This window comes from Anser anser (genome assembly GCF_964211835.1).
Source record: "Anser anser genome assembly, chromosome: 1".
NCBI lineage: Eukaryota > Metazoa > Chordata > Aves > Anseriformes > Anatidae > Anser > Anser anser.
Window position 1 is genome coordinate 71,682,280 of NC_139720.1, and position 71,443 is coordinate 71,753,722.

General features: G+C 47.0%; 1 protein-coding gene and 1 long non-coding RNA gene across 2 annotated transcripts; both read right to left on the reverse strand.

Moving 5' to 3' along the window:
- Window positions 1-40,942: 40,942 nt before the first annotated feature.
- Window positions 40,943-45,070, reverse strand: CDKN1B (cyclin dependent kinase inhibitor 1B). Its single transcript, XM_083819397.1, has 3 exons — window positions 44,074-45,070; window positions 43,327-43,457; window positions 40,943-42,154 (listed from the first exon to the last, which is right to left on the reverse strand). The coding sequence occupies exons 1-2, from the start codon at window positions 44,546-44,548 to the stop codon at window positions 43,336-43,338; spliced, it is 597 nt and encodes a 198-aa protein (XP_083675523.1). The 5' UTR covers window positions 44,549-45,070; the 3' UTR covers window positions 40,943-42,154; window positions 43,327-43,335.
- An 8,810-nt stretch (window positions 45,071-53,880) lies between these two features.
- LOC310891387 lies at window positions 53,881-70,336 on the reverse strand. Its single transcript, XR_014577549.1, has 4 exons — window positions 70,205-70,336; window positions 60,931-61,058; window positions 55,540-55,686; window positions 53,881-54,127 (listed from the first exon to the last, which is right to left on the reverse strand). It is a non-coding gene; the product is annotated as an uncharacterized lncRNA (long non-coding RNA).
- Window positions 70,337-71,443: the final 1,107 nt, after the last annotated feature.

The following is a 71,443-nucleotide window of genomic DNA, read 5'->3' on the forward strand; positions in this document are numbered from 1 at the left end:
ATGGGCAGGTCTCAGCTTCCAGCCCACTGCCAGCCCCAGGAAAGTGGAGTTAGAGACACCCTGTTTTCTTCTCTTTGCAGTAGCTCTTGGCATGCCTGAGAAAAGAAGATGCTTTAACACAGCAGCAACAGCAGCACTAAAAAGAGCACTTGTATTAAATCATCAGGAAAAAAACAATGATTATCCTTTTCTTCTTTGTGTTCTTTTTGTTTTCCTGCCAAATTCCAGAGAGAATGAAATAGCAGGTTTTTTGCTGTGCAAGGCAAACTCGTAAAGTCAGAGGGAAAACAAATCCTGAGCAAATAACTCAAAGCAAATAGCTGGGGGAAGTGAGGGTGGGAAGGTAGGCAAATGATACATTTTCAACATTTGATGAATTAAGCCTTGAAGTAGCAAAATAAATGAAGAACACACATCTCCATAATCAAGAAATGCCCTGCATGCTTAGGTGAACAACAAAATGCTTAAAGTTACATGCCAGGTTTCAGTGGCCTGAAACTGCCATTAACAATCCACAGTTCAGCCCCAGATGCTCTGAATTCACACACAAAAACATGCAGGTGATTGGATCTGACTGAAAAGGACTGGTTGTCCTATCTCTAGCTAATCTGAAACAGAGCAAGGGATAAACTCAAAATATTGGCTTTACACAAATGTCTACTATTCAAGATTGTATTTTACAAACTTTCAAGACAGACAACCGTTTGCATCCAAACACGCTCTTAGTTTTAGCAGTGCTGCCTAAAGCTGCCTCCAGAGGCTGCTTCAGAGCGGGTGGTCAAAATAGCACATGATGGGATCTTACCAGCCCACTCTAGAGGGACAGGAAGGTCTCTGAGTAGCATACTAAGGACAGGACATGAGTCTGATCCAGTATGGCCATGCACACCTTAACAGACTTGCAGTCTGGTGGCCAAGTTCAGCAGGAGATCTAAGACTGTATTCCTCACTTGCACACACTATGCTGGGAGCATGGCAAGAAAAATACCATCTAGAAGTATTTGCCAAGGGCCAGACTTGGACGCACATGTCCATTTTGGGTAAAAAGCTCCCCCCCAGACTGACATCATGAGCACTACTTGATGCTACTCAGTTCTGAATAGTAAAGCTGATGGCTTCTCTGCAGGACGGTGGGCATGATAAGAGCGACAGAGGGGCAAGTGGGGGCAGCTGGCCCTTTCGACATCTGTGTCCAGGCTCTCTGGGGGGTTCTCTGGGCTTTGGAGCCATTCCGGGAGCTGAGGTCTGCTTTGTTTTACATCCCTGTGTGCATTCCTCTGTGCAAATGGCTCCTTTAGGCTGAGCCAAGATGGCGTCACTTGTTCTTGACTCTCTCACCATATTGTACTCTTCATCAGGGTATTGCTTTCTCCCCATAGTTACTCTTAATTTGAAAAATGAGCTCCAATCCCCACCTATTGGCACACAAAGGAAACTTCCTCTTTCTCCTTAACCCTGCCATGACCACAACAGCTGCTACAATGGAAGTACTGACATGCTTTTATGACGCTAAGTCAGTTTTCCTCCTTCTTCCTTAAAAAAGAAAGGTGTCTTCCCATGGAGCAAGCTGAAAATCATGTCCATTTAAAACAGCAGCAAACTGAAAGAAACCTGGAGAGGCTACTGCCTGCTGTAATAGCATTAAGGGCTATATCTCAGGCAATGCTTCTAGAATCAGCTGTTTCTTATCTGTGCTTCTTTGTAGAGGCTACAATCTCATTGTACCAGACTGTGTTACTGGGCTACCCAAACAATGCTATTTTTGGCTGAGTGTACAAATGCCACACAAAAAAAAATTGAGTTTCTAGGAGAAGAGTTGCTTCGTGATTGAGCAGCCAAAATGCAGGTGCTTTAATTGGTGAAATAAATACATCCCTCCTTCCCCAGTCTTTGCTAAGGAGGCTGTCTCAAAGAGCGAATTACATTTTCTCTCGGCTCCTCCATACCACGCATGGAAGATTACTTTTTGTACCACAATTAAGTCTGCGAACTATTTTGAAATCCCACTCACAGGAAGCCCAGTATAACAGGCATTATGCACACATGCTTCCACATGCCTCCTATTTACTATCAGGTACACCAGTATAACCCATGCCATGAAAACTTGTTCCCCAATGGTGTCCCAGATGTCTGCTGTTTCCAATCATCAGAAAATGATAGCTGATATGGAAAATAAGCAAGTGGGATAAAAACAGTGGCATAAAAATGACTTCGTGGTACCTTCTTCTCTTGCTCTCCCAGGACAAGTGCAGCCATTTCTCCTCCACCCAATAAAGCAGCTGGCCAGCTGATTAGCTCCCCTAGCCCCTGCAGCCAGCACTTTTTGCCCTGGTGAGAGGCTGCTGTTTTCCAGGAAGAGCAGTGGGGAGGAGGGCTGCAAGAGCCACCTCCGCACTGAGCATGCTGCCCTTCTGCACAGCCATCGATCCCTGGAGCCCAGGCCCCATGCAGACCAGTGGAAGAGATAAAGATAAGAAAGTGCCAAGATTTTTAGTCCCCCTTTCCTCTTCCTGAAACCTGTGCTTACCCTGATTTTATGAAATGAGATGGGTGACTTTCATAGGCACAATGATTTCTATTCCACTCATTCCCAGCCTTTTTACTCCACAAGTAAGAGCCAATAGCCATCTCTTGCAATTCAATAGGCTTCATATCATCTCATGAAATAACTGAACCCTTTGTGGCTTTGAGAGCAACATTTTGGTATTTTCCCTGGCATTGAAATACTGCTGGATTATGTTTAAATGGAAGAGATGGCCAGTCCACATTAGATGGGAGAAGAGAGAAAGACTAGTCTGCCACCTGAAAATAAACATGGTGAGCAGGGAAAAAACAACTGTTCCCAATAGGAAGAACAAGTTCTTCCACCATGCATTAACATGTGTTGCCTCACCCTAAAAGTAGATGCACTGGGAATCTGAGCCAAAACCCACAATTTCAGTGGCACCAGTCCCCTACTTCACCCCATAACAAAATAACCTGCCGTGTTCCTGTTCTGACACAAGTTTCTCCCACTCCATCTGCTACAGAGCATTGTCAGCATTAGACTCATGCAAAACAACCCATTCCAGCAGATACTGGAATCCTAGATGGCACACAAAGAAAATCTAGAGGAAGAAACTACCCAGGTTTACTAGAGCCCATGCCCAAAGTATCATTAGCCATCTATTGACCATTGTGCACTTGCATGGTGCATTCCAGTGACTGTTGGGTACAGGTGATCCCTGGATCACCTGAAAACGGAGTCCCTCTCTTCATCTGAACAGTTAGCCCTCAGTATTTAATAGCTACGGGACAGCCCCCTGATGGCTGTGCACCATCACAACCTTTCCACAACCTCAAAAACATTTAATTCAAATATATTTCTGCAAGGCTTTCACAGGCCACATCCTTCTGCCTGCCCGCCATTGATTCTGTGCTGTCTCCTCACTTCAGTGCCCACAGGCTTCTGCTGGAAGCATTAATGAGAGCAATGTGCAAACAAATGTGGAAAATAATCTCTAATGCTGCAGGCTCAGAAGCCAGCGGAAACCAGAGGATGTTTTCTGGCAAAACAGCAGCAATAAGAGCTGTTCTCTAAATAAATAATGTCTCAGGGCATACAAGCTTAGCACTAGAAAGGAGATGTTGGGCTGAAGTCTCTAACCAGTGTTTCTTACCGTCTCCAGGGAAATATTGACACACAAGCCCCTGCCATTAAATCATACACCCAGGACACTGGCTGGCATTCTGGTCTGGTGGCCAAAGTTAATTAAGAAGGCAAAACTACCAGAGTCATCATGTTTCTTGAAAAGAAATGCCTTTGAAAAGATGCTTCATTTTACTATAAAGCAGTTAAATACTATCATCCCCAGTTTACACGGGAGGTAATAGCACCTCAGAAAGGATACAACCAAGAGACTCCTCTCTGAGCATGCAGGAAAACCAAAGGATAGCAAAGCTAGGAGCCTGACACAACCCTGCACACCAGCAAAACCATTCCTAAACCTGACTTTCAGCTCATCTCCTTGGATTACAGCTCCCACAGGGCAGACAGCAGAGATGCAGTGTCTGTCTGCCCTCGTTTCAGAAACACAATGGGACCATGAAACCCCTTTGGGCCCCCTTGCTGCCCCGGGGACACACACTGGCCTGGGGACATCAGGCTTTCCAAGAGTGCAACTACATGACAGCTTCTTCCTTTGCTGCAGCCACCGGGCTCTGTACAGCAAAGGATGAATAGCACTTTAGGAAGAACAGGGGCTGCTCAGCAGCCACCACACCTTGCACAGAAAGGTTATAACAGTTGTCTAAAGGGTTGTGACCACTCTACATGACTCACACTGGAGCTCACAAGAAGGAGGACGATAAAACCAATGGCCCATTTGTCACTGGCCCTGATAGACATCCTATTGATAGCTCCATTTTGCACTGGCAAAGCCTTTTGTACCGCTCTGGGACAGCTGCATCAATGCCAAGAATTCCTCGCAGCCCAGCCAGCCCTCGTGGTGCTACCAGGGAAGCTCCAGTTTCAGCGAAGAATTTGATGGCTGGCAAGTGTATAAATCATAAAAGTAGCTTTGTTCTGAAACACTTCAAACCTATTGGGCTCTCTCATATGGCTGCAGTTTGCTGGCACTTGCTGTTCAATTTATATAAGCTAAGCTGTGCAAACTCATGCCTTTCCAGCCTGTAGGCAGCTTGTTATACCACAGAGATGCTGCCATGCTGCATTTTGCTGACAGTGGGCCTTTTTGGAAAAGGTGCAGCCACTTATTTTTGGAGATTTCATTTCACAGGAAGCCCAGCCGACTGTAGGCTTTTAAAACTGATTTACCTGAATAAAATCAGGAGGCTGCATCCCAGCCGATTCCTTTCAGCAAGCCCCGTGCCTGGGAAAGCCAGAGCTGGGAAGCAAAGCTCTGCATTGCAGCACCAGCAGCTGCGTGCCAAGGAGAAGGCAGCAAGCGAAATCCCCTTTACAGACATGGCCTCAGGCTAAGGCTGGGATCCCGTCTCTGGGTGCCTCCCCAGGGCGCTGCCCTGCCACTGGAGAGGGAGCTGGGGCAGAGGCTGCCCTGCTGAGCAATGGTCCCACCCTGCCCCTACACACCACCAGCCAGGTGGGAAAGCAGCAATCCGTGGGCAGGAGGGGTGGAACCAGCCTTTCATCTGGTGTGAACCTCTGCAGCGCCTTTGATGTTCCCGGGTCTGATGGGTAGGTTGGAGCAGGAGCCCCATGATAATAAGGTGAAGCCAGTGGAACCTGCTCAGACACTCGGTTTGTTTCAAAATCTGAGGTTTTGGGGGCTGGTGAGCACATAGAGCATCTGTACAGCATGATGTGGGGCAGCTAATAAATGAGCAAGAACTGGGAAGATATATATAAAACTTTGGCTTTCACTAAAATCTCTGAATTTCTTCCTGTTGCAAAACACTGAGCTCTGTAGATGGGTAAAAATCTGTACTTAAGCTCAACATTTTAAGCATTTACTTAATCAAGTACAGGTGTTCCCAAACTGTTCTTAAAGAAAAAAAAAAAAGTGAAATACATGGGATGTCAGGATGGGTGTTGCACAGAGTTAATGTCAGCCCCAGCTCAGCACACGCTGCCTTCTCACCTCCTCAGTGGCTGCACCACTGGGCTCTCCCACCCCCAGGTTGCCAGAGCTTCTTGCAGGAATGCCTTTTTCTAATTTTCTGGGATTCTCCAATGACCAATGGTGTGGCACAGACCTACCATAGTTTCTCACTGCTATGCTAAGTGACAAGGTGAGCTAGCAGAATCAACCTGTATAGTCAGGGGGAGATCCATATCAGGGCTCTGATGACCAGAGTGAAACCCCTGACACCCATATGCTCAGCTCTCTGAAGGCTGGAAAGGACCCTGTGGGCAGCAGAACACAGGGTGAAGATGGCCATGATTAAAAACTCTTTGCAAGTGATGTTTAAAGGTTCCATGGACAACAAGAGTCCTGGGGATGTCTTGTGAAGTCCCACCCTGCATCCCAAAGGCTGATCTGTGGGTTGGAGTGCAATGAAAAAGGTGCATTGTTTGGGATCCCAGATGGAAAACTTTGGATGGGAAGAGGTATATTTCAAAGCTCAAGCTATGTATATATATTTATAGATGTGTCTATATATGTGTATACATAAGCCTCTTTTTTCATCACAGAGATGCATAAACACGCAGTGCGCTGACACATGCACACATGCCCACGTGTCCATCCATTGCCCCTTCAGTAAATGCTACAGGGACATACTACTGCTTGCCACCCCAACATCCAAAAGCTGAAGAGTTATTTTTACAGCTAGCTTCCACTTCTGGTGATCCTCAAGCCTTCAGGTTTGGTATAAAGCAGGGAGACAGCAGTTCCAGAGCACTGCCACCCCTCTCAAATTCAACGCATCCATTCCGTATTGCTGACCAGTTTAGAAGTTTTCAGTGGCCATTTCACCTCCCTCTCTCCATCCAGAGCCTGTCACACCAGGTGAAACATTAAATGCATTACTATGTATACATCACCATGCTTTTTATTGCACTATCATCTGCTGCACGCATACATGAGCTTGTACTTTCTGTTTCCCAATTGTAAATATCAACATGGAGATGCTGTTCTACACCTTCTGAGGAAACTACAGCAAACAGACTTTGATTCTTCTCTCATTTGCCAAGATACGAATGAGCACTAACACCACTGAAACCAGGCAAGTTAAGTCCTGAAGTAAATGAGATCCAAAGGTGCTCAGGATCTCAAAAAGGACAGTTAGGGCCACAGAAATGCTCTAAAGCCAATGAAAGGACCAAGGGGGGAGGCAGGGGAGAAGAGGAAAAATAGCAAAGCACCTGCCTGCAGGCCATAACAAACATTTCCCACAGGAAATTAAAACTCATAAGTCATTGAGTATATGGTACTATGCATGCCCACCTAAGCCTGTACCAGGAAGAAGAAATAAAAGACTGAGAGAAGAGAAGGGAGCAGGGGATGGAGCAGGAACAGTTCTCAATAACCAGTGGTTTAGACCCAGGTTTCAAAGCTCCCCTTCTTTCAAGCCTCAGGATGTGACCTGATGTGGAAGGGGATGGGAAAGCCACATTGACAGCCAGGCTTTGGCAGCTGGGTCTGTGCAAGCACTGTGGGAACATACAAAACCTTTGGGTGGGTGACATCCTGGCTCAATGGCTATCACACATTTGGGCACTCAGATTTTGCACATAGAGCCACGGAGCACCACCCCCACCCCATTAATCCCAGTTGTGCAAAGAAAGCGGGATTAAGCTGCTGTAGCAATCCATGGTAGGGCCATAGGTAAAAGGCAGAGTGGCCAAAACCACACAGAAGAATCACTGTGCATGAGTGAGGGGTCTGTGGGAGGGAAGGGAAGGGCTGGGAAGAACTGTGAGGACACACTGACCACATCAACTATAAAAGCTGAAGCAAGTCTCCCCAGGGGAAGCCCCTGATTTTTCCACCAGGGTTCTTGGATGTTTTCTACATTTTTTTTTCACTTTTTCTTCCATTTGTTAGGGAAAGAGCCTCCCATTTCTAATCAGTGCTGCATTATTACCACCCCACAGGATGGGGCCTTCAGTGCCAGCTCTGCGTAAGGCCAACAAAATGCAGAAATACCTTCACCCATCTACTGCTACTTCTCTGAGCCAGCAGGGAAAACCCTGCCTTACCAGGTGCATTCCTGTAGTGGCAAGCAGTCACTATGCAGGATAGGTCCATCAGGCCCTCAGCATCCTTCCTCCATCTTTTTTGAGCAGGAAACTTCCCCTTTCTCCTTTATCACACGAGGTACAAGAGCTTCCTCCATCATTGTACCTGCAGCTTAGGGTGTTAGCAAACACGCATTTCTGTCCTTGTGGTTGCAGGACCAGTGGCCTCAGAAAGAAGGTGCTGATTGCTTTTCTGCTGCTGTCACGTTCTTCCTGATAGCCCAGCTGGTCCCTAAGAAACAACCATGCAACCCCATCTCCTCCACAGGGAAAGTGGTGTCAGGGACAGATGACCTAAAGATCATCCTCCTTATGTGGCTCTGCCCAGCCAGACCCCATCACCCATCTTTTCTCTAGTCCCTTCAAAATCCAGCAGTCTTCAGAGGACAGTTCTAGGTTTTCTCCTTGCCTGTCATCTTTTCATCTCAAATGTGACTCACAGAATCATAGAATCACAGAATATTAGGGATTGGAAGGGACATTGAAAGACCATCTAGTCCAATCCCCCTGTCGGGGCAGGAACACCTAAATCATGTCACATAGGACTCCTACCACTGAAGCTCTTACAGAAGAGGCCACACTGCAGAGGAGAAGGGAAAGAAAGATACAACTTTTCTAAATTTCTGGTCATTTAATTAATCTCTTGCTGTCTTTCTAATTTCTCCACATATTTTTCTCCATAATTGGTTTTTTTTTTTTTTTTTTTTTTTTCTTCTCACAGACTTCCTTATCCTCACAGTACATCAGCTCCCTTGGGCCTGATCTGGAGGAAAGCATATTACATACAACTTCCCTTCGTTTCTGGCAGGCTTCATACCTGCATAGCACCTCTCCAGATTAGGGGTGAAACTTCTGCCCAAATCACAGCAACTGCTGCAGCTCAAAGGGGGGCAGAGGCGGTCAGAATTTCTTCTTCTCCTGAAACAGCCACTTCATCAGACATCTCAGAGAGGGCCCTTTTCTGTTTTCCCTCAGAACTTAAAACAGGGAAGTTGGTGTGCAGGAGTCCCTTGAGACTGACATTTATTGCTGCATCGGAGCAGTTAGGAACCAGACTGTGGCAGACACAAGTGCACGGTCTGAGTCTGGTCTGGTGCTATCTTCTGCACAAGAAAGGACGTCCCTGACTTTGACACTCCACATCAGCCCAACCCTGGTTTAAGCAGGACAGCAAAGCTTGGCTCTCAGACACTGACAGCACCCAAACTGTGCTAAATTCTGACTGCAGCTTTCACTTTGTGGAAACCTGACTGTATGGAAAACAACCTGTGGAAGAACCAAAGCATTTCACACACGCCTACAAAGCTTGTCACCAGGTGGAAATGACCTCTGAATGTTGTCCAGCTGCACTGCCCTGGCCCCAGGACATTACAAGTGAAAACCTCTCCCTCCCATTCAGTGACCTCCCAGCTCTCCATATTATAATCTGTATGGGAGGGTCCCTGGAGGCACCACTCAGGAAACATAGTCACTGTTTAAAAAAAAAAAAATGGTTCTTGCATTTAACAGCTACAGGAAAAATCTAGCCAAAAGATTTGTAAACCTTTTTTTTTTTTTTTTTTTGTGAATATACATGATCAATTTTTTTCTGGACCATCTGCAAGGGGGGTTAAGTCTTGTTCACAGTGACAAGAAACATCTGCATGCAGCATTCATATCAAGTGCAAGTATCTTACACAGCACTGACCTTGAGCTCTTCTATCACCATGACTCATTCATGCACACCAGAGAACTAAGAAAAAAATAAAAAAGGTTACTTTGCTTGTGCTTTGGAAAATGCTTGAATACAAAAAGAATAATAATATTTACAAAATGAAGAAAAAAAGAGACCACAACACGTCATCACATCCCACAGACTCCTAGGCAACATTCTGCTGGGCCTTGAGAAGAAATAGGGTCTTTGTTTTTAAGTTGGTGAGCTGGACTCGACGAGGCAGGCTCAGTTCACCAGGCAGGCCAGCACACTCCAGCAAACTGCAAGTTTAACAGCAAGTTTGCTGACTGATGGGATTCATAGCATTGAGTTATAGAGTTCAACACCTCCACACTGCCCGCTGGGAGTTAAGTGCCTGGAGATGGGAGAGCCATCATGTTCATAACAGGGGAGGAGAAAGCGGAGAAAAAGTGGAAAGAGAAAAAAACTAGTGCCAACAGCAGTCTAGTATGTATGGATACTCATCTAGGAGTGAAACAACTGACATCCAGGTCCCAGTCTGAAGGCTAGCTAAGGCTGTTACCCAAGTGGAAGGGCTTCAGTTTCTGGGGCTGAGAAAACCCAAGCTTGACTGCCCAAGAGTCCGGGTGTCAACACACTCATCTGGCAGATATGGGTCAAAGTCCCCTGAGGCAGAAGAAGGACTCAACACTGGATTTCTGACAGCCTCCACGAGCATCCTCCCAGTAAGGCTATGGGATAAATGTCAGGAGGGCACTTCATGTTGGAAGAAATGAGGTCAGAGATGCCCTGAAAGCAAGGTCCAAGCAAGAGTGATAGAGGAAAGCTGATTTAGCACAGCTGGATGGGAATGGGTAGCAAGCACCATTCCTGTGCTGTGAGTATTGCACGTATCTACTTCTAGGACATGTTTGGGATGCTACCAGCACAAACCTACTGTGCTGATCAAAGCAGAAGGGTTAAGTCAACATACAACAACATCTGGATCCCTCTGCATTCCCTGTGTCCTTCTAGCAAACACCTAGCAAAAGAGAGAGAAGAGTAAAATCAAGAGTGGTATATCACATGTATGCATTTTTAAACATGGAAAAAATGTACATCTCCTGTTACTATTTTAAAAATTAACCACCTTTTGACTTTGTCATCATGGCTGTATATTTTAGGCAGGAGTTAATACAGTGGGAAATATTATAATTCCATCCTATTCAATATCAAGAACATTCATAGAAAGGTGCATATTACGAGCATTTGTCTAGCCTTGGCTCTGATGTATTACTTTTATTGCTTTCTGCTTGGAGAACACCTTCAAATTTCTGATTTTCTCAGAGTTGGGATAATTTTCTGTATTCTGTGGAATTTACCATTAGAATTGCTCAGCATTCGGTGTGGATGGGGTGTGGGGGTGTTACTTTACTACATCTCAGCTTAGCTTTAGCTAGAACCCATCTCAGTACAGGCTGTATTTTTATGTATTTTTGTCACTAACTAATTAGGAGTGCAATTGTAAATAAGAGATACAAGGTTTGCTCTCTGCCAGATTAGCTGTAAACCAAATAGTACTTTGTCAGCAACTTGAAGATTGCGCTGAAAAGGCTGAAAAGAGGATGTAATAAAACTCTGCCCTCTTCTTCAACAGGAGAGTGAGGCCTAAAGAAGTGGCAGGTCTCTCCATTCAGCTCAGATATTTTGACTTGAGTAGGCCTCTGTTCTGGGAAAGCAGAAACTGGCCCTTGGGATTCAAAATATCAAAGGCTGTCAGGGGCTTGGGCATGAGCAGGCCGTACTGGTAGCCTCTGATGGGCCAAGAAAGCTTGAGATGGAGCTGAAGAAGAGACTTCAGCATCCAGGCTTGGGGGGAGCAAGAGGAAACAGTCACCAAGAGAAGCAAACAGGATCCATCCCTCCAGTAAAAATACAGCAGTGAGAGGGAACAGAGTTTGCAGGCAGCAACACTGAACAGGCAACGTCAGAGCCAGACTGAATTTTTAATAACCAATTTTATTGAACCAGGCCAATGTGCTCATAAATGAATAAGTAAATATATAGCAGCTGCTCTGAAGTTGCACATGAGTTTTAGTGCTAAGGATGGAACATGGCAACACAATCTGTCAGGACCAGCTCGAGTTCATGCAATGAACTTCACAAGGCAATCATCAGGGAAACGAGCAGTCTTCAGCCAAGCAAGAAAGCCTACTCCTGCCAAAGTCAATGACTACTTCTCTTCACTTAGCTCTCTTTTCCATCTACCCCTTCACCCACAAATCAAGTGAAAGTCCAAATAGTGAATAAGAACCTGTATAAATCATGCTCGAATGAGATGTGAGTTTGCACTGTGCCTTGTACAGGTGTGAGACTAAAATCTTCATGTGAACAATAGCTGCGAGATCAAGCTCTCAGACCCCAGCTGGTACATTTCTGTCTTTCAGGACCAGAAGCCTGAAGACTTGTAGGAGTATCTTGCTGAATGTGTGTCTTCTACCAACCAGAGCAAAGTGCTCAGGGACCAGTTTTTAAAATAATTAGGAAACACTACTGAGGAGAAAGAGTGGGTATTTACTTTTTTTTTTTTTTTTCCCTAGGGTTATTTATTTTTTAACAAGACAAATAGTCAGGACTAGAGACAAGTTTTGAAGACCATCCTCTCAGTGATGGCATGACACGTTCCACTGGCTGCATCAGAGTGCTGCACTCCTCTGGAAACAGGCACTATGTAGGGAAAAAAAAAAAAAGAATATACTCAAAAGGAATAATTATTCTTGCAAATTGCCACCTGTGGCAAATTGAGACATGTGAACTACCTGCATTAAATTAGAGGGGAATAAAGCAGGAGACAGTTCTGAAGTGTTTTAAGAGTGCTTGCAGCCTCTTTGGCAGGTGCTTTCTCCTGAGGGTGAGTGGGAGTACTCTTAGTCCTAGAACACTAAAAGCAGGTAGAATATCAGGAAAGACAACATCATCTCATGCTTTCACACCTCTTACCACGCTCAGGTAAACACAAGACCAAAGGAGAGTATTTATCTTAGTTTGCCAGATTGGGTTGTTACTACAAACAGCTTTTGCTCAGTGTTGCATCCACCAGACAACTGGAGTTCTTGTACTTTTTTTTTCTGTCCAGGAAAAGGTCTAAGAACAAGGGGGTTAAAGTGAGGGGAGAACGATTTGCTTTCACTGAGAAAATCCATACTCCTTCCTTCCCTGCCCTTCTTCTCCCCTGTTTTGGGGAGCCCTGTTGTTTCTCTTGATTTGTCACCAGCAGGTGAAATAAGGCCTTAGGAGCCAGGATAAAGTAAACTGTGAGCCACAAAATGCAGAAGACAGATTGCATAGATCCAGAGCTGCCTCCAGAACGTGTCTCACACGTGAGGCCAAAAGCAGGGCAAGTATAGCCCTGTGTCAGGGTGATGAGGGGGACCAGTCACCCCACGGGACTACAGCTCCCTGCTCCCAGCTGCCCCTCATGCCACCACCACCTCTCTCTTTGCTGAAGCCCAGAAGGAAAATCAGAGTTTGACTGTTCTCTTTTCCTCATGGGAGTTCCCGGTCACCAAGGACAAGGCCCTGACTATGCACAGCCCCTTGTATCTGATGCCCCAGCTTCCAGATTCACACCTGTCCTTCCACACCTTCTATCCCACCTCTCCCTTTCCCTTCCTCTGTCACTCACCACTTCCCATTCCCTCTTCCCAGGTGGTGGCCTCTGACCACCACTCATGGTGAAGTTCAGGAAGGCTCTGCAAAAGCTCCAGTGGCCCTCAGGCAGGACAACAGCTTCTCTCTTTCCTACAGAGACCTTCCACTTGTAGTTGAAGCAGTCACCTGAAACAAGCTCCTGTTGCAATCAGCATAAATTGTCATGCTTGAAAGAGATAAGAGTTGAAAGTCCTATGGCTAAGAAACCTGACACATATGTCTGTGTGTTGATGGTTTGGGTATCCTGGCAGAGTAACATGAAGTTTCTAACTGCTGCTACTCGGGCTACATTTGCACCAGCAGGTACAGGTTCAGAAATGACTTGTCCTTTGGAAACTTACAGAAAAACAAATCCTCGCTTATGCTGAAAAGAGAAAAGCAAATCCAGCAATGCAGGCTTCCACATAAATCACTCTTTCTTCTGCTCTATATGTGCTCTTGTCCTCAATGAGGTGTCTGCCTACCTATCCAAGGCTGGATCCAACAGAAAATTACATTTCTGTAGCATGGCCAGCCACTCCTCCCAGCCACCTGTTTTGGGTGGATCCACTCTCCAACCTGTGAGCTAATTTTGCCTGTATATGTTTTTATTAACAGCACTTTCAGCTCTGCTTAGGAGAAGGGGAAAGTTAAAATGGAGGTCTTCTTCCCCCTTGCCTTCATCCCATAGCAGAGCCATGGCATAGTGGCTCTTAGTACAATATCTCATTACCAGGCAAACAGGAGCTTAGAGGACAAATGGCCATCTGTTGACAGGCCAAATGTGATGCTTCGGTGAACTGTATGATCCCCGCCTTCAGGACAGAGCTGGCATTTGAATCTTCTCATCATAGAGAAATCATAGCCATGCCTGGGGGAAGGGCCGCTCTGGTATTGACACAGGGGCAAGGAAGGAAATTGCAACCCAGCACTGACTGCATAGAATAACCTTCCAGACTACCTTGTTTACAGGTTTGGTGGCAGAACACACAGTGATATGTCTCTGCAATGGTTTTCCATGCTCTGGAAGGGTGTTGCCCTCTTCAGTGCACTTTGCAAAGGGGCATCCTTGCCTGAAAATCCCAATTGTGGCATTACGATTTCATCTGCAGCAGCAGCAGCTGTGTGAATTTTATTAGAAAAGGCTTTTGGTCTTTAATAGTTTCCACTGAGAGAAGGAAAAAAAAAAAAAAAAAAAAAGAGGCAAAAGAACAACTCTGTGAAGTGGTTTGCTGCATTCGTGTTCTGCACACCATATGCACACACACTGGCAGGCAGCATGGCAGGCGGGACTTTACTCGTGACGTGAGTTGTGGTCAGCAGAGGAAACTAAAAAAGGAACTTGGGGTTTCTATTAATCGAATAGGGGATATTAGCTTACAGGAATCTAGGATGTATTGCTGCAGATTTACATACAGCACAGGAGATGTGTGCCTCAGAGATATGTAACAGATCACCAAGAACAAGCTGTCCTGGAAACTGAAAGCAGCTTCCAAGAAACTTTGAAAGTCCAAACTGCTATTGCTTGGCATTTCCTAGGCAAACATGGAGGATGTTTCAGGTGTGGGACATGGTTCCCCTGCAAGGTGCAAAGATAAAATCAACCAGTCATGAGCTGACAGCACAGAGCAACAGGGCCGTGTCTCCATACAGGGCAGAGATCATGCACCATGACCCACCGGCTGAGGGGCTTCCTGATCCTCACTACCAACCTCGCCCCTGAAGGTCTCAGGAGCTGAAAGAAAGCAAATGGACCACATCCGGATGCTCGGCCTCTACTTTTAGTTATGTCTTTGACCTCCCCCAGAAAAGTTAGATTATTCTTTGGATACAAAAAAGAAAGTGCATGGGTTTTCCTGTTTGTAAACATTTCGTCATAAGAACTTCCTCTCTTCTTTCTCTTTGGGGTTGTTATCTCAGTAACAGCATGATCTCTCCTGAGGATCACTGTGTTTGGAGACTGATTTATCTGTTTGGAACAGCCACAGTTCATTATAGCCATAATTCTCCTCTTTGGAAATACCCCTGAACTTTCCTGAATTTATTGGGGGAAAAAAAAAAAAAAGACAAAAAAAAGACAGTAGTGTTTCTTCCAAAAACTAGTGCCAGTTTCTATAGCATCCTCATGCCCTCTGAGTAACACAGCACTTCCTCCTCCGTAAGAAAAAGGCAGTAACTCATTCTCACAGAATGTCTGTGGTCCAGTCCAAACAATAATTGCTTTCTTAGTGATGGTAATGAGCCTGAAGGAGTTTTTCTTCCTTTTTTTTTTTTTTTACTTATTTATTCTGAGATTATTTAAAGTTACTGTTCACCTTGAGAACAAGTGCAGCTCCAAAAAGAGTCTCTCTGTCAAATCTAATCCTGAAGCTGATCAAAATGCTGTCAAATTTGGGATCAGTATCAACTACACTCGTATATCACAGATCTTACTACCCTTCAGACTGATGCCTGCAAGAACTTGAGACATTAACATTGTTTCTTTTTCCTAACTGATGAATCCTCATCTCTAAGGGACTTTTAAATGACCGGGAAACATCAAAAATGCCCAATATGGCAAAATTCTCACATCAGTTGGGCTTGGGACTGATTAAGGGATGAGACCAAAGCCTCAGGTTAGCCAGGGGACCAGCTCATGTCTCACCACATCCACGAGAACCTCAAAGTCTTGAGCCTCCTCAGGCACTGCTGCTTGAAACCCCAAATTCAGTACCTGCCTCCTAGCCTCTCATCTGGGGCAGGGTGGAAGAGAGCCAGTCCTTGTGGGAGATCCTTACTACCCTGTCCCTACCATTTCAGTCTGTACCTGAAAGGTTCCAGTTTTGCTTTTTTCTCTAATTATAATTTAAACCCAAGCCCAGGAAACCATAGTTATTTCAGGAGAACTTACCAACAGCTTCCTCACTGACCCTACAAAACTAGAGTAGACCACTACCTCTTTCTATGAGTGCCTGTTATGGGAAATGGTTGGCTCATACAATTGTCACGTACAAAGAATTAAAACCTCTTTCTCTACAGACAGAGAGGGCAAAATATTACCTGTGAAGCTGCATATCCACAGCAGTGTCTTACCTAACCCTGACTGCTTTTCTGTGTAGTCTTTCCTTTGCTGCACATGATTATCTCACAGCACATGTCACAAGAGTACAGGTGTTTTTTCCCAGTGTCTTGGCCTAACACCAACAGTTACATTCCCTCTACCTAAATTTACGGTGAGTTCAGCCTAACGCAATCATTAGTTTCATTTGCCAGAGTGTTCTGCACAGTGTAAGGCAGCTGCCATGCTTCACACCAGAAGCATGTAAGCATGAGGAAACCAACTTGTGTTACAGGACCGACGGAGTCTGTAAAGCATGAGCAGATCCTTCAAAGTAAGAGGCCGCTTTGAAATGCAAGACACTGAGATTTTCACCCCTTGAACCATCCCCACTGAATGAACCAACATGGCTCAGTGAGAGCTGAACCCAGGCAAGTTATGCTGCCAAAGGAATATCAGATCACAGGATCCCAGAATGGCTGAGGTTGGAAGGGACCTCTGAAGATCATTCAGTCTGACCCCCCTGCCAAGCAGGATCACCTAGAGCACATTGTGCAGGATGGCACTCAGGCGGGGTTTGGATATCTCCAGAGAAGGAGACTGCAGAGCCTCTTTTTGGGCAGCCTGCCCCAGTGCTCTGTCACCTCACAGTAAAGAAATGCCCTCTCATATTCAGATGGAACTTCCTGTGCTTCAGTTTGTGCCCGTTGCCTCTCATCCTCTTGCTGGGCACAACTGAAAAGAGACTGGCTCCATCTTCTTGACACCCTCCCCTCAGATGGGTCAGGACCAGGGCCAGGAATCATAAGAGATAGGGCCAGGATGAAGAACTACCAAGGGCTTGACCCTCCACTGATAAGGAAAGAGATTTTTAGGTCTGTGCTGGCTGGGCAGGTGGGAGGAGGAGCTGTGCACAGAGCCAGGCCTGGGAGCTTGGGTACCAGGAGAGACAGCAGCAGCTGCAGGGAGCCGAGCTCACCAAAGGTGATTTTTTTTAACAGCCGGCTCAGGAAACAGCTATGATTTTAACAGCCAGCTCTACAAAACAGGCCCAAAGTGCCTTTAGCACAGCCCTCACCCTAACAGCATCTGAGCTGTCCCCGAAGCCTCCCCTGACCCTGCTCTGCATTTAAAATGAATTCCAAGGAGCATTATAATCTGGACAAAGCGGAACAGAATTAGATTTAGGAGAGAGCAACTAAGGTGACTGCCGAGGGCCCAAAGCTGGAGGGGAGCCCCACTAATCCACATTCGGCAGCAGCAAAAGTCAGCCCCTCCGAGGGGGGCAGGCGAGGAGTGGCCAAGCCCTGCCTTTGCCCTGTGCCCCCAGAGTTTAATGCCGGCTGTGCTGCGAGAGAAGTGGGGCTGGGTCAACATAAGTAAGGGAGGCGAGGAACAAAGACCCCACACAGGATAACAGTGAGGTGACTTAAACATTTACAGTCTCGCTGCAGGCAGGGGGTGAGGACAAGTCAAGTTTTGTGCAAGGAGGCAGTAAATTTCCTGTTCAAATCTGTACATCATGTTTCCCAGAAATAAAGCTGCTATTTTCAAATCTGTTAGGACTGATGTGCAGGGCAGTGTCTAGGTGACTAGCATCTGGTGCTGTGTGGCTGGTTGCAGGCACCACAGACAATTTCAGCCTAACTTTGGTTTGAACAACTCTAGATGAGCAAAACAAGTTTTGAAAACCTCTTAGGGCTATTGCATGCCGATATGCTCTGGGCATATCCCACCAGCACTTTGCCCTTCACACTGAAAAAAAAAAAAAAAAAAAAGACACCAGAGAGAGGGAGAGGATCACTGCGATCACCTAGCTAACCAATGTCAGTGTGCTCTGACAATCGGTTGTCCTCTAGAGACGTGGAAGAAGCCTGGCAGCAAAACAAGCTGTGGGGTCACACTCCAGATCGCACAAGAGAGGAGAGTATTGAGAGATATGAGAAAAAGTGAAGACATCCTGGTTTCAGTTACAGCCACAAGAACTGGGTGAACCTGAACCTGACCCAAATTACACGAAGATATTTGCATCACAATGAAAACACACTGCTGCAACAGTGGCTTGTGTTCTGCCTTCTCCTCCCCACCCCCTCCATGGTATTCTGGAAAAAGATTTCAATAGCATGAGGTTTGCTCAATCCACCGCTTCCTCATTTGTCCCCAGCTACTTCTCCATACAGGGTTGTACAGGCTCAGCCCTACCCCAGAGGTCTGGGATCCCAGCCCCAAGAAGAAAGGAAGGACTCACAGCAAGTGCATGGAGAAGGGAAACTAAGGAGAAAATTACACCTGTTCCCACATGGCAATGTAAAGTGGCTAGTTCCAGCAGAGAGGGAGAGCATGAAGTTCCCACAGGGGAAGAGCATCCTTTGTGCACCCAGGCTGCCTCTGAGCTGGGGGGAGCGGTGGCACAGCTGCAACAGGGTCACCAACTAACCCCAACCTGCTTCCTGGGAAGTTCAGCTTCTTATTCAAAGCACTCTGTAAATGCATCAGCCACCCCCGAGCTTCTGCTCCCCCTTCTGACAGTCTTCTAGTCCTGGTAACGTGTTATGCAGCAGTCTTTGCTTCCTGCATTCTTCCCTTTCTCCAGAAAACCGTTCTCGGTTGGGTTTCTAAAACTGGGTCTCCTGGGTTCCCTTGGCATGCAGTTACTTCTCTGTCCATAAAAGACTTTATCCCCCTCACCCACACCAAAGAGGGAAAGGAAATACTCAGAAATGCACTCAACCAGTTGTGTTTTCTGTAGAATTTTGAACAAAATTCTTCCTGCAAACCATACATCAATATATGTACATTCATTGTGAAACTTGAAGTTCACGAGAAAGATTTTGTTGCTAAGAAGGAAATGAAATGGAAGCTGGAACAAATCATCATGCCATCTGTGCTGCTCACAGGTATCTGCGGTCTTCAACATGCATCTCTAAGTAGCTTGTGCAAGTGACAGCTGGAAGGAGGTTAAAGGTGTGCACCACAGGGTGGCTGCTTCCAGGGCTGGGCTCTGGGCTGGTGCAAGCCAGCACAGCTTATTTTGGTTACAGAGATTTACACCACTGCCCTGTCCCATGGACAGAGCAGAAGAAAGGTGAGATATAGGAATGGCTCATTCTCTTTGCTTTCCTTCTTCCAAGGATTGCAGTGGTAGAGTTAGTAAATCAAACTACACCATGTATCTGGGACGTGCTTATATCCTCCTTTCTGACATACCCTACTGCATGCAGAGCCTCCTAGTTTGTAAGAAATAAGAACAGTCCGTAGGCAAAACACTGGCCTATGAGAGGTGAGATTGGTCTTCAAATCCCTGTCCAGCAACACACTTCTTTCACAGCCTCAAAAATAATCTGTAGGCAACAGGTCTTTGGCCCTCAGAGTAGATCCCACACTGTTGTGGCAGGCTCCTGCCTTCCGCATTTCCACAGAGGGCTACAAAGCATTGCTGGACAGAGATGACACACAGAGTATGATATACGGAGGTACCGTAAATGCCTGCACAGCTCTCAAGTTTCACAGCCCCACCACATGCTTGGAGACCCATGACATTAGGCCACACATGCAGAGTGCCTGTATGTGCCGCCAGCCCCAGCATTCCTTCTTGGTCTTCTGCTGTGGTCACACTTCACTGGTGGCACTTCACCAGGCCAAGGAAAGACAGCGTGTTGTCCTAGGCAGGACTGCCTTCTCTACTACCACCATCATCTGCCCCAGAGTATGTCCTGCTCCCCCTCTGTATACAGGAATGATTTTGGCAGCTGACACTTTTAGGGAAGAAAAGTCACAAAGCTGGGGGTTCTCCTCCCTTACTGGGGCCAGACCACAGCACTCCACGTGCAGGGAGAGCATCTGTGGCAGAGCAACACAGAGTCCTCAGGCTTCATACTTGGCCAGTATTTCCACACAGGCCACTCTTGCTTGCCAGGATCATCCACGACCCTCTCTGTCCATTCAGAATAAATGCACACCTGGTTCTTATGGGAACTATGAGCTGTGCCCAGTTATTTGGAGAAGGGCAAAGACAGGCCCTGCTCTGGCTGGCACAATGTCTACACTAACAATTTAAAGTGAAACTACGTTGGCTGCTTGATGTAACTTAACATTTTAAGATCTGAATTAGTCTCACAGTCACAGCAGAAACTGTGAACCTTGCAGCAACTATCATGAGAAAATTGTCCATGTAGACACCTGAAAAATACTAGGAAAGCAAAGGATGTCTCCATGACAAAAAGATGTGTCCATAGAAGGATAATTCAAAAAATGAGAGCTACTCGCAGTCTCTGCCCTGCCATCCCGTCCTGTACATATGACAGAATTATCTACGTATGTCTCACTAAAACATGCATAGCCATCACTGGCTATAAAAAATACCGAGAGGACATCCCATTCAATCAAAGCAAAGTTAAAGAAAGGAGGAACAAAATGCGGTGGCTCTTCAGCTTTCTGTGATGTAGGCCTTTCTGCCATCCTCAGCTATGTTGCTGACCTCTTTGACTTGACTCATCTTATTCCAGCATTTGTCCCTTTTCTGCTGATGGGACCAACGTGGGCAATTGTGGGGAGATCACACTGCAGTATATGCTCTGCCCAGAAGGAGGGAAGGGGATGAACCTCCGCTCCAGACCAGGCAGTATTGCAGGCCACTGGCTGCTGACCACCTCAGACAGAGGTTATGCTTGGTGGCACTCTTGCAAAACAAATAAAGACCTCAAAAGACTACCGTGAGGATGAGCACATAAAGCAAAGCAACATGTGTTGCAAAATCAGGGAGTGAATTCCCCAGACACCAAAAGAGTCTAATCTGTCTGTCACTACTGATGTGCCTGTTTCTCACCAGCGTCAGTTAACACCAAGGCATCCATTTACATCAATCCTTCCTAAATGTTCTCTGTGCTGAGGAACAGCAGAAATGCTGTGCTGCCCCACGTAACCACACCACAGCCCACCGAGGGCTGGCAGGCAGGCGGGAAGGAGGGAGCATGGGGGCCTGTCAGCACTGACGCCCAGATGGGGAAGCAAGTGAACATAAATAAGGAAACTAGAGAAACTCTTCCTGTGTTGTCGTGTTTCTGCTTGTGCAAAGAGGAGGAAATGTTTGTAAAGCCCATTTCCCAAAATGGATTGCCTCTGACTGCAGGAGGTCCTGCCAAACCTCCCCTGCACCCATCCTGCATCCACAGAGCCCTTCTGCCTGTGCACAAGCAGTGCAGAGTCACCTCTGGGGAAATTCACTTTGCTGAGTACAGCTCCATTCAGCTGGCAATAAGAGATGGACAGATTTTAGAAGCTGCCAAGCCATCCCTGTGCCAACACTGATAGTGTATCACAGCGGTTTTGCTCTTCTGACTTCTGCATAAGCAGCAAAAATTCCCATCCTCATGTTATAGACACCAGTTTCAGAGGCTTCACTGATCAACATTCCCACAGGGTTTGGTCCTTGCTTGCACTCTTCTTTCAAGGAAATGATAACATGGGGTAGATTTCTTACAGGGCTGGGCGCAAATTGTTGGACATACAGTCTCGGTAAATGTTTTGAAAAATAATTTCCAATGAGTCACAGCCACATGACTTTGCCTAGTCTCCCATCCCCAGCCCAGTGTTGTCCTCCAGCCTAGTGTGCCACGGTGTCAGAGCAAGTCATCTCCCAGGCCACAAGAAATGCCTAGAGAAACCCTAGTGGTGGCGATGGCAGCTATTTCCTAGCTCAGGAAGCACAAACTTATGGGCTTTTTTCATGATAAACAGCTGCTTCCTCACTTTGTGTTGAAGAAAACCCTTCCAAAGCTTTTCTATTTAACTTCTGTAGCAAAACAAAATGAAAAACACAGGCAAATGTGCGAAGCTGCCTTTGATTTTTTGCAGTGGCAGCAACCAACCATTAAAATAAAATTTAAAATGAAAGAAAGAAAGAAAGAAAGAAAGAAAGAAAGAAAGAAAGAAGAGAGAGAGAGAGAGAGAGAGAGAGAGAAAGAAAGAAAGAAAGAAAAGAAAGAAAGAAAGAAAGAAAAGAAAGAAAGAAAGAGAAAGAAAGAGGAAAGGAAGGAAGGAAGGAAGGAGGAAAGGAAGGAAGGAAGGAAGGAAGGAAGGAAGGAAGGAAGGAAGGAAGGAAGGAAGGAAGGAAGGAAGGAAGGAAGGAAGGAAGGAAAGAGGAAAGGAAGGAAGGAAGGAAGGAAGGAAGGAAGGAAGGAAGGAAGGAAGGAGGAAGAAGAGAGAGAGGAGAGGAGAGGAGAGGAGAGGAGAGGAGAGGAGAGAGAGGAGAGGAGAGGAGAGGAGAGGAGAGGAGAGGAGAGGAGAGGAGAGGAGAGGAGAGGAGAGGAGAGGAGAGAGAGGAGAGGAGAGGAGAGGAGAGGAGAGGAGAGGAGAGGAGAGGAGAGGAGAGGAGAGGAGAGGAGAGGAGAGGAGAGGAGAGGAGAGGAGAGGAGAGGAGAGGAGAGGAGAGGAGAGGAGAGGAGAGGAGAGGAGAGGAGAGGAGAGGAGAGGAGAGGAGAGGAGAGGAGAGGAGAGAGAGGAGAGGAGAGGAGAGGAGAGGAGAGGAGAGGAGAGGAGAGGAGAGAGAGGAGAGGAGAGGAGAGGAGAGGAGAGGAGAGGAGAGGAGAGGAGAGGAGAGGAGAGAGAGAGAAGAGGAAGAGAAGGAGAAGAGAAGAGAAGAGAAGAGAAGAGGAAGAGAAGAGAAGAGAAGAGAAGAGAAGAGAAGAGCAAGAGAAGAGAAGAGAAGAGAAGAGAAGAGAAGAAGAGAAGAGAAGAGAAGAGAAGAGAAGAGAAGAGAAGAGAAGAGAAGAGAAGAGAAGAGAAGAGGAAGAGAAGAGAAGAGAAGAGAGAGAGAAGAGAAGAAGAAGAGAAGAGAAAGAGAAGAGAAGAAGAAAGAGAGGAGAAGAGAAGAAAAAACAGTCCTGGACTATTCCGTTTGGCCCTGCAGAGAAAATGCTGGAGATGGTGGGTGCCAGGATGACATAAGGGAAGTGATGTATGTGACCTGCGGCCAGGAGCCCTGGGTAGCAGGGAGCTATGTAGCATATATAGAGAAGGGTGTATATTTATATACGTGCCATTTGCTGTTCAGGGTGCATTCTCCCAAGCTGACGCACACGGACAGTGAGCTGCATTCTTTGCCTGTGTGTCTCAGTTAGGTGGAGCGGGGAACTCTGCCTAGCAGAGGTCACCCAACACTTTCCATGAGAAGAGTACGTTTCAGTTTGCCTTCATCTTTGCCCAATTTCAGCTGTTTGGGCTGGATTATTTCCATACATGCTGTCTGCCCCAGGCTAAGTGGTTTTTGGGAAAGTTTCAGCAAAATGGTTCAGGAATTTCTCAGCACAAGGCTAGGGGAAAAATATATGTTGCCCCTGTTAAGGATTTTAGATATGAAAAGAAACCTATTGTGGGGTTCAGTAATGGCTCCATGCACTGGAAAAGAAATTTGGCATTCATGTAGACAAAATTGGGCCTCCTGCCGGCCTTGTGAGATTTCGGCCAAGTCAGCCACATTATAAGCTTCCCAGATCCTCAAGCTCCGCAGGCTCTGGGGAGACTTTTCAGGGTTTGAACATTACACCTGTGTTCTTCATCCACGAGCCTGGATCATGAAGAAAAGGAGAGCAATGTCTCAACTGAATTGTGGGATGGGGGGAAATGATGAGCATAGCTCTCTTTCCTACACATGTTAAAAAAATGTGTTTTGATGTGATATGCTTAGGTATCAGCATCACAGAATATTGCTTATGTTACTCTGGATATTTGTTAAAAGCAAACAGAAATTAAGTATTGCGCTTAATAATAGACCTTATTCAGGTATGCCCACTAATTCAATGGCACTATTAATCTGAGTGAACACTGAGTTTCACAATTCAGCCCCAAATACCTATATTTTAGTAAGTAAATAAATAGGAAGAATAATTAGTATAAAAAGATGAGCCAGGTGCAAACCCCCTTTACTTTGACAAAGAAACACCTAATTTATACAAAAACATCGTAGTAAGAGCAGGAAATATCACACCAACTGATATAAATCACTCACTATCTCATATTCTGGCCCTAATCCCATTCAAAATTAGAAGAATGCTCTAATCAGAGTCTTCAAGGAGAATGGAGGAGATAAAGCATAATGAGACAGTTTTTTTGAGAAGTATGCTGGCAGGGAAATATTTTACAAACCTGAGATCAATTAAAAAAACAAAAGAGAGAAAAAAAAAAGCAGCTGTAACATCTTCTGGTAGCACATACCCCCATATTTCTAAACAATTATTAAAATTGTTAGGAATGTCAGGATTCACTAAGCAGAACTGGAAGTACAGCTGATTCTCTTGTACACTTGCTGAAAACTGCAAGAATTGATGTGAACACCTTAAACACTAGCCGTCCACAGATCATCTGAAAACTGATTTTTGCTTAATCCTCCTTCTGAAAGTTTTCCCCATCCAACATGACTGGAACAATACAAGCCAAGCCCTCTGCTTTAGTAACCCATTAATTGGTAAAGGAAGTAGGGAAAACCGGGTTATTGATTGTATAATTTATGGGTTATGATATCCCTGTGGACTGACATATCTGGTGGTGACCTTAGTCCTTGAAATCCTGGATTATATAGCATAAGTCTGCCTCTAGGAGTAGCGGGCATTTTGTAGAGAAAAATCTTTCTGCTAATAAGCCACAGTTTATGACTGCTGAAGATATTTTTGGTCCAACATAGAAAGAGGAAAAAATAGGAGGACTTTGCAACTTTCTGTCTAAAATAACACGTTAAAATCCCTCAGTGGTATTTCTGAAGATGTTCCAGACAGAGAAAATTTGGCTACTGGGAAAATCTTCCCAGATCCCCAGTCTCTGCAGACTCTGGGGAGACTTTTCAGGGTTTGAACATCTTCACTTGAATTAAAGTAAGTGGACATGTGGATTTCTTTCTGGGGGAAAAAAAAAAAAAAAATTACACATTTGCCACTATGAAAGGCTCATAAAATGGAGAGGGCTTTGTATTTTATATATCCCAGTGAGATGCTGTTTTGCTATGACAGAAAAATACCTGATTTTCCTTTCAAGTTAACCCTTTCTCTGGTCATGGCACTGCTCTTCCCCGCCTTTTGGGAACAGCTGGGTAGCCAGTGCCAGGGTGCTGCACTAATAATATTAGAACAACAAATCCCCTACAAATGAGTCCGTTGCTCTGCAAAACCTCTGTCTGGTTTCCTGAAGACATGAACCTTGTGCAACCACGCAGCGTGTGGGTGGGTCTGTATGTCTCTGGTTATCTGCCCTTCCCCTTTGCTCTCCCGGGAGTTTTTAAGCTGCCTAGGAAATTTCCATCAAATGTGACAGAGGAGTGGTTGTCTCAAAGTTGGTATGAAACCTCCCACTTTGTGCAAGCATGTGGTCAAATAGAGGAAAGAAAATGCTGTGATGCTCTCAGAGATGGACAAACTAGAACAGCGAGAGACTAACTTGCCCCTGATTAGACATCAAAGACTCCACAAGACTGAGGGTAAGCAATCTGATTTCCAGCAATGGTGGAACAATTTGTTCAATGAGGCATTTCTATTTTCATTTTTGTTTTAATTCCAAAGGAACCTGCAGTGAATGTTTTAATGGACATAGGGACGGATCAAGAAAAGAGAAATCATGGAAAGAGTGCATGCTCTTTCTGCCATGCCTGCACAGTTATCTAAGAAGCAACAATCATTCTGCTCTTCATTCCATCCTCACCTTGACTAATTTTTTTCTTTAATTATGACTCCTGGCAACCTTCAGTACAAATGAGGATTTTTCTCCTTTAGGTAATGCATGTTCTTGGCTCTGAGGAGGAAGCTTCTCTGTCAAAACATTAGCTGCCTCTTTTATATGTTAAGTATTAATTCTATTTATCTTCAAATTATTTTCAAATACTGGAGGCATTCTTCTCTGTATTGGAATGCAACAAGTGCTTAATTTCAGGTTTTCATGTTATTCTTGCTCAGATATGAGGCCAAAAACAAGTAATTAAATTCTCATTTAAACCCCATTTCCTTAAATACACTCATTCTCTTACCACACACAGCCTCTTTGCTAGCCCCACATTCTCTAACAGAAGGCAGAAGCCTGTCACCCATGGGGACAGGTACAGCCCACTTCATTGCAGATGGCCTGTAACCACATTATTATTATTCCACCATTTACCAGGGAACACTAAGGCATGTGTTAATATGTGGCAGACCAAAGGTGCTCAGAAGACTTACTTATTCCTCAGCAAGGACGGAATTTCTTGTCGCTGAAGCAAAGGATGGAGTTAAGGATTTACTGCCACATAAGGCAGAATAAGGTCTTCCTTCCTTCCACATAAGGTCTTCCTTTCCTGCCAGACATGCCCAGCGACAGTCTCTATGTGTTGGGAGCCCCCACAGGCCTATGCTTCCAGCAGAAAGAAAGTGAGGTGTTAAATCTGCAGTGTTGTGAGGAAAACAAATAAAGGTGACTTGTGTGCCCAGTGCAGACAGGGCCAAAGTCGGTACTGACATCCTGGCAGTGTACTTCCATGCCAACCTGTGTGTTAGCCCTCCAGTGTCTCCAATAGCCATTAGCATTGTTATTCTTTCTTAATGAATGCTTCCCTGTGTGAGCCAAAGAAAGGAACTGGAACACTTCTTGCTGCCAAAGCCATGGCTCCTTTATAGACTGAATGTAACCACCACCCAGTTTCATTCCACCTATAGGAAGAGGCAGAAAAGGGTAACATCATCACCACTAGCCAGCTCTAGCCCCCACTGGGAGAGCAGAAGATGAGACTTTAATGCTTTGAGCTATCCAGGACCCCAGATCCTAAAAATACACTCAAGGCACTGTAAAACATAGGCAAAATGTAAGCAGAAGACACAGAAATAGATTTCTGTGTCCATAGCAACACAAGCATACAAGAACCAGAGAACTCCGCTGTGCTGCTTCCTTGAGGACCTCCCCAAAACCAAGGAAGGATGCTTGAAGAGCAATGTGCGCTTCAGAAATAGTTTCCTAAATTCTTTGGAGGGGAAAGCTTCCACTGACAGGAAGACACTTCCAGCCTCGTGCCTCCTCCCCGTTTTCCAATAGAGGGGGCCTGCCCTGTGGCACGGCTGAGCAAGGAGCACGGCACCACGGTTGCGAATCCATGTTTTCCATTTTGAGGAGGAGCATGACTCACAGTCCCCAGGGTGACCCAGTGACTTGTGGTATCCAAAGCAAACACAGTTAGCAAGGCTTTTCAACAAACAATCAACAATTTCCTGCTAGCTGCAACAGTCGTCGTCGTCTCCCCCCCCCCCCCCCCGCCGAAAGTGCAACAGTTTAAGATTTTTTTCTTGCTTTGTCCGTCGCCTTTGCCTTCCCTTTTTCATACTCAAAGAGCACAGTCATGAGCAAAGTCTGCCATGCCTAACCTCATGTTCCCACCCAAGCTAAGCCTGAAAAAGTCTGTGGAGGCCTGAACAACATCTGTCTTGGTTTTCATCACATGTGCCAAAGCCTGTTGGATAAATGGTGCTAGGAATATTCAGAAGGGAACTGAATCTTCACCTCACCTTTAGAAAACTGCTTTGATTTTAGTTATCCATTCAGTGAGAGTCAACACCACCCCCATTTAGAGATGGGGAGGGAAGCAGCTTTGCACAGGGCCAATGATAAGTCATACAGGAGCTCCATGCTCTGCCAAAGAGGAGACTTAGAGCCTGAGCTCCAGCACCTTGGCCATACCCACTTTCACAGCCACCCTGTTTCACCATGTAGCTTGACAGGCTCCATTGTCATTTGTCCTCTTCTTTTTAATTCTCGCTGGAACAATCTTCAAGAACAGCAACTGACTTTCCAATATCAGCCAACAAGGACTGATCATGAAAACTGCCTCATTCTGGCCATCAAAAAGCAATCATATGTTAAAGACTTTTGGCTTATTCCCTGTGGTACCTGCTTCAGATTTGTGAAAGCAAGAAAACTTGCTAATATATTTTCAGATTAAATGGACCTTTTCTCCTCTTAATGTACGTGCCTAAAAATAACAGGAGTTGCACAATGCCAAGAGATTAAACTACCCTAAATCTGCAGAGAGATTACTGCTGCCTGAAAACAATACTTATGTACTATATTCAGTAATGGTGTGCTTAGTCAAGACAAATCTGAGTAATCATGAAGACTGCTTTTAGTCCACAGCTTGTGAAACGCTGCATAAAAACAAAGCTGTGTGAACTGCCATGAACAAGCCCGTTACAGCAATCGCCCTATCCAAAGCAAACCCCCAGATCAGCAGAACCACCAGGCAGGTTCCAGGTTTCAGTTCCCAAAAGGCTGCAGCACACAGCACGATGCGTTTTGTGTGCCTACCTGTTTGGGCACCTCCTGGCAGTGACACAAAGGGACACCTACAGGAGAATCTCAAGGGAGTGAGTCAGCCAAGCTCAGCATGTCTAAGCAGACTTTGACACCTCAGCACCATCACACTGTAAAGTAGGTACTGATGGAAGGTTGAATGAAAAGTGTAGAGAAAATAATTTAAGACATATACTTGCAGAGAATAGAAAGGCCTACTGGATAGCTAGGAAGTGCAGGTGAACAAACGGTAATACAAAGACACCTGAGCATTTTCAGGACTTAGTGTTTCTCTGGAATGACTCAGCCCTGCCCAATAAGCTCACCCTAACACAGACAGAACCCACGCAATACCACCCCATCCCATGCTGGAGGCAGATCACCCTGCACTTAAAAACTTTTCCTTCACCTGAGCTCCACATCAACTCAGAGGAGAAGCAAAAACATTGAGGGGTTGGTGCCAGGCAGGGCAGCAAAGCTGACCCTTCCCAAGGACCTTAGGCCAGGAGGAGATTAACACAGAGCAGCTCTGTTTCACCCTCCGCTTTATCCCCACTTGTTGCGTATTTCCAGTGCAAAGTGGCTGGTGGAGCAGCTGAATCTCCATCTTGCATGCTTTCTGCCAGCAGAGTCCCCTCTGTGAAGGGAATTGGCTGCTGCCCATCTGCAGCCAAAATCTCACCCTATCCATTGATACTCATTTGCCCAGAAAAGTTCACTTCAAAGGCAACAGCTGCTCTTCAAAGAGGCAACAAATTGCAGCGAAGTGGAGAATCAGTGGCTTCTCCAGCCTTTGCCAGAGCTTCTGCAAGACATCAGAGGGGCCCTGGCCCAGACTGCAGAGAGAAACAACTCAAATTTGAGGAAAGGTGGAGAGGCAGTTTTTCTGCATGTTTTATTGAAAGAGAAAGAGAGAGAGAGAGAGATGGAGACGGAGACAGAGACGGAGACGGAGACAGAGACAGAAAGAAAGACAGAAAGACAGAAAGACAGAAAGACAGAAAGATGAAGACAGACAGAAAGACAGGAAGGAAGGAAGGAAGGAAGGAAGGAAGGAAGGAAGGAAGGAAGAGAGAGAATGAGAAAGAGAGAAGGAGAGAGAGAGAGAGAAGGGAAGGAAGGAAGGAAGGAAGGAAGGAAGGAAGGAAGGAAGGAAGGAAGGAAGGAAGGAAGGAAGGAAGAGAAAGAAAGAAAGAAAGAAAGAAAGAAAGAAAGAAAGAAAGAAAGAAAGAAAGAAAGAAAGAAAGAAAAAGAAAGAAAGAAAGAAAGAAAGAAAGAAAGAAAGAAGAAAGAAAGAAAGAAAGAAAGAGAGAAAGAAAGAAAGAAAACGAACGAAAGAAAAAAGGAAGGAAGGAAGGAAGGAAGGAAGGAAGGAAGGAAGGAAGGAAGGAAGGAAGGAAGGAAGGAAGGAAGGAAGGAAGGAAGGAAGGAAGGAAGGAAGGAAGGAAGGAAGGAAGGAAGGAAGGAAGGAAGGAAGGAAGGAAGGAAGGAAGAGAAAGAAAGAAAGAAAGAAAGAAAGAAAGAAAGAAAGAAAGAAAGAAAGAAAGAAAGAAAGAAAGAAAGAAAAGAAAGAAAGAAAGAAAGAAAGAAAGAAAGAAAGAAAGAAAGAAAGAAAGAAAGAAAGAGAAAGAAAGAAAGAAAACGAAGGAAGGAAGGAAGGAAGGAAGGAAGGAAGGAAGGAAGGAAGGAAGGAAGGAAGGAAGGAAGGAAGGAAGGAAGGAAGGAAGGAAGGAAGGAAGGAAGGAAGGAAGGAAGGAAGGAAGGAAGGAAGGAAGGAAGGAAGGAAGGAAGGAAGGAAGGAAGGAAGGAAGGAAGGAAGGAAGGAAGGAAGGAAGGAAGGAAGGAAGGAAGAAAAGAAAGAAAAACTTTCCACTGTCTTTGGAAAGGTCCATTTGTCTTTTCTAATCCATTTCAGAGTAGTTTAAAGATAGGGTGTTATCTACTTCTACTGAGATTCCCCAGAAAATACCAAAGACCATCTGTCAGTCTTGAGCATCCCTGCAAAATTACAGGCACCCAGCATCCGGGGGGGTAATATTGAAAAAGTGAAAACTGTTTTTTGCCCATCATCTGAGCCAAGAAATGATGCAATTCTTTGTGGCTGGTGTAAAAAAAAAGCAGAAAACTATGTTCAGACTCTTCAGTATAGCCTAGGTGTCCTCAATTTCTTTCAGTCCTTTGAGATTGCAACCCTGGCAAAATACATATCATGTATTACTGAAAGGTCGTAAGTGGCAATAAAAGGAATTAGCTATCTCCAGACAGAGAGACACTAAGGCAGCCTGGAAAAACTCCACCATCCTGTATGCTACTTTACATGACTGAAAAAGAAATCTTTATATTTATCGGGCTTCAAAACCAAAGCAAAACAAAACAAAAATCTATTTATGTTTCACATGTTTTTTATAACTTCCCTGGCCTGCTTTTATTCACTGTCTCTCTCTCTATATATATATATGTCTATATATATATATCTATATATGTGTATATAGATATATATATATTTGCATTTAATCGAAGACTTCAAGTTCATACAGTCCCAGCATCTCTCTCCCTGTACTCTCCTGCCCTTTCTTATGGTGTACCTAAAAGAGTGACTGTGTTCCTGTATGGTTACTTAGGGACCAAGCTCTGCAACTAATGTAATGTGCTAAAGAGCCTTTTCACCAGATATTCACAGGCTTGGTCCAGAGTAACTTAATCAGTCTCTCAGTGGGGAAAAGAGACCATTTTGTCACTCAGTGCTTTTCCAGAGAACGCCACAGCACCCTCAGCACTGAGGTTGCACCAGGAAAGGCCTAACAGACAATGAATTTCTGGAACATGAGAGTTTGTCATCTCCCCATACAAAATGCTGATTTGTGTATTAGTTTTATCCTCCGTACTTTCTCCACAATTACAAAATGCTGTCTCACCAAACACATTTTTATTTTTTTAAGGATACATACAGTCTACGGAAGTAGAAATTCAGTGCACTGAACTGTTTATCAGATGAAGAGAAAGCATAAAGCACTCTTACTCAAGGTAAGTATTCACAACACTTGTTCATGGCTTCATGCAAACCTATGCAGGACATTCAGGAACTGGAAAAAAAAAAAAAAAAAAAAAAGTGCTCAGAAGAATCTGACTGCTAGTTATAAGCAGGCTGTTCAGATAGCAGTCCCTGGTCTGTACTCTGAAACAGAGCAGTTCAGCAGTTCTCTGTTTTACATGTCTGGTTTGCCACTCAGTAAAGCTGCTTCGAGTGCATCTTGTCCTTCGTTACTCCAAAGTGACTTGGAACTTATTTATAAGAAAGCACCATGACACCGCAACTTCACCTCAAAGACTGTTTCCCTAGATGGCAGTTCTCTGCTACATGTTTATTACCCCTCAGTGCTTTCTCTACCAGATATGTTCCATTTACTAGAAAAATGTTTCTCTTTTCTAGTCCAGATGGGTTTGTAATACCACCCACCTCACCACAGCATCTGAGCAGGTTCCAGAATTGCATCGAGCAACACGCCTAACATCTGTCACATGTGGTTTGTTCTCTCTCTCATCCTCCTGCCCAGAGAAGGTCTATGAGTTCAGTAGCTTGTTTCACTTGGCAAGGGGGCATTTTATTTTTAAGGTGCTTCTGGATGTTTGTTAGAGAAGTCAGTACCAGGAAGCATACCTTAAACTAAGAGCAGAAGGAAATGTGTCTGTGATTCTCCTTGGGGGAATTTTTGCTGTGTGGTCTTGCACCAACCCTTGAGAAGCCCTCTGTCTCCTGGACAGACAAGCTTAGAAATTCACCTGGATCTGAAGAGCAGGGGTTTTGAATATAATCCTCAGACTGGAATTCAGATTTTTTTGTAGATAGGAGGTGCTTAAGCCATTGAACACCCAGAGCATAAAGACACATGCCATGAGCTCAATGCAGCTCTCCTATTCTGAGCCACTGAGAGCAGAAAAACAGGACAGGTTTCCATCAGAAGTAGCAGAGATTCCTTAAATCCACCTGTACAACCTGGACAACCAGCAAAGCCCTCTGGGACACCCTTGGTAACAGCTGGGCATGAATAAGCGATATGGTATCTGCTCCACTGCTGCTCAAGAAAGGGACCCAAAGATGTTCTTTCTTACTCATGCAGATCAGATTAGCTAAGCAAAATGCCATCAGTACAGTGGTTTTCAATCAGAGTCACACTTCAAGGTGAATGTAAGAGGTAAGACATGATGTGGTGGCACTGAGAGTAATTTCTTAATAAATGGGGCAGTACAAATACAGATGAGAAAAGGCACTCAGAAGAGTCACTAAGTAGCATGAGGAGGGAGTGATGTGCAGGAAGCTCTAGAGAGTAGGGGCATGCTTTTAAGTTAGATTGGAAATGAGTACAGTAGAGGGCTTATCTTGCTACTTTGAGGTTAGCTGGGCTTGTAGCCTTCCACTTCCTAGGATCTGAACTGATTTTCAAGCTTTTCTTCCTCCAAAGATCTGGACAGACAGAGGACAGAAGGACAGAAGGACAGAGGAAAGGAAGCACGGAGGGAAGGGACAGAGGGAAGGACGGAGGGAAGGACGGAGGGATGGAAGGACAGAGGGACAGAAGGACGGAAGGAAGGACAGAAGGATGGAAGGATGGAAGGAAGGACAGAAGGAAGGATAGACAGAAGGACGGATGGAAGGGAGGAAGGGAGGGAGGGAGGGAGGGAGGGAGCGAGGGAGGGAGGGAGGAAGGAGGGAAGGAAGGAAGGAAGGAAGGAAGGAAGGAAGGAAGGAAGGAAGGAAGGAAGGAAGGAAGGAAGGAAGGAAGGAAGGAAGGAAGGAAGGAAGGGAGGGAGGGAGGGAGGGAGGGAGGGAGGGAGGGAGGGAGGAAGGAAGGAAGGGAGGAAGGAAGGAAGGAACGGAGGGGGGGAGGGAGAGGGGGAGGGAGGGAGGAAGGCACTAAACTAGACTAAAAAGTCTGCCACAGACTTTTATACTTAGCATCTGGGACACTCAGCTCAGAAGAAGGAGCCCCATGCTCAAGTTCCTGCCTGAAAGATTTCTGGAGAATAAACAGTGAATCTTTCACTCTGTTTCAGGTGATGAAGCAGCTCACAAGGACAGAAGGACCCAGAAAAGCCAAGAGTCCAGTATCTAGGACACTCCAGAGAGAAAAGAAACTTTGGTCCCCCCATACAGAAGAGGTAAATGAAACTTTGGGTGCCCTAACCATGTAGTGACCAGTAAAGGGGGAACAGAGGAAAGGGCATAAAAGTTGGTGATGAAGCTTCCAGTGTGTTTTGAAAGAAAGCAAGTGCTTCTGGTATTGAGGTCTGCTGGTATGCTGAGAGTACCTACAACTCCAAGCTGTCCAAAGAAGACATGCAAGCTGAAGGTGCCATACCAGGAGACAGCCACATCCCATACCTTCCCATAGGTCTGTCAGCTTGGCGCCACTGGAAGGCTGCCTGGCTGCAGTGCCTTGCCCCCATACTGTGATCCTGCACCACACACAGACCACAGACCAGGGCAGTAGCAGGAGACAGACAGATAGCCATCTGTGGGGTACACAGGTAACGCATGGCCCTGGCCATGGGACAGGAGTGATCACAGCAGCTCCTGGCTCCAGGCTAGGATTTCATAAGGGTGGCAATGAAGAATGCAGGGCCTGCAGCTCCAAAAGCCACTGTTGAACCTTTCTCTGTCTTTGCATCCTACACACCAGGTTACTTTCCTACAAAATAATGAATAAATTTGACACAGTAAACATCTCTGTAATACCTCCATGATGGAGATATGACAGACAATCCTGAAACTTCAGGCCACCAGCGCTAACCTCTGTTTCCCCAACTAAGCAGCTCTCAGTCATTTGTGGAACAGATTTAGCTGGCCAGAGATATGAGATGAAAACTGGAAGGCAGAGGCTTGGGCTGCAGTGCCAGAGGTTGCACAGCACCGTCTAGCAAGACTAATCAACGTAGGATAGAGGGCAGTTTTACCACACGAGTTTTTGCTTTACTGCAAAGCCCAGGGAAGACACCGTCAGCTCACAGGCTGCAATCTCATGGCAGCACTGCCAGCCATTGCCACCCACTGTGCTGATAGAGTTGTTAGTGCAGTTGTGTGATGAAGTAGACCAGAAGTGGATCCAGCTGGAAAGCAGAAAAAAACAACAACAAAGAAAGGTAGGTAGGAAATCTCTGCCAGGCCCATTCCCTAATCCAGTTCCTCATGTAATTTCATCAGCAGTGCCAGGGGCAGGAATAAGTGGGCTGGATGAGGAAGGAAGGGGATGCCTAAGTCAGCGTGTAGGCAGTACAGGCTGTTAAACTACTGCCTCCCTTGCTTTCAGTGAAACTGGAAGGTTGGGACTTCAAGGCCTTCCACTCTGTGAATAACGTGGAGCTCACCCAACTCCACCTGTTTGCAGACACCAAGCCCTCTTTTGCATTGATGATGCTCAGGTAAAGATGACTGGGCTAGGAAAAAATAAATAAATAAATAAATAATATCTATGTATTAACTTTTCCCCAGACCAACAAGAAAAGCATTCACTGTCGACCCCGGGTATGGCCCAGGTAGGAGCTAACATCTGTCTGACTGCCTGGCAGCAGAGGCCAACCACTAACCCAGGAGAGGCAGTTGGCAACGCCATCCTCAGCGCTGCAGGACACAGCCTGTTGGGAGGAAGAGCAGAAAGGGGATAAAGAGCAACTGAACTCAATAGAGTGAACGAAAACACCCTGTTGCCTTGTCCCGCAGTACCAGTAAGCCTCTAATTCTCTCCCATGTGTCAGTGCCCAAGGCTCAGCTCCTCCCAAAGGAAGAAGACACTTTGCTTACTGCACTGAGCACTGTCACAAACTGAGCTGCTAGCAGTTGCTAGAGTTCTAAGGGACTCCCTAATATGCTGATTTTTTTAAAAAGATGGGAGAACATGAAAGGCTATGTTTTAGCTTTCCTTGGGAAATGTCTGAGACCCAGGAGGAAACTGTCAAAGCAGCAGGAGTGAGGGCAAGCATAAAGTCCCGCCAGCAGCACATCCTGGCTGTGGCCAAACGGACAACGTACGGCAGCAGCTCTTCGAGTGCAGCCAGTAGAGGTCTCTCCTCCACTGATCCACTAATAAAAATAAATAATTATCTACCCATGTTTGTATGCCTGCGCATGTCCCTTCCCTTCTGAACCCTGGTCCCCAAACAGAATGAAATAAATAAGGCAGGAAGGTGGCAGCTGGGATGAGAACAATTTATCACTTCAACTCCAAGGGGGGGAAGAAAAAAAAAAAAAAAGAAAGGTTGGGGTCTACCAGGTTGCAAAGCTTACAGCATTGACTTCAGGCTTCCCATAGGGCAGGAAAAAAATGCACAGTGTGGTCAGTCCCCAACCTCCAGCTTCTCTCCCCAGGGAAAGCAGAAAGCGAGGTCTACTGCTGCGACTGCTCACCGGGGCACAGCCGCCTTGTGCAGAGCTCTTCCACCCTGTCCCAGCAGCGAGGGAGCAGGAGGGAGCCCGTTTCGCACATCGAGTCCCCACTGTCAATCTGTGTGGAGTCAGTCATGGCAGAAAACCTTTATCAGGCAACAGTTGTGTGTTTGGCCTTCCACGTAAGGAGCCGCTTGGTCTTTGTGGGAACTGTGTCTGGAGCACACATAATGGGGAGCCTGCCCGCGACTGGAATCCTTGCTTGAAGTCTCAGATGTGAGGCCAAGGATAAAATTGGAATGAAACTAATGTTCCTACCTGCTGGCTCCTCCAAATAGCTGCAGGCAAGCTGGGACGGCCAGGTATAAAAGCCTGAACTGGCACAGCCCGTCTTGTGGATGGGGAAGGCTCACCCACAGGGTGTGTAGCTCCATGCTTCCACCCAGAGATGGCTAGCAGGTGCCAAGCTGCCGAGGCATGCCGGGCACCCTGCTGTTGTCTCCTTGACTTGGCTGGGCTGTTTGGAGAAACTGGTGTCCTCCTCTGCAGAGGCAGTGTGACTGACAGCCTTAGCCCAGCCCTTCTCCAAAACCCAAGGCTGCCCCCTCCGAGTGGCAAATAACTAACTAAATAAATAAAAGAAGCAAAACAGCTCTATCTGTTCTGTATCTGTGTAATAGGAGGAGTGCAGCTCAGCTCTGCTCCCTCCAAAAGGAGGCATGTTACGTTAGCTCAGACCTGGAGTATGGCTTAGGCCTGGGGAGTTGGAGGTGCCCTGAAAGGGTGGCTGCCCTGGCTCTGGGCAGCACGCCTACTGCTTTCTACGGGATGGCAGGGAAAACAGCCACGTCTGTCCTGCTCCTCTACACCCAGAGCAAATGCTCCATCCATGACTTGCATCTGTCACATTTACCTACTGCTTATCCCACACAGCCTCCAGGCTATAAACCTTGAGGCAAGGACCGTTCCTGTGCTGCAGTGGCCTTGTAGGGCTGGAAGTTGACCCTGTAACAAGAAGCAAAGGTTCCCATCTATCAGAGCACCCTGCCACAGAAGAACCAGGAACAGGGCAGCTCTCGACTTTGTTTCTACCTGCTGCCTGTCAAAAATATTTTTTGCCTGTGCTGCTAGGCAGAGGCCGTTCCCTCTTGCTCTCATTCCTCCAGGAGGCTGGTGAGGCCAGCCAGGCACCCCGCCACATCGGGGCAGAGCCAGAGGATGACAGAAGACAACAGGGGACAAAGCTCTGTGGCGGACAGATACCTGTCATCTGGAATGATTAGTGCTTCTACATCACCAGTAACCTCCTTTCAGGGCATTTTTTTAACTGCCCTCGGCTGTGTTTTGTTTTCTTCAGGCAGGCACAGGGGAAGAGCAGATGGTTGGATGCTGATTTATATTTAGGCAGCTGTGCTTTTTGTATCAGCAGCAAAATCAATATAGGAAAAGATAAATTTGCCTTCCTTTTAAGTAAAGTAAATTAGTCATGATTTTTCTTTTAATTAAAAAAAAGTTTCCCTGTTTTACTTTGAATTTTTTGCATAATTTTGAGACTTGCAATGATTGATGTGGGCAAGGCAGCAATCAGGCAGGGAGAGGAAACATGCAAGCTCCCTGGATCAAGGAGATGGCCTAGCCTGAGTGAAACATGGCAAACCACGACTGCAGATACTACCTGACCAGTGTGAAAAATGCCTGTCTTTGGCTCAGCAAGTAAACCAAACATAAGCAACGGGGAAAAAAATCAATATTAAAAAAAAAAAGAGAGAGAGAGAGAGTCTTCAATGTTTTTCCTTTAAAATCGACAGATCTGGAGACAGAGCAAAACAATTCATACAATATAATCGAGTTATTTTATTGCAGACCAGACTAGACATTTTGTTCGTGCTGTTCTACTGTGAAAATTTTCTTTTGGTGGTACTAAAAAAAAAAAAAAAGGTAACAAATTAAAATAGTAGAGTGCTTTTTAAATTTAAAAAAAAAATGATATTTTAAAATGGAAAGATGAAAATGTCAAAATATCAAAAGATGCTGAAAGAAAACATGCTGATATTCCTGAAGCAGGATATTTTCTTTTGAAAACAATGACGTTCAGTGTTTCTTCAGGTTTGGTCAGCTGAAGCTTCACAGTTGGTACAGACAGCCGAAAGCTTCATTTTTCAGTGCTTTCACTATTTGATGAAAATATCATTCGAAAATTGGTGGGTGTTAACCCTGGTGTTGAGGATGCACTGATAGTGGCTCTTCCAGCCCAAAGTCTCCCATGAGCCCTGCTCAGGTCCATGACTCAAATACTCCTGCTGAGGATCCAGTCACCTCCTTCTCCCCTGGCAGAGGGGATACACAGGTTTAGGGAAAGGAGAACAAACCCCTTCTGTGGTGCGTATAGCCCAGCCAGCCCCACACATACAATCTCCCCAAAATGAATCCTAAAACCCACACCCCATGGGGCTGCAGTGGCCAAACCCGCTCCCCACCTGGCACACCCCAGAAAGGGAAACTGAGCCCTCGGCACCCAATTGTGGGTGCTTTGGGGGCTGTGGGTGCTTTTGGGGTTACCTCCAGCACGCCAGGCAGGGATGAACGCCAGGCCACCACCCCCCTGTCCCAAGGGGGGGTCTCAGGCCCCCTTTTTGCCGCTGTGGTCGCCCGGGAGTGGCGCAGAGCGCTCCACAGACACACACCCCCTCCCAGCTCCGAGCCCCCTCGGGCGGTATTGGGGGTCGCGGGGAGGGGTGATTGGGCGCAGTGCACGCGCGTCCACTCGGGAGCGCGCACGAGTGCAAGTACGTGCGGCGCGGGGGGGGGAGGAAGGGGGAGGGGGCAGGCGGGTGCGTGCGTTGCGTGCGCGCGCGCCCCCGCGGGGCAGACGGGGCGGCCGCGCCTATTGCATCAGTCGGGGCGGGACCCGGGGAGGGCGCCCGGCTCGCACAAAGTGCGGCAGCCCCGCCCCGCCCCCACCCCCCCCACCCCCAAATCCCCAGCACCAACTCCCCAAACTCGGCGGGCCCGGGAGCGGTGGGGCAAGGTTGCCTCCAGCCGCTCGAGGGGGTAAACGCGAAGATAGGGAAGATGATGGGGGGGAGGGGATAAAATTACAAAAAGTATAATTAAAAAAAAAAAAAAATCCCGCCCTGCACTGGCCTGGCCCGGCTCGGCGCGACTGGGGACGGCGCAGCAGCAAGCCCAGCGCCACCTTAAACCTTCCCCCCCCCCCCCCCCCCCCGCTTCCTCCCGCGGAGGCTCCGCCGCCGCCCGGCCCCTCTGCAACAACAACCGGGGGGGGAGGGACCCCCCCCGCCCCCCATTCCCCGGTGGGGATTTTTTTTAATTATTTTTTTTAATATTTTTTTTTCGGCCCCTCGGGGCTCACTTCGGGGGAGGAGGCGGAGCCGTCGCGAGGGGGGGGAGGGCGAGGGGCCGGGGCGGGCGGGGGCGGGCGGCCGGCGCCGCTCCCCCGGGGTGGTGCGAGCGGGGCGGGCGCGGCCCCAGGTGAAAGCGGGAGGGTGAGGAGAAAAGCCCCAGCAGCCACCAGAAAAAAAAATAATAATAATAATAATTAAAAAAAAATAAATAAAATTTGAAAACTAAGAAAAAGAACATAAAAAAGAAAATGAAAAAAATAGAAAAAAAATAAATGCTAAGGTGACGTATTTGGTTGCAGGGGCTGCTCGCAGGGCACCGTGCCTCAGCCCGGGGGCTCGCAGCGCTGCCCTTGCACCTCAACACCACCCTCACCCCCACCTTCCCGGGGGGCTTCCCCCGGCCCCCCGCCGCCTCCCCACGTCCCCCCGGCCGGCGGTGGCTGCGAGGGGAGGTTTCGCTTGCGCTGGTGGCTGGGATAGGCTGGCTCGGGAAGGCGCCGCTGTTTGTTTTCCATCATGAGCACTTTGTTCGTGTTGGGGGGGAATCTTTTTTTTTTTTAATTTCGCGAGGATTTTTTTCAGTTTACCGGCCGAGAATCCAGCACGCACCCCTCGCCCTCCCCTCCGCCCCCCCTTCTTTTGGGGCAACCTGGAGGCAAACTGGGGGAGGGAGACGGGATGCGGGGGGAGGGCGGAGGGCAGGGTGTTCAGCGATCCTTTGCAGCCGGAGGAGGAAAAGGCCAATGGAACATGGCCCTGCCCGTCCCCTCTCGTCCTGGTCATCTGCCCGAGTCGGGGGGCTGAGATTGGGGCGGGGGGGTGGGGGTGCGGAGACGCGGGCCCCTCTCCCCATCCCTCCCCAACCGCGGGCCAGCACACCCCAGTGTTTTCGGGGAGGTTTCGGAGGGAGGGCGAAGCCAGGCGCGGCCGTGATAAACAACAGGATCGCGTTGCACCGGGAGGGGGGGCACGGGGGGCGGGGAGGACCCGGGCGAGGGCTGGGTGAGACGCGCTCAGGGCTTCTCCCCCCCGCCCCCTCTTTATTTATTTGCGCCTCATTATTTATTTCTCGCCGGATGAAAACGCCGGGGGGGGAGGGGTGGACACGGGACGCCGCACCTTGCTGGCCGTGGAGATGGAGCGGGACAGCCCCTCTGCGCGCCCCCAAAACCCGGCGTCACCCCCTCTGCGGGAGCCGGAGGAGCGACGGGGACCGGCGGGACCGGCCGTGGATGGGGATGGGGGAGGATAAGGGGTGGCGAGGGGCTCCCACGCCGGGCGCATCCCCGCGCATCCCGGGAGCGGCGGCGGGGCCGGGGGCTGCGGAGTGTGCAGCAGCATCTGCTGGGCCAGGGGCGTGCGAGGCGCCATCTTAGTGAGGCAGGAAAGCTGCGGGGAGACCAGCCAGCCACGCCAGATTTTCGGGGTGAAAGCGGCTGGGGGGGGGGGGGACACGCCGCTGGCACGGCCCCGGGGTGAAGCCGCGTCTTTGGGGGCCGCCGTCTCGGAGAAGAGCGGGTTTGGGTTCACCGTTGAGGTCTCTCAGAGTCAACGGCAAAATAAGTATCTTGAGCGACATCATTTTTTCCCTCAAAAAAAAAAAAAAGTGGCAGAGGAAATTCCACTATTTGTAATGGTGAGGGCACATCCTTCCCAGCTCTCACGGGGGAGCAATGATAGCACGGAGCTTGTAGCTGGATCCCTTATTTTCACCTGCGCTCAAGCCACAGGAAGATACCCCAAGGAACCTCGCTGTTCTTTCTTGAAGCAGGCTTATTTCCTCCTGTGCCAGGCAGAGTGAGGTGGAAACACACACTAATGAAGAACATTTTTCTTATATATGGCAGTTTTCTTTATTGATTGCTCGATGTGAAACAGTATCAATCTGGATTTTTTTTTCCCACACATTACAAAAAAAAATATTAAATTGGCTCAGTCTGCAATCCTTTAAGCACAGCCATATTAATTACCAGGAAAAAAAGGAGAAAAAAAAAAACTAAAAAGTCTACCAAATAGAGCATTTACAAATGCACAAAAACATGCCACTTTGGCTTTATGGGGAAAAATATTGTCTTCTAGATTAAAAAAAAATCTTTTAACATAAATAAGTTAGTATAATTTCTCAGTGTCTTTACAGAGTTATGTACACAAGTACACTTCAAACTTTCCTTTTATTTTTACATACAGGTACACAGGCAATGTAGAAATACTGTTTAAAGATGTAGTATCCCTTTCCCTCACACACAAGCACTTTGGGAAGTGGGTCAGATCAGGAAACAACAACATTCTAGAATCAGAGCAAAAGCCCTCCATATTAGTTTCAAAAAAATAATTAAAAAAAAAAAACAGGCGATGTAACAAACAGGATGAATTTCGAGGACTTTACAGGCATTCAAATTTGCTCTCAGGGACTTGAGGTTGGTGGAAGGGAAACCTTTGCTACCACATAACGGAATCATCGCAGCTCCCACCTCTTCAGCTTAACGTAGAAAGAAGTTTCACAAGCGGCCTGTAACAATCTGCTGTAAACAGCATTACCACGATGGTACATTCAGGGGAAAAAAAAAAAAAAGGAAAAAAAGCGGCGGTGGACCCACTTAAAGGGACAATACATCTTTAAGTAATAAAAAGCCTACACTGCTCCTCTTCATACATTTCTTTGCTTGCTAGATTGTGAAAGCAAGTTCCAATCGGTCACCCTCTTCCACTCCCTCCCCCCACCCAATAACGTTTATGTGCTACATAAGGTAAAAACTATATACACAGGTAGTACAATGAAGCAAATAAGGAAACACCTAATTGCACAATGCTACATCCAATGCTTTTAGAGGCAGGTCTTTTAAGAGTGCCTAAAATTTTAGTGTTATTGTTTGCCTTTTTTTTGTCTTGTTTTCTGTCGTTGTTTTTTCAGTGCTTGTACAGGACCTCCATCCCATGGAGCTCGACGATATGTATCCTCCTCTCTGCTACGCCTTTACGTCTTCCTCACTTCACCGACTCCCGAGGCACCCGATGAACAAGGAACCGCGCCTTCTCCGCTCTGCCACAGGGGAAGAAGTCGGCGAGAAGACGTTTAGAAACGGCCCAAACAAACGGGATCCTTTCCCTCGGCGGCCGCCGGGGGGGTGCAACCGGTTCAAACCACCGCGGCCCCCCGGGGCGGGGAGGCGCTGCCCGGGCGGGTCCCGGCCGCCCCGTCGGGGCCCCGCCGCCGGGATGCTGCGGGGCCGCCGCCGTCCTGCGGGCCGCTGCCGGAGCCGCCGAGCGTCCCCTCGCCCCGAAAAAAACCCAAAGCCCAAAGGCCAAGCTGGTGGGGGCAGCGGTGTTTGCATAGGGCCGCACGCAGCCGTGCTCCCCCCAGCAGGACTAATTTGTTGCAACTTCTGCTTTACAGCTTAATCTCTTCTGCACAATCGCAGACCGTGTTTGTAAACCTCTCTCCTAACCTCGACTCTGAAACAACCGCCGACCAATTTACCAAGTCCTTCCGCCCCAAGCCCTCGCATTAAAACAAAACAACAACAACGCACGCACAAAAAAAAAAAAAAAAAAAAAAGCTCGGCTCCCATTAACCCGCTCCCTTCCCTGCAAATTCACCCCTTTGCCAGAGCCTAAAGCCAAACCAAAACAACCAGGAAAAGAAAAACAAGAAAAAAACAAGCCGCTTGCTTAACTCGGCCCCAGAGTGCCCAGACTCCCGCTGAAGCCCGCTTTTCTCAAGCCCGGCTCTCCCGGGTGGAAGGTGGCTGCCAAGCGCGGGGCAAGGAGGCCAAAACGCCCCAGGAGGGGGCAGCCCCCGGGCCCCCCCACCTACCACCACCCACCAGCCCCCTTGGAGACCCCAGTCCTGCCCCGGCACGGCCCCGAGCGCGTCTGGGGATGGCCAGGGAGGGTCGCACGAGCAGGGCAGCGAGGAGGGTGGGGGAGCGCACAGGTCGGGGGCCGGGGGTGGGCTCCCACCACCGCCCCCTGCCCTGCTGACGGCTGGGGACCCGGCGCTGCCGCGCTTCGCCCTTGTTTTGTTCTTTTCAAAGGCTGCTGGGAGCCCTGCGCCTCCCAGCCCCCCCAGCCAGCCCCTGCTCCGTGCAGCCCCCCCCCCCCCCCCGCCATGCCGGAGGGACCCCAGACCCCCAGGTCCAGCAGGGGGGCCACTTGCTCACCCCTTCCTTTCCTCAGCCTCATCCTAACACCGAGACCATAAAGGGAACCTACCTAAATGGTTTACGTTTGATGTCTTCTCGGGCTCGATTTCTTGGGTGTTTGCTCCACTGAACTGGCACTAGGGGAGTCTTCTGAAACCTCTTCTTCTGTTGTGTTGGCTCTTTTATTTTGAGGAGAGGAATCTAGGAGGGGAAAATTAAAAACGGAGGGGGGAATGATGGGAAGGGGGGAACACTGATATTAAAATATTTTCCTGCTAGATGTTTGCTCGCTAGCCAGGGGCGGGGGGGGAAGGAGGGGGGGGGGCTGGATGGGCAGGGGGGTCACTCCCGCACATCCCCGCAGCCTGATGCCAACATTGGGCTGCGTTAGGGGGAGAGGCCGGGGGGGGGGGGGGGGGGAGGAAGGGGTGCTCCTCTAGGTAAGGGACAAGAGTTTCCTGGGTCTGTCCCAATCCCTGTCCGTGCTTGCCGTGGGTGCTGCGATCTCCCACCCCTTCCCCTCTCCTCGCCCCGTGCCCACAGAGGGGCGGCCAGGGGGCACGGGGCGTTATTACCATGGAGGGGCTTTCGCTCGCAAACCAGCCGCCGGCTCCCACCTATCGTGGGACACCACCAACCCCCCCAAAACAAAAAACACAGCCCGGGGCTGCAAACAGCGCCTGGGCTTTTGGAGGCGTCGGGAGGCGGGGGGGCCCGGGCCGGCATCCAGCGGGGCGCAGCCCCCCCGCGGTGGGGCCACGCGTGGCGCTGACACCGGCAGGGCACGCAAGGAAAAGCGCCCCAAAGGGTACGTTACCGTCGGTGGCAGGTCTTTTCCTCTGCCCAGTGCACTGCTCTGCAAAGTCCGTCTGCTTTTCAGAAAGAGCAGTCTTTTGATCTACACAGTGAGTGTGCTCTGAGATTCCCTGAGAACCGACAAAAATCACGGTTTGGCAATTCCCGTTTACATCCAGGCTCTGGTGGCCGGCGGACTTGCAGACAGCTTTGAGTAGCCTCGGGGGTCTGAAGTAGAATTCGGGCGAGCTCCCCTTCTCCACGGCTTGCCACTCGTACCTGCCTTCCAGCGGCTTGTGATTCTGGAAATCGAAATTCCACTTCCTCTGGCATGCCTCCTCCATCTCCTTGCGGTGCTTCTTCAAGTCCCTGTTTAACTCTTCGTGGTTCACCGGCCCGAAGAGGTTCCTGCAGGCTGACGGCTTCGGGTACTCCGACTGCCGGGCTTCCATGCGCTCCAGGGTAGGGCTCCCATTAGAAATGCGTACGTTTGACATCTCCCCCCGGCCTCTTTCTTCTGGCGGCGCTTGTTTTTCTCGCTGCACCCCCTTCCTCCTCCTCCTTCTCCTCCTCCTGCTCTCCGCCTTTCACCTCTCGACGCTCGCAGCTTCTCCTCCTCTCTCCGCGCCGCCCCGCTCGCCCTCGCAGGAGCGGCGGAGAGGCTCTGCCCCAGGCGCCGCAGCCCCGACGGCCGCCGTCGAGGAGCCCGGGCGGGTCGAGAACCGCGCGGGGGAGCGCGCAGGCGGGCGGGGAGCGCGCAGGGGGCGCGCAGGGAGCGTGCAGCAGGCAGGCGGGCAGGGAGTGCCGCTGCCCTCCCTCCCTCCCTCCCTCCCTCCTTCCGTCCGTCCCTCCCTCCCTCCGCGGCCCTGGCTCCGCGCTGTCCCCCCGACGGCCGCCCGGCCCCGCCGCTCTCCCCGCGGCCGCGTAGTAAAAAAGGGCGAGAGGGGGGGAAAAAAACCCCGGGCGAGACGAGCCCTTTTCTCGGTTGCCCAATATGGCGATTGAAGGGAGGTTGACGAAGGAGAAAATGATTGACAGGACGAGTCTATTTAAACAGTGGAGCCGAGCCATTGGTTAGGGCGCCGGGCACCGCCCCGTCGGCGCGGCCCTACCTCGCCGCCGCCGCCGGCCCTAAAGGTGGCCCCGGCTCCGCTGCCTCCCCTCGGCGGGGCGGGGAGAAGCCGGAGCGATGGAGGCCGCCGGCACGGCACGGCTCCGTGCACCGCAGCCCAGCCCAGCCCAGCCCAGCCCAGCCCAGCCCGCCCCTGTCCTCCCGCAAAGCCCAGGCCCGGCGAAACTTGTGCCCCCCACTCAAAAAAAAAAAAGAAAGAAAAATGCTGTTGCTCGGCCGCTGGGCCTGGAGTAATGGTGGCAGCTAGCTACGTTTTGGCTCGGTCTCCAGAGCGCTCGGAGCTTTGCTTTGCCACGGCCCCCCCCCCCCCCCCCCGCCCCCCCCCCCCCCCCCCGTCAGGAGTTCAGGGCAGCCCCCAGACGGGAGCGGGACCCGGGACCCCCCGGGACCCCCGTCCCATCACAGACAGCAGCAGGACCTCCCGGGACCCCTGTCCCATCACGGACCCCGGCCACCAGGAGCGAGGGAGGGATCGCCTCTTGCTGTCTGCCTGGCAGAGGAAGGACCATTAAGGTGTGGAAATGGCCCTAGAAAGCCTCCTCAGGGATTTCAGACCTTGGCGAGCAGAGGGAAGGAAATGAAAGCCTTCGTTTTAGCCCTGTTTGTGTGCTCTGAAGATTAGGCGAGCCAAGAATCGCAGCCAGGGATTTTCTGAGCTGCTTCCTCGGATAGCTGCAGCAGATACGCTGGAGATAAGAGCAACGCAGCATCCTCCTCCATCCCATCCTTGGCTGTAGCCCCTTCCCACTGCCACCTTCCCTCGGCGGGCAGGGCAGCCCCCTCAGCACGTTGCAGGACACTGGGGCTGCTTGCAGGTGCTGGAGGTTTGGGCTTTTCCCAGGGCCCAGGTGGCTAGGAGGACTGGAGACCCTTCACGCCAGGCCATCTGGCAAGATCAGACACAACCACCTTGGGATACTGGTTCTGGGGGGCTGCACCAGCAGCAAGCTACCTCAGCGAGCCAGGGCCAGCACAACCAGGTTCAACTGGCTGAAAGAAGAGTCAACTGGTGTGGCCTTGAAGATAGTGAGCTTCTGCCCCGTGCTGTGCTCACACACACCAGACACACACACACACCGTCTGGGTTGGGGTCTGCAGTTGCGATGGGCCACCCAAACCTACAATGCAGTTGCTTTTGCCAGCCAGTGAGCTAACTCCGCAAATATTGTAAAGGGAACAAAACCAGCTCACAACACTCAAAACCAGGCCTCAGCACTCTGCTTGCCTCCATCAGCCCCGAGGCAGAGGCCCCTGGCCCTTGCTCAGCCCCCTCGCCCAAGCGATCTCAGTACGGCCAGTCCCCGGTTCCAACAATGATGTGCGCAGCCAAAAAAGAAGAATAAAAATGAGATGGGTTTTAAAACCACAAGGTTGAAATAAAATATTAGCCATGTTATTTTTGTTTGTTTGCCGGGATTTTTAGCACTCAGAAGTTGTTTTCCAGCTTCTCTCAGCAACCACAAAATCTAGCAATCCACTTACAGAAAATTAAAACTTACATTCTCATGTCTGCAGGAGCTTAGACTTTTTTTTCTTTTTCTTTTTTTTTTTGAAGTTGCAACTCTATGATAAAGCTGCATGAGCTGGCAAAGTGAGGCCTATTCATCTGCTTTATTTGAAGGATTTCTTCTTCCTTTCTCCAGGCTTTCCTCTCTTTGATTTTCATAGGCACCACCCAGGAAGTGCCATTTCAAACTTCTCTTCCACTTTCTCTGTCAGGTGTGGGACATTTCATTTGTGTATTGATCAGCACAGGAGCGGGGGTTTATACTAGGAAGGCAATCTACAAAATATGTCGTGGGGCTCCTGAAGATGCCCAGGGCTCACGGTGCTGACGGGGGCCATCTTGCTGCAGTGCCAACTGGTAACCTCCTGGAACTTTCTCAGGTGAGTAGTTCCCACTCTCTGGTCCCTGGCTTGCTGGGAGTCACTGCCTGACCCCCAAGCCCAGAAAAGAAAGGCAAGCTGCTTGCTGGTAGGATTGTGGCAGTGTACCAGAGTACAAAATCATATAATAATGACGGCAATGATTGATGACGGCAATAATAGGGTGCAAGCACTGGTAAAGACCGTGTAGCCTCACAAGTAAACAAACAGGAACATGACTGCAGCAGCAAAGAGCACTGATTTATCTGTCTGTAGCATCTGGAAAAGAAGAAACAAGTTCCTGTGGGACAAGGACTTACTTTTTTGTTCTCTTTATACAGCCCCTAGCACAGGGGCCTGGCACTCAGCCCCCAGATGATGCTACTGCCGTACAAGTACGTTGAAAATGAGTAACTAAAGACATGTTGCCACTGCTGGAAGAGAAAGAAGGAAAGAGGAGTGGTCCGCTACTGGTTTATCTGGCTGCTCCTTCTCCATCAAGGGCTGTGCCCTCCGAGGGAAGGGAGCCACGGCGCCCGGGGGACTGGGAGGAGGCCGGGAGGACGCCTTGTGACCAAAATAAGGGGGAAAAAATAAAAAATAAATCAATGCGGCCGCACTCGGCGACCGCGGCCCTTGCGTTGCTGCCCGCCACCCCCGTCGGAGGCAATCCACCTTAAATCGCGGCGGCTGCGAAGGAGAAAGGCTGTGTCTGCAGCGACCTTGCCATGATCTAAAGTGTTTTGTTTACAGTCAGGCACCCCCGATGGCCGCAGCAAATCGTGAGAGAGGCAGGCGTCTGCCCGTAGTAGCAGCGAAGCGTGAAAAAATACTATAGAGGCCCGGAGGAGGGATGCAGAAAGATGAGAGCGCCATCGTCTTGCAAAAGGAGGACACAGCAGCCCGGCCTGGGGGGCTGCGGGGAGGCGGTGCCGGGAATGAGGCGGGGGGCGAGCTCCGGGCGCCTTCCGCCGAGGTGGCCGCTTTTCCTCCCCCTGCCGCCTCTGAAGCTGAAGAAGCAGCCGGTGAAAAGCTCGGAAGAGGGGACTGCAAGAGGGAAAGGCGAATAAACCTAAAGGAGAACAGGCGGCGGGCTCGGAGGAGTGACCCGAGGAGGGGTGTTCCCAAGGGGGTCTGTGCGAGGATGTCCTGGCTCCTCTCAGCCCCGTGAACGCCCCGTCCCCGCTTCCCCCCGGTGCCCTGCTCCCCCCGTCGTGTCTGGGCTTCTCCACGGGCAGAGCTGCCGGCTGTTTTTCTCCCCTCCAGCACCGCTCAGGCAGGCTTCACGCCCTCCTCCTGGCCACCCTCCTCTCCGAGCACTTTATAAGGCTGTCAGGGGAAACGGCAAGGCGTACCCGAGCCGCACGCAGCCGGGGGGGGGGGGGGGGGGGGGGTGGTGACCTGGGGCTCTCCACGCTCCTTCGCAAGCAGCAGGTGGGCTGGAAATAATACCCCACGGGGCGCACCATCCCGGCTTGAAGATGGGGAAGGCGAGAGCATGAGGTGACCCGTCAGGAAGCTGGGGTCTTCGGGGAGTTCTCCCCCACCTCAGTTGCCACTGAGCTGATGCTGTTCCCATACCACCTCTGCTTTTTCTGGCAAAACCCTGACTTCTTCCAGAGACCTGGGACAAGGCCGTCACAAGGCCGGAGCCACAGACCCCAGGAAAATTCACTTGGGCGCCTTGGGGATACTCCTGAGATGCTTAACGGGCTCCTCATGGGCAGGGTTAGGGTTCAGCATTAGGGAAGGGTGCCGGAGGCCGGCGGGCAGCATCCCTGCCAGCAGCATCCCTGCCAGCAGCCGCTCCCGCTGCCCTGCTGCGGGCAGGAGCCTGGATGCGGCCGCACTGCAACGGGAGGATGCAGCCAAGCGGAGATGAAGACCTTTTGCTCGGTCGCTGTAAACTCTAGAGGGAGCCTAAGGACAGAGATCAGGCCAGAGCCGGTGTGCCCGGCCTCCCCTCCAGCCGCCAGCAGCGCTGGGGATGCTCTGGGGGTCCCTGCTCTGGGGGTGCCCCACGCCGCACCGGGCTCTGCTCCCCTCGCTGCAGGAGGAGGGCGGCTCAGCCCCGGGATGGGGGCTCTAACACAAGTCTTGGGTGGCATCTCAGGGGGTGAGGAATGGTCCAGGTGATTTTCGAGCCCCTGAGAGAACCCTGACTGGGGGCAGTGCAGAGGGGTGTCCTTAAAGGGAGGTCTTTTGAAAAGTGGGTAATCTGTCAGAGCTATGGAAAGGGGCTGGGCCGTCCCACTGTGCCTAAGGGCAGGTTATACAAACTGTTATGTCTGTGGAAGATCCAGCTTATATTATTAGCACTCAGAGTTACTCATTCTTTTCCCTCTGGAGCTACAGCAGCTCTCCACTGGTCACCATCCTCCCCTTGACCTGCTAAAGGAGTGGTTCTTCTGAATGATCCTGGTTTTATCTTGGGAAAGAATCTCCTGGTAGGGCTCAAACCACCCCCCTCACCCCTCCCCCAACCCACCCACCCACCCACCCCCCCCGCCTTTTTTTTTTTTTTCCGAGTACACAATGAGAGACAGAACTTGTACTGCTCTTGAAGCAGTTGATGCTGGGAGCATCCTAAAGGCAGCAGCAATGCAACCCTCTGGGTGATAAACTCTTAAGAGGATGTTCAGTTATAGTCCCCAAAAGTAAATACACATACACCCTTGTGTTTAGTTACCCCAGTGAACAATGCTGTTGTGGAGATGAGGTTTAAATCAGTAAAACAATTCCTTGCTGTAAACTGGTCTAATTTCTCCAAACAAAACACAACATCTGAACAAAAGCATTTTCGAGCCAGCATAGCTCCATCTGTAATGAGTTCCCATTTATATATCACATATCACTTGCTGCTTTGCTCGAACAGCAAGTTGCTTGCAGGAGCATCTTAACTAGAGGCTTCTCGTGGCAGCTAAACAGCCTCCTGCCTTTCATTTTCCATTCTCTTTCCTTACTCATTTCTCCTTACCCTTTTTCCTTCCCCATTATCCCCTTTCCTTTCCTCCCAGCCACAGTGCCAATCATATAAAATACTCTGTGGTATAAATACTTCGGACAAAGCCCTCTAGACTCAGGGCTGATGTTTATGGTAAAACTGAAGGGTCTTGTCTCCGCAGTAGCTCTACCTCAGGCTGGCCAGAAGCAGAAAACACAGCGTTTAAAGTGAGGAAGACAAGCCCCACTCAGGCAAAACACTTCAGGGAGAAGGCACCCCTGCACAGATCCTGCAAAGGGACTAATAGCACTTTCCCACCTCACCAGGGTGCTGCGAAGATGAACTGCTTCGTGTTTGTAAAATCCTCTGAGGATGGAGAGCACTATGCAAGAGCTAAGTAGTAATAATAATGCTGGACTATTATTGTTACTATGAGATTAAACAGTTTTCCAGCCACTTGCTCAACAACCTATGCCTTTAAGAAAGTTTCTCAATAGATGAATTATATTCAGTGGAAATGAGTTGTTCTGTTTTTCTACAAAGCCTGAAGTGAACCTTTCTGGGAAGGGGATGATATTTTGTAGCAATGTTTTCTCAAGTACAATTCTTTAGGTTCCCAAGTGATGACACATTGTACAGCAACGCTCTTGGCACAGGGTGTACATCTGTGAGAAGGGACACTGGCCTCATTTTTTAAAGTCATTCATTAAATAAAAGCACCCTATGTCATATGTTATGTTCCTCTGAAATGTTTAAAATTTTTTAGTGCATGAAATCATGGTGCCTGGATTTTTTTTTTCCGGAACGCAGCACTAACCTCTAACTCAGTTACTGAACGTTGCTGGAAGAGCTTGCTATTTTTTGTCAGTGTTGTGTTTTGTTTTCATTTGGTGTGATCCCAGCTTTATGCAATAGGCTTTTTCAGAAATACATAACTATGTAAATGTGATGCTTACAACTGACCACAGAGAGGCCACTCACCAGAAAAATAACCCTACACAAAAACATCTATAACAATTTTTAGGCACTCAGGGTGCCATTTACATGAGAATCTAGCCTATTTTTATTTTTTTTTTCTTCCTTTTTCTCCCCCTATGGGCTATATTAATTGCTTTGGGATCAAGAGGTCTACAAACATCTTCCTTATATAAACAGAGGAACTGGTCTGGACACTTTCTAAACCCTTTAAGGGAGATGACCCATCTCAGATAGCAAAATGGTGGCATTAAGTAACTAAGTACAATCAGGGCTGTAGCTCTGAGTTCTGGTTCTGGCTTTCCTGGGTCATGTTATTCACACTGCTGCAACTAGTCATCCATGTTTCTCCTCTCTACCTTTTCCTGTCTGTTTAGACTTTAAGCTGTTAGAAATGCTCTGTTTGCACAGATCCTGGTACAGTGGGACTTCAATCTCAGGCAAGGTCTCTGTGTGCCAGGGTAATTACAAATATAACAGTAACAATTACATTTCAAGCTTACCACACCTTGTTTGTGTTAATAAACCCAGCAAGGGAATTATACAGCTCCAGGTTTTTTTTGACCTACAGAAATATGACGTTATTACAGAGAAAGATTGTAAATTGATTCTGCAAGTCTCTGGCAACAAGAAAAATCAGTATGAGGTAGGTGACAGACGCTTCAAGATAAAAGAAAAAGGACCTCTTCATACCAATGGCCCCGCATTGGAATCACACGTGTTCTTTTTGGGGGTACTATTTAGAAGAAAAATAATTTCCTCTAAGAAGATCCTCTCATAAGCAACCTGTATAACAGGTTCAGAAGGATCCCTCCCCTTCTCTCAGCCCTCTAAGAGCTCCTGGCCCAGCTGCCTGTGGCTGTGCTCCTTGCTCCTCCTGAAGCGCCAGCTCCTGCACTGCCGCCCGCAGCAGCAGGAGTTGTGCCAGGTCAGCAGCCTGGCAAGCCCCGCCACCAACGGGCTGCCCCTGGTGCCTCGCTTCCCCCTAAATCAGCCATGCTTGAAATTGTAGAACAAGCTGGCACACAGAAAGGCAAATATTATTTTAGAGAAGCCAGTCTGTTACAAAATGCTCTCTCCCTTCACTCAGGCCATCATTTCATTTGTGTATGAGAAAGATGGAGAAAGAGAGTCCTTTTTATTTACCCGTATTTGTCCTGTGCTTCCCTCATAAACAGTTAAACATTTCTTGTGGCAGGGGCCTAATCTGCTGTGTTTTTTTGACTCTAACAAGCTGCCTTGTCACTTCCTTTGTTCTGGCTGCTAGCAGCTAAACTGGGAGTTCTGTTCAAAAACAAGTACCTGAAAGCATCACTTTAAAGGTTTGTCACCTTGTTATCTCTAGTTTGAAAGGGTTTTTGAGAAAAACTACTCAAAAGAGTTTGCAAAGGACAAAGTAAGCATTGCAAATATTGTAGCGTATATTTAATAGTTTTCTTGAACGGCAAAGATGAACCACAGCTGATAATGAAAGAGGCCAGGGTGAAACACAGCCCCTTCACTCTAGATATTTACAGTTCAGGTATGAGACCAACCACCCTGACTCTACTCTTGCTGCAGTGCCCTGAGGAAAGCAAGAAATTCAGACAGCTCCTCCCCAGCATGGGAAATCGTACTCAAAATACATGAGCCAGTCCTCATCAAAACCAGCAGCCTAGCTCAAATCATACTGCGAGGCTTTCATTTACTTTGCATGCTGAAGCCCATGAAGAGTCCTGTATTCTAGCTTTTTGCCGCAGCTGCAAGTGCTAGAAATACATAGATATTGTTTCAGGTTCATATTCACAAAAACACCTTGCTTTAGGGGAGGTGACTTCCACAAAGGCACCAAATATCTCAAGGCTTGATAAAATAACCAGAGTTAGCAGTGTTTTTTCACCCACAATATGAAGGTTCAGCTTTTATTTGCCATGAAAACTATGTGGCTTCATGCTGTGCTGCTATAGCTCTTTAAGCCTGATTTTCAGCACACACACTAGATTTCCAAATCCAATTGAAATAAAACGGGGCTGAAGGTGTTTTCTAACTTAGATATATAGGACCTGAGCATGCTTACAATTGGGATTCTCTTCCTGAATGCTCTAGCAAAGCAAAATATGCCTGACTGGAAAGACATTATCCACTATTTTCTTTTCTGCTATTGCCCCTTACCCCAGCTTTGCAACAAATACGTGGGAAATCACAGAAGCAGCAAGAGCTATGATTTCACTCAGTAACTGCTCCTCAAATCTCCACAATGAGGTCCTAAAGTAAGTTCTTCTATTTGTGGTGGCCTCTAGTTCTTGCAAACCATGTGCAACCTCATAGAATTCACTTGCTCTTCTCCCACATTGAACAAAAATATAACAATAACAGTAATCCAAGCCCTTTTGGCTTTGTGGATGCCTGAATGCTTCTTTGAGCCCACAGGACTTCAAGACAGCCCTGGGAACCTGCAAACACACAGACTCCTTAGGCCAGTGAGGGCCCTTTCTAACATGTTCCTTGCAAGTCTTCAGAGCAAACTATTAGACCTTGCTAGACCCTTCCATCAGATTCCCATCACTTCTTGCTGCGGTCGGCTTGCTCAGCCTCAGAGTTAGAAACAAAATAATAATAATAATAATAATAATAATAATAATAATAATAATAATAATAATAATAAACAACTCTCAACACTCAGCAATCAAAAGAGGCTAGTCAGCCACCCACCAGGCCAAACTAAGCCTGCTGAGAACTCAGGGCCAACTCCTCAAAGGCATTCAGGTGTCTAAACACCTTTGAAACCTATGTCTAATGCTCTAGAAGATGGTTGGCAATAAGCCTTCTTGGGGTGCCTGCTGGGGAGGAGGAGGCTAGGCTCTGATGAGTACATGGCTTCGAGGGTGCGAGGTCGCTTCAGGGTTTTAAAAATGATGAGTTTTCCAAAAGAGTAAATGTCAGGGTTCTTTTTATTGTCTTCTGCCTTTTGAGACTTCTTCCTTACCCACAGGTACCAGGAGCTCATTTTACTAGAAATGAAAGACTCCGAACTGTCAAGCAGTAACATGGCTTCAGGACCACAATGTTTCAGACAAAGAACTAATCAACAGAGCAAAGTAGCAAGAAGTGCTCTCACCTGGAACTGAAGTCTGGTTTGGCTGTTCATGTGAAGGGCCGGCTCCAGCTCTGACATGGGGTCTGGAGAAGGATTTGGGAATATTTTATTAAGCCAAATAACTGCAAATATTCTATTTTCTAAAGTGACTTTGACACTAGGACATCTCAACTTCACTGCAATTGTTTAGACTTCCAAGGCCAGGTTCCCAATAATAATTTCAGTAAAATTATGTAGCTACATCATTCTTCTGCCTGTGAAAACTGTTTTGATTTTTATTGAGTTGATTTTAGATTGGTACTACCCCCTCTGTGGATACTCTTAGCAACATTTTACAACAGCCATTTATTTCTTCTTACAAATTGTCTCTTTTTGCAAGGGTGATTTAGTGGAATCTTCCAGTGAGAACAGCAACATCTACTACAGCTTTCTTGTCTCCCTACAAATTACTGGTAGAAAAAGCTGATGATAATTCTAATAAACTGGTTTTCTTTTGTACATTCAAGGATCAGACATCTGTAGCTTGGGGCCTGGAGGCTGCTTGTCTCTGAACAGTTTTACAGAGTTTGTGTTTAATTAATAAGTAATTCGATTCTTTCCCTTTTTAGTCTCTAACAAGTGATAACAGCATATACTTCAGAAAGTCAAGTATGATACTTTCTTTTCCCCAGCAAGTACTTAGCTAAAAGGGCCAGAGTACACAGGAACACTGTTTCACATTAACATTTTGTACCTTATTAAAAATAACAATAACAGCCAACTCTCACATGAAATAAAATGCCTTTCTTTTCCTCTCTCTCTTAATACACAAATATTTATTTGTTCATTATACTTTCTGTATAAGTGCCAGCACACATACGTATTCACACTGCCTCCTGCTGAAATTTTCTGGTGAAAAAATGATGTGCTAAGATGTCTTGTATTATTTTTATGAATTTAGTTTGGCTTACATCAAGCTACTATGAAAGCTCCCCCAACTCAAGGGCTCTGAGGCAACGGTTTTCTGGGGGATTAGTCAGTGGTTTGGATTACTTCAGCTTGGGGAGGCCTCTCAAAAAATTCTGTGGAAACCCGTCACTTTTAAGGTGTCTCAGATTGGGCACCTTAAAGCCAAGCGCCTGCCAAGTCACTCTGGAAAATAGTGGCCTGGAAGACTTCACCCATCTGTTCAAATACACCACAATCCAATTAAACCAGCAGACTTTGCAATTATTTGCAGATTTTCACAACACAGCAGCAGTAAGTAGATACAGTAGATACAGTAGATATTGCACAAGAGAGTCATCACAAGCCAGGAGAGGTGGGCAGCGTGGTGGGTTCTCAGGATGGACATACACAGCTCCCCAGCCGTGGGAGGCTGGGTCTCCAGCCTCCAAAGCCCCACCACCCCCACCTCCTGGCCCCCATAGACATTACAATTTCACTAGCAATTCAGCTCACAACAAAAAATTTCACTGCAATGACAGACTCACAGATAACTGGGGTTGGAAGTTACCTCTGGAGGTCATCTGATCCACCCGTCTGCTCAAGCAGGGACACCTAGAGCAGGTTGCTCAGGACATGTCACAAAGCCAATTGAAGAGGTTCCCACTCTTAGCCACTCACTCCCACCTCAACTTTAAGTGTGTTCTTTACAATGAAACTGAAAAGTAAGGAAAACAAACAAACAAACAAAAAGATGGTTTGGGGGGTAATAATCCAGATGATTTTACTGCTCTGCTGTAAACAGTTGCGCTTTCACAATTGAGGAAGAGGCCATGCAAAATGAAAATATTTCACTGAAGAAGGACTAACAGACTCTAAGATAAAACAGTTCAATAGTCTTTTCTGAACCCCCATTTAAATATGGAGATAAGGAAGAGGATGTTCAAGCCATGTGGTGTAAGCATTTCCCTTGAAACAGGGGAGAAAAATGGGTAAGAAAATGGATTTAAAAAAAAAAAAAAAAAAAAGCAGCAAAGGAGAATGAGAAGAGTTTAACCAAATTGCTCCTAGGACATCCTTCTCTACTTGGTTTACACAGCTAAGGCCTTTAATCCTAAGGCTGGGGTTTGTCCCTTATTGCTGATACTCCCACTTTCTTATTATTCCTGTAGAGTCTCCTCTTGCCAGCTCCTCCATCATTTTCTGGGAATAAGCAGAACTCTTCTGGTAAGTGGAAGATCTCAAAGGTTGTCAGCTAACAACTCTTAGAGTTCCATTAGCATTGGCTCATCATTTCTTCAGCAGCTTCTGGTGGTTTGTGAAAATCACAATAGTCACAGAGGGCAGGACTCAAACCAACTAATTTTAGCTGCCTAAATTGGGTTTGCTAGTCTAAACTACTCATCTCCACAAAAAAACAATAACAATAATAATAATAATAACAACAATAATAATAATAAATGGAGCATCACCAGAGGGAAAGTCATCCCTTTTCCCTTGGACACCAGCTCAGGAGAGATGAATCACCCTCTGGACATGCCTGCATCTCTTCACTGTCTACAGAGAGCCACCTATATGCCCAGTTCAGACTAGATGTGAACTTCCAGTCAGTCAAAGCTAAGCAAGATGAGTCCTACCCATAGTGCTGGCATCTCCCCATGGTTTCCATTTGCAGCAGTACTGTAACAGATGATGAGAATACATTAAATGTTTTCCTAATGTCACATTCCCATGTCTGCAATTATGGCAATTGCCTCAGTGAAATTTTGCAATTGCAAACGAGCAGGAAGCCATCTGCAAAGGAATCTGTCTATTAAGATGTGGCCCTTACTCTGAAAGTGCTTGAAAAGCCCCAGCACATTTCTTGGGCTAAAGATAAAAAAAATAAAGGTCAGACTCCTGCAGCAATATGGAAAGTGTCCAGAATGCACTCCAGTGATCCAAGGAATAGATTGACTTTTGCTTCAGGACTGTGCTAATTAAATACTGCTAACTACATCTGAATAGAATTAAGTCTAATTTAAGGGCCTTTCTAAGCTTCAGGGCAATGTAGACTTGTCCTAAAAATAAATAAATAAATAAAATAAAATAAAATTTCCGACTGCTGACAACAGGTGTCAGCAACAGAAGCAGCTGAACCAGTGCTGAATGTGAATCAGCTACAAGTGTAGACAAGGACAAACCAACTTCATCACTGCTTCTGAAGCCCTGGAGAAGACCTCACTTGGAAATATGGAAGAACATGTGGAGCAGAACAGATATGAACCAGAGCAGTTGTCCTGAGCACAGATGTCCTCACCAGTAGGTACAGATAACCAGCACAGCGCTAACTTCTGTGGCACAGATAAGGTTTGTTCTAGCACCACCCATGCTAAAAGTAGCTTAAGTTCCCCTAGAAGCTCTTGGGTGGTGGCCAAGTGGACTATTTTCAAAGAGTACTGGCTCCCTTCCTCTTACTTCTTCCTCCTGCTCTACAGTCCACAGGGATTCTCTGAGTGACTGACTGGGTGTTTCGCTTCTCTTTGCCATTTTCTGAGCCTCATTTCCCTGTGCTTCTGGCTCCCCATGTCCTCAGATGTGTATGCCCTGCACACCACACCATGCATCCATGTCAGACCCAGATGAGGTGTTTTAACAGGAAAGCTGCATGGTAACAAGACATTTATTTGATAAGCAAGAGGAACAGAAAGCAGAATGCAGCCATCTCCATCTGCCCTTTCCCTGGCAGCTATTTTGCTACTATTTTCAGCTGGCTCCTATGCCACCATTTCTCCCACCATGTTTCTTTAGCAACATCCCTTGTCTCTTCTTCTCTCCCCTTCCTCTTTTTCTTTTGAACATACATTTAAGATGTTTTGTTTCCATGCCCTTTCTCAGTAATTTATCCCTTATGTGTGCATGACTCTCTACATGAAGTGCTTTTGCCCAAATCCTTCTTTGCAGCCATTTTTCGTTTTGGATTTATTTTTAATATTCATTTTCTCCCCTGCTTTCAAAAATGAGCTTGTGTAACCCTTCCTACAGCCCTCCCCCACCTCCACAATCACAAATATCCATCGGATGTGGCCCCTCATCATCTTTTCCCTGTCCATATACTGTCCTTCCCTTCCTACAGAGAGATCAAGACAAACAGGTTTGCAGTTGATATTTATTAAGAGAGCAAAAGCAGCAGATTTAAATTCCTCTGGGCATGTTTTTGTTTTGGTAAAGAGAAATGGTAAGGGCAGGACTGACAGTTCAGGACACACACCCAGGCTCGCAGCCCGAGCTGAGTGCGGCACCTGTTCTTCTGCAGGCTTGGGGAAGGAGAAGGGAGCAAATCCAGACTTGGTGAAAGTGAGGGCAGTCTGATCCATTTCAAAAGAGTCACACCCCTTTACACCCACTCCAAATTAACATCCCTATTTTAATTTACCTTTGTACCTCCTATTAGAGTAATTTCACCTCTGAGTCCCATTACGAAATAAAATTTTTGCCAGCGGTTAAGAGCGTTGGATCAAGCTTACAAGCCTTCTCCATTTATTAGTATTCAGCACTTTCACATAGGTTAGGTTTACTACAAGTGAAGGAAAGTAAATTTCTGCTCCCAATTTGTGACAAAGCTGGATGAGCTATCATCCATACACAAAACCAGAATAAAAGCCTTCAAATCTATATCAAGAAAAACAATTGTGCATATGCTCAACCTTCCACTGACTAGACTGAAATATTATGTTCTATGGATGCATATGCTTAACACTACCTTTGAAAAGCTTGAAAGCGTAAAAGAGAAATGGTGGCAATGGGCAGAAATTGGTATCATCATTGGTATCAGCATGGGACAGATGCAGCCATCTTCTGGACAACCCACACTGGGAAGACCTACTATATCTTTTTCCTCTCCATTTTTAGGAGCTAGGGGTATCTAGCTACAGAGTGGCCAGTGAGATTCACAGAGAGAACAAGGTTTTTGCTACAAGGCCTATTAATTCCCATGATTTCCAATGGAATTTTCCAGGGCAGGTGAAAAACACTCCCTTGGAAAGGATTAGTCGGAACTCATTTGGGTCTGTACTCATTCAAATTGACCAAATGTGTTGACTGTGTGTCTAATGGCAGAAAACCTTTCTAAGGGAAGATGGTTCACTTGGACCTGACAGATATCCTCCCATGACATATTTTATTCTCTTTATGATATATATATATATATATACACTTAATGCAGTGTCTCAGATAAGTCAGGGTGTTTATCAAACAAAATTCTACTGAAAAGATGTAAATTTGGGTACCGTGGTCATGCCCACCCACACCTCCACCATCGTATGCTAAAAGGAACCAATTAAACAAAGACCTAAGTGTTCAAAGGAATAATTGTCCGTTGTTTCAATACCCACTGTCAAGTCTGCAGTCCACCTGTCAAAAATCCACTTAGGTTAAACACTTGCATGTGCTCTGCCCTCCTGATGTGGAATGGTGAACACCACAGAGACCATCCACGTCAATTTCACAGAGCATTCTGTTTTTTAAAGGATGGTGGAGTTTTCTACAATGAATGTTCCTATTCCTAGCAAATATTTATAGACTAGCATGCTGATGATGACTGTACCAAGCCCGAGAGTACCAGTTGGTCAAAAGGTCCATCTAGCCCAATTTCCTGCCTCTGACACTGGATAAAAGCAAATGCCTAGTGAAGAAAGTAGGAACAGAGCTAGCATATAATGTTTTTTCCCAAGAGTATTCTCCCAAACTCTAATGGCTTGAGACTCAGGAATTTCTTGTTGTTTTGTGTTTAATAAAGCAGGATGGATTTCCCTTCTGCAAACTTGTTCAATCACCACTTGAGCCTATGTAAACTCTTAACACCCACAACATCTGTTGGCGAGTAGTTCCGGGCTTTCACTACGCCTGATGGGAAGAACTGATTGCTATTGGTTATTCTGAACTTTTCCCTAGACAGTCTCTTTGCTTTGTATAGGAAGAGACAGCGAATAACCACCCCTTCCAGGACATACATGAGTTTACAGATTGCTGTCATAGATGTCTTCAATCAGTCCTCTCTTGAGCTAAAGAATTCAAGCAGCTTAAAAGATCTGGCTTAATAAATTTTTGCTTGTAAGTAAGCTGTCCCATGCCATGGATCACTTTTATTATCCTTCTCTGAACATCTTCCAGCTCAGCAGGTCTTTTCCAAGTTGGGAAGAGCAGAACTGCTCAAGGATGTGGGCACACCACAAGGTGTTAGGGGGCAGCATGAAGATTTCTAATTTGTTCCCTTCTATTTTGCTACAAATCCCTAAGATGAGAGGAGCTTTCACCTCTGCTGATCCTTGAGGTAGTTTCTTTTATTACAACCCATGACTGTGTTCCTTCATGACAGTGGTGAGCCCACTGTTTTCTGCATGAGGCAAGACTGCTTTTTCTTCCCATATGTATCACTCTATGTTTATCCACAGTGACACTAAAAATGTATCTGTGCAGCAAGTTCAGACTAAGCTGGGGCCCACGTTTTTGGCTAGGCAATCCTCCAGTCTCATGGCTGTTGTACTGATGTCACTACACAGTCATGCACTGGTCAGCTTGGAGGCTGTGTAATAAAGGACCACTTGGCAGATGGGGTCTTTTTGCCTGCTTTTGCTCCATCCTCCATTCCCACGCAGAGCTGCACACCCCTGGTTTGAGGGAACCTGCCCAGCTTCATGCTGGCACAGAGAAGTGCTGAGACAGTCAGGAGCAGCAGAGCGGCAGCTGGAGTGTCTGCTCCTCGCCACTCTTCAGTTTTTCCATACCCTCTTCTCAGTCCCATGTTTCTGCACAGCTCACTCATCCTTCAGCCACAGAGCATGCAGTAGAGTTGCAACCTGAAGGGCTGGCTTTCATCTAGGTATGAAGCCAGAGGCAAGGAGGCAATATGCCCAGACCTGGGGGTAGCAGTAGGGATAACTGGCAAGTAGAGGCAGGACCTCAGGCTCAGGTGCCCACTCACCTGATCCTTTACACATATCCCTTCTCCTCACAGCCAAGCCAAAATAAACTGCTTCTGTCCACACTGTGGACTGTTAATTGTGAAGGCACTTGATGGCTCACAGAGTCTTCCCTCCTCTCCAACACGTGCTGTAAGAAACAAATGGCAGTGGTTAGAAATCTAACAACATTTCAACCTTTGTCCCATTACTTTGCCTATTTTGGTCACCTGTTTAATTCAATGGTTCTTATTAAACATTAATAACTTTTCTTGCTATTTGAATTCCTTGCTATGTCCTTGGGTCAAATGCATGAAAGTCAGACTGACTGCGCAAGACATAACCTGGCTCCCAGGTGGGCTCCTGTGCCCCCCACTTGGCACCCCTCAGATACCTATTTAGATAGCAAGGCTTGTAGAGAGAAACCAGATATATAACCAGATATATGGAAAATGTACCAGGTTTTTAAAAACTTTCATAGTTAGACATGCCAAAAAGAGATACTAAGATAGGACCCAAAGTATTTGGGATTTGTTTTCAATTTGTGTCATAGGCACATACTTTATTTATGTGTAGAGTGACTACTCAGTTAATTTTACTGTGCACATAAACATGAACTACTTGGTTTGAAATCTATTTTTATGTGAATGTAAAACATGATTAATGAAAGAAAACCCAGATATTGTAAGATATTTCATCTGTACCATTTCAAAGTGAATCTGATAAAAGCTAAGCAGAACACAAATCTGTACTAAATTAAAGTAACCCCACCACTCCCTCCACCCCTACTCACAAAGTCATTAAAGTGATTTGGGGGAAAAATGTAAGCCTGGAAAATCGGTTTTAAATCGATTTAAAAAAATGCAGTTGGAAAGAGCAAACTCTCATTGACTTCACTGAGACCAAATATCACTCTCATTTCTTAAAGCCTTGTAGGTCAATGCCAGGGAGCTTGGGACCAGGATATAAATCATCTTATGCCTGCATGTCACGAATCATGTCATCTAAAGCCCTGTCTCTACCAACTCACAACTCATAATACATTAACAAAAAAAAAAAAAAAAGATGAAGAAGAAGAATTAGGAGAAAAATATGCCAATTTAATTTTTGTCTATCTGTATTACTAGAATCAATGCTTTGCCTTGCATTGATTGCCAGTATGGATGACAGGGGTTAACAGTAAGATGACAAAATTTGGCTGTTCATAAAGATTCTTAGATTGTTTTCATTGTACAAGCCCAGATGTGTCTTACTATGAGAAATTGCATATGGGATGAGAAACCAGGGATGCAAAAGGTTGTAGAATTTCACTTGAAGTTATTTAGACTTGTCAAGCTTTGTGAACAGACAGAAGTCATGAGCAGTGGTCTTGTGGTTGATGGCTAGCCTGACGCTGGCAATATCCCTTGAAGGCATTCATATAACACAGTGCTGAATGTGTTCTAATGACAGAAAACTAATGTAAGAAACCAAGAAACACTCTGTGGCCCAGAAACATAACCACACATGTCAGTCATTTCTAAAGTGAACTGTTGGGTCAGAAGTCCTCAGGAAATGGTGAAGTCCTCCAGAGGTTCACTGGTCACTCGGGGTAGACACTGAAGACCCTACTCAGAGGACAGCATGAGGCAGAGTATATGCCATGTGTTGGCTGTACGTGAAGAAAATATGGAAGGTAACAGTTGCTGCAACAATAGGAACAGACTGAGGAAAGAAACTGGAAGAAATGAAGCTCTGAGAAGAGTGTGCAGAGAGGAGAACAAATGGCCCAATGCTGTCACAAAAAAAAAAAAAAAAAAAAAGCAAACAAACAAAAAAAAAACACACCTCTGGTATAACTGTCTTCCTGCAGCACTGTGCTGGTGGGGCTTATCAGGTCACAGGATCTGTTGTAGAGAGGAACTGGTGTTTGCCATCATAGCCAGCTTTGCCTGGGGTCATCTTTCCAAGGGGACCTCCAAGGGTTTACATCCTGTCTGCCAATTGTGGGCTCTTGCCAGCAGTTCCTCCATCATCTCATTCAACAAGGTTTGGTCAATAATTTTCAAATAAACATGGTTATTACTATTCACCCTGCTCACAATAAATTTGTAGAGACCCTGTACAGGAAAGACAGCTGAGATCTTTCTACTGCCCTTAACATTTTCTTGGGTCAAGGGGAAAGACTCGTGGCATGAAAAGAGAGAGCCTCATAAACTCACAACTGTTCTTTGAAGAGCCCTTTGCAAGACCTCTTGTAAGCATGGTCATGAGAAGAACAAATGAGGGACAGAGCCATAACACACAGCACTATTGAGACTTTATGAGATGTAAGTTCATAAAGAACTTTCATAAAGTTCAAAGTTGGTTCATAAAGTCTGTCCCCCCCCCACCCATATCACAAGGGCTTTTATCTTTATTTTGCTCTACATTAATTAGTCAGTGTACATGAAGAATAACTCAATAGCGATACAAAATAGCCCCTTCCTGAAAAATGTTTGTATTTCTGGAACTCATAGATAAAGGTAATTGAACATTAATTTTGGAATTTACCCAAGAGATTCAGTGATAGCTTATTTTAAGTTAAGATTCCAGATGCAAGAAACATACCTTGGTTAAATTATCCTGCAGATTTAAAAAAAAAAAAAAATAAAAATAAAAAAAATAAAAAAAAAACATGTCAGTAAGAAAGCAGAGGAGATCAGAACCAAGTTCCCAGGGAGGGCACACAAACAGTGACTCAAGAAGGAAGCTTGTGAAATGTGGGGAAATACTTGGTAATTACTTTATGGTTTTGTTTTGTTTTATTCAAAACAATTAAACAAGGAAACATGAAAAAAAAATACAGCAAACAGCAATAATGAACTTAGCCTGGACTAAGTTCATTGTTTATGAATACCTACCACCTCCACAAAATTAACCAGATGGATTTCATGCCAGAAAGCTTATCCGATGAGATGCAGAAAGATGTACCTTGAAAACTACAAGCAAACGGGAAAGGAAATTTTACTCCATCCCGCACTAGTTTGACTTGCCTTAAAATCAAATAAAGTTCTCCATAGACTTCCTCTGTGGGGCATAGGAATGCAGATCTTCTATGCAGAATGGTCCACCAGAAGGAGCTGCAAGCCAAGATCTTCCTTTGAATTCTCTTGACAAATTTCTGTATTGACAAATGCCCTGTCCAGGTACCACATTTCTGGGTTTAAACATTGCACTTCTTTATGTAAAGCGTGTGCCTGTGGCATCAAAGACGAAAAAAGCCCCGTAGAGAGCTCTCCTAAGGACTTGAAATGAAGCTCTGCACATTGCCGCAAACAAAAACCACCTCTGCTGCCACCCCGGGCACATACAGCGGCAGAAATTGGATTTCTCCCCAGCTGTTACTCGGAGCCACTGACACTAGGTGTCACTCTGAACTGTGGGGGAGCAGGAAGGAAAAGTAACGAAGAAAATGAAGACCACGAAAGCAATGGTTTCCGTCTCAAAGCTGGGGCAGAGAAGGGCCCCTGCCCCATACTCCAGCAGTGCTGCCTGCACAACCATCCTCTGCTTCAAGAATTTTACGTCTCAGTGTACATACATTAGTATAAAACCAGAGAAGCCGTTCAAGTGGCAGCTCCAACTTTCAGTTGTGATTTAGGAAAAAGAGAAGAGAGAGGTTACATGGACCAAAACTGTCAGCATTCCCCAAGCATCAGGCACCGGACCAGCGAACTTTCCCCTTCTGTGCAGCAAAGGGGAAACCTCAGCTGACAGCAAAGAGCAAACTATTCACTGAACACAGACGTCAGCAGCAACACTCTTGGACTGGTGTGAGATAAAAGTCTACAGTTATTTCCTTGCTTAACACATGCCAGAGAACTGAATTAAATACACTCTCTGATACATTCTCCACCTCCCTCCCCATTTCTCCACAAACAGTAGCAGGAGGATCTTGCCACCCACATTTGCACTGTCCTGAGGAATGTGTGCATCTATTTTTGGATAATTCTGAAACCTTTGGGAACATTCCTTTTTCGTCACTTTCTATTATATCTTTTTCCTGTATTCCCCTGTGAATGTCCTCATCTTCCTTTAGCCGCTATTGCGCATTGAGACGCTCATGACTGAACTGCAAGGCAATCCCTGGAACTCCAGGAATCCTAACCTGGTGAAGCACTTAGCACACGAGTGGGAAATTATTCCCTCCACCTAAGGAGCAGTTGTCTACTTGGTCAGCAATAGGCCTGCAGTATTATAGACAAGCTATTTTGTCCAGAAGGCAGAAATAGTGGAACCTCAAAAGGATCTGCTCAGAAAACTGTTGGACAGTTTGATAATGTCTGCTGTCTGTACAGGGGTCAAGGACAAGGACAACAATGAGGAGAAGGAGGAACAAGTTCACATGAGTCTCTGGCTGTTTACTAAAAATTCTGCCAACATGATACTTCTGATATTTTTGTTTGCAGCACTGATCCAAAAAGAGGAAGTACAGATGGCTGAGAAGATACAAAAAAACTTTTGTTTTTCTTCTCCTTGTGACAGGTTGTGTAACTGCAGCCCTGGAGAGAGATGCTACTGAGGAGTGTCAAGTTAGAAACTGCCCTGCCTTCCCCAGGTGGGTACCAAGAATGCAATGCTGTTCCCTTCACCATTCCATTGCCATCCTCTCTGAGGGGCCTGAGTCTAGGATGCAGTTATAATCTAATTTTCCTGCCCATCCAGTCCATGGATTGTCATCCTACCTTGTCAGTTATCCACTGGAGACCAAGTTAAGCCAAACAACCCATTCACTTTGTATTCCCTGAGCAGTTGTCAGATATCAAAACTATTTTTCCCACTATCATATCATGACATTTAATTTAAGACTGGGCTTCACTGAAAAAGTAGCTCAAGTGTTCTTAGTTTTGCTCTAGCATGAAAGTTTAAAATGAAAATTTTAAACATAGTAATTTTTTTTTATTTTATTGTGAGGGTGGTCAAGCACTGGCACAGATTGCCTAGAGATGCTGTGGAGTCTCCATTCTTGGAGATATTCGAAATCCCAAACAGCCACAGCCCTGGGCAACCTACTCTAGGTGGCACTGCTCTGAGCAGGTTGTTACATTAGACAATCTCCAGAGCTGCCTTCCAACCTCACCAATCCTCTGATTGTGCATTTCTGTGCCTGTGTATGGACTCTCTGTGGACCATATTTTCTATAACGGCTTTCCAAAGCTTGTGGGTCCCCCAGACTTACTTCTCCTATATAGGTCAATGGGTTTGGCACATGGTTATTCTTGCTACAATATACTAAGCCATTCTGTTATATTTTTATGAGACACATGGTGGAGAAATATGCCTGCTTTTTTTGCACATGCAAAAGAAATTGGAAGACAGCATGGGGCAATAAGGGTTTTAGTTTTTAAGCCTTCATCTTCCATATACGTAGGATACATGCAAACACAAGCAACAACTTGGCGTCTCTGAACCTGCCAGACAGCTCTGAAGGTACTGCCACACTTGGTGAGGGAGCTCAAGTGTGGAAACCTTGGAGTTAAGGACAACATCTAGATTTGAGCTTGAGATAGCTCTGCAGTAAAGTCCTAAAGGTGAAAAGCTGTACTGTCCTTCACAAAATATCTGAGCCTGACCTTTCTATGCAGGCTGTTTCCCCTCTCCTCAGAATCTGTGATTCTGTGATTCTGTGTTTCCCCTCTCCTCAGAATGACTAAGAAAAAAAAGAAGTTTGAAGCTGAGGAAAGGCAGTTCTGGAGTTTAAGGGAAGCACTGGGAGTCAGGAAAGCTGGATCTGTGCCTGCTTTCTTCTGAAAGTCACTGCCCCCCTATTATCTTCACTACACAGTGGGACTAATAACTAACTTCCAGAAGTATTCTGAAAGTTAAGGTGAGCGATGTTTGGTAGCTCATGAGACCTACTGTGCAAGAAAGGATGAGAGTTAAGCACTGTGGGAGAGCTGAATGCTGTGATGCGCTCAAGACTTGTGTGGCAACTGGATTTCAGGCTTTTCGCCAGCATGCTGCTGCCCGCACTGTCTTACTACACTTTGCCATCTTTAAAGTGTTTATCCCATCAACTCCCCTGGAAGGTAGGGCAGTCCTATTTACCCATTAACTTATGGGGAACAGAAACTTTGATGTCTGACTTGTCCAAGGTCACACAGTGACTCTCCAGACCTAATGCCCTGGCAAGTAGGCCTTCCTTCCTCTTCCCTATGCAGGAGGTTTGTCTCTCTTCAGTCCACTGCAACTGTATCAGGGCCAATTTCAAATACAGAGAAGCAGAGTGACTCTAGCAGTGGAAATTCCCAGTACAGATACTGACTCTTTTTATCTCGACCAGTTCATACAGGACTGAAATCTGGCTCTGTTACCTCCCTGCATCTGATTCAGGTTTTAGGCTTCTGTTCTGCACCACGTATGTAGTAACAGGAGCAAAGTACAGTGCTGTGCACGGGCTGAGGCACTCACCAGTGTGCAGCCAGTCCTTCTGAACAGAGATGACCTGTTTCAGGATTTGTGCCCTGATGAAAGGCTCTTTTGGATTTGCACTCATTATTATTGGGATTGCTGCTCCTGAAGGATCCCCAATGAACTGATGGGATCACAAAATAGAAGGCCAGAACCATAGTAAAAGTCTTTGGCAGATCTTGTGTCTGCCTGGAGCAGCTACTAGCCACAGGCAGCCTAGGGGGAAGATGTTTTGTTAGAACTGTCATCTCACAGCAGATAAGCAGAATTCAGCCATGATGTACTAATCCACCTGTAGCAGGTTCAACACACTGACTGCCTTTGGAGCCTTTGCTCATGATCCCCTAAGCAGTCCTGCTGCACTCGGGTGGCAACTCTGTGCCCAGCTCTGCCAAAAGCAGCTCACTGTGGGCAGATTTGGTGGGTCGCAAGTGCTGGGGCTACCTGCTGTGTTTGGAGGCTGGGCTGTTCCTTCCTCCTGTGGTCCTAAAATGCCCCATAACAAGCAGGTAAAAAGGTTGACTATAATCCATCAGTTGAAAGTGAGATATGGTTAAGCAATCCAGAGTATATTATCAGCTGCTGCAGAGACATTCTGCTTAGTCTTGAATTATTTAATCGGTGAAATGAGTAACAAACACATTTTTCATCATGAAATAAACATATAATTGTCTGTCAAAGCTGAACAGAGGAAAGCAGTCCATAGCATTCAGATTCCTCAGGACAGGAATGCTCGGAAAGGACTGTGACCACCAAGGACAGAAATACTGTTACAATGTCTGGAGGGAATGTCACTGGGATATGGGGGGGCTCTAAGAAGGACAGGGCTGGAGGAAAGGTGCAGAAGAGGTGGGCGGCATGCAGCCCAGTGCGAGCCTCACAGAGCACAACCTCACTCCTTATCGCGGACAGCACTGCTGTATCAACAGCCCCACACAATGGTATCACTTTCGTTTCAAGCCAAGGTGCTCCCACATGCCCTGCTGCCTCTAGAAGAAGGTTCTCCACTGCTGCAGCAAGCTGTCACAGCCAGGTGACATCCCAACAGTGCAGGAAGTGCCAAGGGCGTGAAGAGGGAGTGCTGGTTCTGACATTTAGGTCTGTTGTACACCTGCCCGTCAGGGAGTCCTGCATCAGCTGAGTCGCATCACTTCTTTTCCGCAACAGGCACAAGTGGGTCAGCGAGTCCCCCTTCTCCTGCTCCTCATGCTGTGCTGTGGGGTCTTCTCTGCAGAGCCTCGGAGTGGGGCCAGGGCTGCAGCCCAGCCACCAGCCGTGCGTGCCCCGAGCAGAGTGGTGCAGGCACGCAGGGAGACCCCTGAGGCAACCAGGCTGCCTGCGGAGGGACTCTTATTTGCAGGGGGCACATGGTGTGTGACAGATGGCTGCTTATCTAAAGGAACTGATCATCAGCTGATACTGAATCACAACTACGTTTTAGTAAGCTCGCTGAGTAAACGGACTTTTCTTTGTTTGATTTCAAACCACCTGTAGCTGCTCTGAATTTCCATTGTAAACCCTCCCTGACACAATAATGCCATTATTCACACATGCATTGAATATTGAATCTGGCCAGGTGGGGCTTATACCGTTAGCTTTTGTGTTTGCTTGGATACTACACAGGGTCATGCAATCCTTACATCCAATGGAGATTCAAATGCAACTGAAGTACAAAACCCTAATACGGTTACATGCTCCATGGGAGCAGGCCATAGGTTATTGATTGCTGGGGTGAAAAATACAGGACGCTTTCCGGGGAAATCATGCTTAGCAGCGTGCAGGGGACTTCTGTTGTCAGAAAGATGAGTCTCCAGCTGAGGCGACCCCCAGCACTCACTCTGCACTAATCAGCCACTGGTGAATAATGAAAGTTTCAGCCTAAATCAGTAACTCCCAGCCATTCATGTACATGAGTACGTGCATATGTGTTTGTACTAATGTACATGCAAATATATACATGCGTGTGTGTATACATGCTGGTACATTATTATGTGTATGTGTGCCTAGACAAAACATTTGATAAATATAAATAGCATAATCACCTATAGAAGTGAATAATTAGAAGGACAAGCACTTTGAAAAGACATATAACAATTAGTACAATAAATATTATACGTAACCTATGCTATTGATGAGAGCTATGGTAGAATCTTTATGCCAGAATTGAGACAGCAGGCCAAGATATCTGCAGAATTTAGGCAGCAGGATCTTGAACTACAGCCCTGAACCACTGCCACCACCCCCAATATCTCCCAGCTGAATTACTCAGTGATCTACATTTCTGCCCCGGCCAGGACGCGGAGATCCCAGGCCCTGACAGGCAGCTGAGCAACCCCAGGCGCCTGCCTGAAGTCCTGCCAAGCCCCAGCATCTGGGCTGGGAGGCTGATCTGCTGGGTGTGCTCACAGGGATGTGACACCCCTCCTCCAGCTCAGGATTTGCACTCAGACCTGCCACCGCTGCATCTTCTAACAGGTAGAATATCAGTCCCTAACGTGAGCACCTCCTGGAGAGGATGCCTAGGATTTCTTCATGGCAGGGTTAAATGTATTGCACTTCCAGAAATTTTTCTATCACCATCCTCTGTAAGCTTTTCTGGACATGCACCTCTAAAACAGCTGTGTCAAGACAAAACATGCACTCAACCATCAAAGAGAACTGAAATGTTGCTCTGGGGTACTGACAGATTAATCCTATGCACTTCCTCCCAGCCCTGGGATTATGTCTGATTCTTATCCACTGAAAATTTACTGGAAAATACATAAGGGCTAGAGTAGGAGTAATACACAGGAGCAGAGACCAGATCAAGGGATTTCCCTCCCCATTAAATACCCTAGTGATTAGGCTGCAGAATCCAGCTCCTACCTGCTCTTTTTCTGTCTGCAGGCACCTGGCATCCTCTGGTGCATGGTAGCATAGCTCTTGCAGGAGATGTCTTCTTGAAAATTCATGTTCCTGTGGACTGAGGACTAGTTTGGGGTCAAGCGTGCTAATCCCTGGACTGCTGGGGAAGGCTGCCATTGGTAATGTGTTTGAAAATCAGGTATATTTTATTTTGTGAGATATCCATGCCACTCTGCTTCCTTTCTGGGTTTGCTGGAGCTCAGGCAGAAAGTAGGCATTAAGCAGCCCAAATGAAGGCAAATATTTAGGAAGCTTTTGGACATTGCTGCTGGGAGACATGCATGTACATGCCTTGAGCAGCACTTCCAGAGCATCTCTAACACACTGGCTTACTGAATATGCACTGCATAAATGACAGTCATATGTGCAGCAAGTGACTGCCCTAACCAAACTCAGAATCATCTAGAAATCTTAATCCCAAATCCTCAGACTTCACCTAGGTAAGTGCTTCAGGTGGAATAAGAGGGTATTTCTCGTGACAACTGAACAGAGAATTGCTGTATTTGCAGGACATGATGGCTGCAGGGTGGAAGAGTTTAGATCAAAATCTCAGACTTAAGAACCTGAGCTGTATTCATAATTAATCTCCTAAATCTTTTGGGGGTCTGTCATTTATTTCTTTCCCCAGTTTTGTAACACAGTCCATGAAAAGTTTTCAGGTGGGGGGAAGGAATCAATTCACTTAATTTAAAGCTCTTGGTAAGGGTTTGTACTTGTGACAAAAAATGAAGTTTGCTTTCTTAGCTAACCCTGCCAAGTGGTTAGTTCTTTTGTAACAAGTCTTGTTTGAATGACTGCTTCTTTAGAATACTAGAATGGATTTTCAAACAGAAATCCTAGTTTGCATCAGAGCTATTTCTGCAGACCTAGTTAACCAGGAATCCATCCCATGTGACTTCAGGACAGCAGTAAAATCTGCTTTAATTATTCGTGATATGTCCCATACTTCCTATACACATATAGCACGTGAGGGCCACATCTTGGTCCTGCAGTGCTCACTCAAACTCCAGTGTTACGGTACCCTCAGAACAACGGGAGCAGTAACAAAACGAAGAGAAATAACCTTTCAGACAAAACCAGCATGAGAAGTTGAACAGAGGCCTTGAATGGGTTGCCATATACATGGTCTACAGGCTTGTGTGCCCCAGGAAGCTCACAAGGCTTTCTGTGTGTCAACTGGATGATCAAAATCACTGGTAT

Excerpts from the sequence above, each read along its gene's own strand:
- CDKN1B (XM_083819397.1), bottom strand. The coding sequence starts at position 44,548 with ATGTCAAACGTACGCATTTCTAATGGGAGCCCTACCCTGGAGCGCATG. Across the intron at positions 43,458-44,073 it reads GAAAAGACCTGCCACCGACG|ATTCCTCTCCTCAAAATAAA; the intron begins GTAACGTACCCT and ends TTCCCCTCCTAG.